A 72,089-nucleotide genomic window follows, 5' to 3' on the forward strand; every position below is an offset into this window, starting at 1 on the left:
ATACGTTTTTTTCCGACATCGTATGCAAAAGTTATAGCCGTTTTACATTTTCCCTACACTTTTTGCAAAACATGTCCAAATTTAAGTTTTCAAATTTTCCTAACTAGTAGATATAGTAATATAACTACCTCTCGAAGGATTTTATTTTTTGAAGTTTTTATCATTTTCTTTTGATTTTTTCAAAACTGAAATGGCGATACACGGGGGGGGGGGGGGGTAGAGTTTGAAAATTGGCCCCTTTAGTAGGCTTGTCCCCTTTAGTACCGGTTCGTGGCACGAACCGGTACTATAGGTTAGACCTTTAGTACCGGTTGGTAACACAAACCGGTACTAAAGGGGCTCGTGGGGAACCGACCTGACGCCAGTCTGCCACTACCACTTTAGTACCGGTTCGTGGCACGAACCTATACTAAAGGCTCAACACGAACCGGTACTATTGATCGCAGCCACGAACCGGCACTATTGATCACATTAGTGCCGGTTTTTTTACAAACCGGCACTAATGTGCTTCACATTTGACCCTTTTTCTACTAGTGTTTTAGACCTGAATAATTGTTATTTGGTGCCAGCGTTGAGCATGAACATTATATCTGGATCTTGTTTGATGCGAGACGGTTATTCATTTAAATCAAAGAATAATGGTTGTTCTATTTATATGAGTAATATCTTTTATGGTCATGCACCCTTGAAGAGTGGTCTATTTTTATTGAATCTCGATAGTAGTGATACACATATTCATAGTGTTGAAACCAAAAGATGCAGAGTTCATAATGATAGTGCAACTTATTTGTGGCACTGCTGTTTAGGTCATATCGGTGTAAAGCGCATGAAGAAACTCCATACTGATGGGCTTTTGGAATCACTTGATTATGAATCACTTGGTACTTGCGAACCGTGCCTCATGGGCAAGATGACTAAAATGCCGTTCTCCGGAACTATGGAGCGAGCAACTGATTTGTTGGAAATCATACATACTGATGTTTGTGGTCCAATGAATGTTGAGGCTCGCGGCAGGTATCGTTATTTTCTCACATTCACAGATGATTTGAGCAGATATGGGATATCTACTTAATGAAACACAAGTCTGAAACATTTGAAAAGTTCAAAGAATTTCAGAGTGAAGTGGAAAATCATCGTAACAACAAAATAAAATTTCTACGATCTGATCATGGAGGAGAATATTTGAGTTACGATTTTGGTTCACATTTGAAACAATGCAGAATAGTTTCGCAACTCACGCCACCCGGAACACCACAACGAAATGGTGTATCCGAACGTCGTAATCGTACTTTACTAGATATGGTGCGATCTATGATGTCTCTTACTGATTTACACTAGTAGAAAACGGAGCTTTAAAACCGGTTTGTAAGGGCCTTTAGTGCCGGTTATGGAACCGGCACTAAAGTGTGGGCACTAAAGCCCCCCCCCCTTTAGTATCGGTTAGGCACGAACCGGCGCTAAAGTGCCACCACGTGGCGTGAGCTCGCGCCCTAGTATGGGGGACCTTTAGTACCGGTTGGTGTTACTAAAGGTTTTTTTTTGAAAATTTTGGAAAAAAATTTGATTTTTTTTTCGATTTTTAATGTTTCTGAATTATTAGATGATTTAGTCTCTAATCACCTCTCTTAACTGCTCAAGTGTGGATCACTCATTCCAAATCATCTAACTTCCCGACCGGTCACCCATCCCTCTCACTACTCCAGCCCGAGCACGCTTAACTTTCGGGTTCTATTCTCCTTCGTTTCCGAGTCTGCACTTGTTGTTTTCCTGACAATAGTAAGATGTCAATCCTATTAACCCTCAGGAGTTTAGCTTGAGCATGAAGTCACACATTTCACCGTTTGAGTTTGAAACTATTATTCTAGAAAAACAGTAATTATTTAGTAACGCTAATATTTCTTGAATAAGTTTGACCATAGTTTGACCATAGTTTGACCATAGTTTGACCAAAATTCAAAAAATTGAAATAATTATTTAGTAACACTAATATTCTTGAATAATTATGTAGTAACATTAATACTTCTTGAATAAGTAGTTTGACCAAATTTAACCAATTTTTTTTAAAAAAACTGAAATTTGACCATATCTTTTTTTCCTTTTCGAATTTGAGGATTCTAAAAAATTCCAAACAGGTCGTAGCCAATCTCCATCGGATGCGGATTTTCGTGCTGAATTTTTTGATATATTATACGTTTTTTTCCGACATCGTATGCAAAAGTTATAGCCGTTTTACATTTTCCCTACACTTTTTGCAAAACACGTCCAAATTTAAGTTTTCAAATTTTCCTAACTAGTAGATATAGTAATATAACTACCTCTCGAAGGATTTTATTTTTTGAAGTTTTTATCATTTTCTTTTGATTTTTTCAAAACTGAAATGGCGATACGCGGGGGGGGGGGGGGGGGGGGGGGGGTAGAGTTTGAAAATTGGCCCCTTTAGTACCGGTTCATGGCACGAACCGGTACTAAAGGCTTGTCCCCTTTAGTACCGGTTCGTGGCACGAACCGGTACTATAGGTGAGACCTTTAGTACCGGTTGGTAACAGAAACCGGTACTAAAGGGGCTCGTGGGCAACCGACCTGACGCCAGCCTGCCACTACCCCTTTAGTACCGGTTCGTGGCACGAACCGGTACTAAAGGCTCAACACGAACCGGTACTATTGATCGCAGCCACGAACCAGCACTATTGATCACATTAGTGCCGTTTTTTTTACAAACCGGCAATAATGTGCTTCACATTTGACCCTTTTTCTACTAGTGTTTTAGATCTGAATAATTGTTATTTGGTGCCAGCGTTGAGCATGAACATTATATCTGGATCTTCTTTGATGCGAGACGGTTATTCATTTAAATCAGAGAATAATGGTTGTTCTATTTATATGAGTAATATCTTTTATGGTCATGCACCCTTGAAGAGTGGTCTATTTTTATTGAATCTCGATAGTAGTGATACACATATTCATAGTGTTGAAACCAAAAGATGCAGAGTTGATAATGATAGTGCAACTTATTTGTGGCACTGCCATTTAGGTCATATCGGTGTAAAGCGCATGAAGAAACTCCATACTGATGGGCTTTTGGAATCACTTGATTATGAATCACTTGGTACTTGCGAACCGTGCCTCATGGGCAAGATGACTAAAACGCCGTTCTCCGGAACTATGGAGCGAGCAACTGATTTGTTGGAAATCATACATACTGATGTTTGTGGTCCAATGAATGTTGAGGCTCGCGGCGGGTATCGTTATTTCTCACATTCACAGATGATTTCAGCAGATATGGGATATCTACTTAATGAAACACAAGTCTGAAACATTTGAAAAGTTCAAAGAATTTCAGAGTGAAGTGGAAAATCATCGTAACAAGAAAATAAAATTTCTACGATCTGATCGTGGAGGAGAATATTTGAGTTACGATTTTGGTTTACATTTGAAACAATGCGGAATAGTTTCGCAACTCACGCCACCCGGAACACCACAACGAAATGGTGTATCCGAACGTCGTAATCGTACTTTACTAGATATGATGCGATCTATGATGTCTCTTACTGATTTACACTAGTAGAAAACGGAGCTTTAAAACCGGTTTGTAAGGGCCTTTAGTGCCGGTTATGGAACCGGCACTAATGTGTGGGCACTAAAGCCCCCCCCCTTTAGTACCGGTTCGGCACGAACCGGCGCTAAAGAGCCACCATGTGGCGTGAGCTCGCGCCCTAGTATGGGGGACCTTTAGTACCGGTTGGTGTTACCAACCGGTACTAAAGGTTTTTTTTTGAAAATTTTGGAAAAAAATTTAATTTTTTTTTGATTTTTATTTTTTCTGAATTATTAGATGATTTAGTCTCTAATCACCTCTCTTAACTGCTCAAGTGTGGATCACTCATTCCAAATCATCTAACTTCCCGACCGGTAACCCATCCCTCTCACTACTCCAGCCCGAGCACACTTAACTTTCGGGTTCTATTCTCCTTCGTTTCCGAGTCTGCACTTGTTGTTTTCCTGACAATAGTAAGATGTCAATCCTATTAACCCTCAGGAGTTTAGCTTGAGCATGAAGTCACACATTTCACCGTTTGAGTTTGAAACTATTATTCTAGAAAAACAGTAATTATTTAGTAACGCTAATATTTCTTGAATAAGTTTGACCATAGTTTGACCATACTTTGACCATAGTTTGACCAAAATTCAAAAAATTGAAATAATTATTTAGTAACACTAATATTCTTGAATAATTATGTAGTAACATTAATACTTCTTGAATAAGTAGTTTGACCAAATTTAACCAATTTTTTTTAAAAAAACTGAAATTTGACCATATCTTTTTTTCCTTTTCGAATTTGAGGATTATAAAAAATTCCAAACAGGCCGTAGGCAGTCTCCATCGGATGCGGATTTTCGTGCTGAATTTTTTGATATATTATACATTTTTTTCTGACATCGTATGCAAAAGTTATAGCCGTTTTACATTTTCCCTACACTTTTTGCAAAACATGTCCAAATTTAAGTTTTCAAATTTTTCTAACTAGTAGATATAGTAATATAACTACCTCTCGAAGGATTTTATTTTTTGAAGTTTTTATCATTTTCTTTTGATTTTTTCAAACCTGAAATGGCGATACGCAGGGGGGGGGGGTAGAGTTTGAAAATTGGCCCCTTTAGTACCGGTTCGTGGCACGAACCGGTACGAAAGGCTTGTCCCCTTTAGTACCGGTTCGTGGCACAAACCGCTACTATAGGTTAGACCTTTAGTACCGGTTGGTAACACAAACCAGTACTAAAGGGGCTCGTGGGGACCCGACCTGACGCCAGCCTGCCACTACCCCTTTAGTACCGGTTCGTGGCACGAACCGGTACTAAAGGCTCAACACGAACCGGTACTATTGATCGCAGCCACGAACCGGCACTATTGATCACATTAGTGCCGGGTTTTTTACAAACCGGCACTAATGTGCTTCACATTTGACCCTTTTTCTACTAGTGTTTTAGACCTGAATAATTGTTATTTGGTGCCAGCGTTGAGCATGAACATTATATCTGGATCTTGTTTGATGCGAGACGGTTATTCATTTAAATCAGAGAATAATGGTTGTTCTATTTATATGAGTAATATCTTTTATGGCCATGCACCCTTGAAGAGTGGTCTATTTTTATTGAATCTCGATAGTAGTGATACACATATTCATAGTGTTGAAACCAAAAGATGCAGAGTTGATAATGATAGTGCAACTTATTTGTGGCACTGTCGTTTAGGTCATATCGGTGTAAAGCGCATGAAGAAACTCCATACTGATGGGCTTTTGGAATCACTTGATTATGAATCACTTGGTACTTGCGAACCGTGCCTCATGGGCAAGATGACTAAAACGCCGTTCTCCGGAACTATGGAGCAAGCAACTGATTTGTTGGAAATCATACATACTGATGTTTGTGGTCCAATGAATGTTGAGGCTCGCGGCGGGTATCGTTATTTTCTCACATTCATAGATGATTTGAGCAGACATGGGATATCTACTAAATGAAACACAAGTCTGAAACATTTGAAAAGTTCAAAGAATTTCAGAGTGAAGTGGAAAATCATCGTAACAAGAAAATAAAATTTCTACGATCTGATCGTGGAGGAGAATATTTGAGTTACGATTTTGGTTTACATTTGAAACAATGCGGAATAGTTTCGCAACTCACGCCACCCGGAACACCACAACGAAATGGTGTATCCGAACGTCGTAATCGTACTTTACTAGATATGGTGCGATCTATGATGTCTCTTACTGATTTACACTAGTAGAAAACGGAGCTTTAAAACCGGTTTGTAAGGGCCTTTAGTGCCGGTTATGGAACCGGCACTAAAGTGTGGGCACTAAAGCCCCCCCCCTTTTAGTACCGGTTCGGCACGAATCGGCGCTAAAGTGCCACCACGTGGCGTGAGCTCGCACCCTAGTATGGGGGACCTTTAGTACCAGTTGGTGTTACCAACCGGTACTAAAGGTTTTTTTTGAATTTTTTTTTTAAATTTGGAAAAAAAATTGATTTTTTTTATTTTTAGTTTTTCTGAATTATTAGATGATTTAGTCTCTAATCACCTCTCTTAACTGCTCAAGTGTGGATCACTCATTCCAAATCATCTAACTTCCCGACCGGTCACCCATCCCTCTCACTACTCCAGCCCGAGCACGCTTAACTTTCGGGTTCTATTCTCCTTCGTTTCCGAGTCTACACTTGTTGTTTTCCTGACAATAGTAAGATGTCAATCCTATTAACCCTCAGGAGTTTAGCTTGAGCATGAAGTCACACATTTCACCGTTTGAGTTTGAAACTATTATTCTAAAAAAACAGTAATTATTTAGTAACGCTAATATTTCTTGAATAAGTTTGACCATAGTTTGACCATACTTTGACCATAGTTTGACCAAAATTCAAAAAATTGAAATAATTATTTAGTAACACTAATATTCTTGAATAATTATGTAGTAACATTAATACTTCTTGAATAAGTAGTTTGACCAAATTTAACCAATTTTTTTAAAAAAAACTGAAATTTGACCATATCTTTTTTTCCTTTTCGAATTTGAGGATTCTAAAAAGTTCCAAACGAGCCATAGGCAGTCTCCATCGGATGCGGATTTTCGTGCTAAATTTTTTGATATATTATACATTTTTTTCCGACATCGTATGCAAAAGTTATAGCCGTTTTACATTTTCCCTACACTTTTTGCAAAACATGTCCAAATTTAAGTTTTCAAATTTTCCTAACTAGTAGATATAGTAATATAACTACCTCTCGAAGGATTTTATTTTTTGAAGTTTTTATCATTTTATTTTGATTTTTTCAAAACTGAAATGGCGATACACAGGGGGGGTAGAGTTTGAAAATTGGCCCCTTTAGTACCGGTTCGTGGCACGAACCGGTACTAAAGGCTTGTCCCCTTTAGTATCGGTTCGTGGCACGAACCGGTACTATAGGTTAGACCTTTAGTACCGGTTGGTAACACAAACCGGTACTAAAGGGGCTCGTGGGGACCCGACCTGACGCCAGCCTGCCACTACTCCTTTAGTACCGATTCGTGGCACGAACCGGTACTAAAGGCTCAACACAAACCAGTACTATTGATCGCAGCCACGAGCCAGCACTATTGATCACATTAGTGCCTTTTTTTTACAAACCGGCACTAATGTGCTTCACATTTGACCCTTTTTCTACTAGTGTTACCGCTATCGTTTTGGGGTTATGCTTTAGAGACGGCCGCATTCACGTTAAATAGGGCACCATCAAAATCCGTTGAGACGATGCCTCATGAACTGTGGTTTGGCAAGAAACCAAAGTTGTCGTTTCTTAAAGTTTGGGGCTGCGATGCTTATGTGAAGAAACTTCAACCAGATAAGCTCGAACCCAAATCGGAGAAATGTGTCTTCATAGGATACCCAAAAGAGACTGTTGGGTACACCTTCTATCACAGATCTGAAGGCAAGATTTTCGTTGCTAAATTCGGATCCTTTCTAGAGAAGGAATTTCTCTCGAAAGAAGTGAGTGGGAGGAAAGTAGAACTTGATGAGGTAACTGTACCTGCTCCCTTATTGGAAAGTAGTTCATTACAAGAACCGGTTCCTGTGACAACTACACCAATCAGTGAGGAAGCTAATGATATTTATCATGAAACTTTAGATCAAGTTTCTACTGAACCTCGTAGGTCTACCAGAGTAAGATCCGCACCAGAGTGGTACGATAATCCTATTCTGGAAGTCATGATACTTGACCATGATGAACCTACGAACTATGAGGAAGCGATGATGAGCCCAGATTCCGCAAAATGGCTAGAGGCCATGAAATCTGAGATGGGATCCATGTATGAGAACAAAGTATGGACTTTGGTTGACTTGCCCGATGGTCGGCAAGCCATTGAGAATAAATGGATTTTTAAGAAGAAGACTGACGCTGATGGTAATGTAACTGTCTATAAAGCTCGACTTGTTGCAAAAGGTTTTCGACAAGTTCAAGGGGTTGACTACGATGAGACTTTCTCACCCATAGCGATGCTTAAGTCTGTCCGAATCATGTTAGCAATTGCTGCAAATGGATGTCAAAACTGCATTCTTGAATGGATTTCTGGAAGAAGAGTTGTATATGATGCAGCCAGAAGGTTTTGTTGATCCAAAAGGAGCTAACAAAGTGTGCAAGCTCCAGTGATCCATTTATGGACTGGTGCAAGCATCTCGGAGTTGGAATAAACGCTTTGATAGTGTGATCAAAGCATATGGTTTTATACAGACTTCTGGAGAAGCCTGTATTTACAAGAAAGTGAGTGGGAGCTTTGTAGCATTTCTGATTTTATATGTAGATGACATATTATTAATTGGAAATGATATAGAATTTCTGGATAGCATAAAGGGATACTTGAATAAAAGTTTTTCTATGAAAGACCTCGGTGAAGCTGCTTATATATTGGGCATCAAGATTTATAAAGATAGATCAAGACGCTTAATTGGACTTTCACAAAGCACATACCTTGATAAAGTTTTGAAAAGGTTCAAAATGGATCAGGCAAAGAAAGGGTTCTTGCCCGTACTGCAAGGTGTGAAGTTGAGTCAAACTCAATGCCCGACCACAGCAGAAGATAGAGAGAAAATGAAAGATGTTCCCTATGCTTCAGCCATAGGCTCTATCATGTATGCAATGCTGCGTACCAGACCTGACGTGTGCTTAGCAATAAGCTTGGCAGGAAGGTACCAAAGTAATCTAGGAGTGGATCACTGGACAGCGGTCAAGAACATCCTGAAATACCTGAAAAGGACTAAGGATATGTTTCTCGTATATGGAGGTGACAAAGAGCTAGTCGTAAATGGTTACGTCGATGCAAGCTTTGACACTGATCCGGACGATTCTAAATTGCAAACCGGATACGTGTTTTTATTCGGTGGAGCTGTAAGTTGGTGCAGTTCTAAACAAAGTGTCGTGGCGGGATCAACGTGTGAAGCGGAGTACATAGCTGCTTCGGAAGCAGCAAATGAAGGAGTCTGAATGAAGGAGTTCATTTCCGATCTAGCTGTCATACCTAGTGCATCAGGACCAATGAAGATCTTCTGTGACAATACTGGTGCAATTGCCTTGGCAAAGGAATTCAGATTTCACAAGAGGACCAAGCACATCAAAAGACGCTTCAATTCCATCCGGGATCAAGTCCAGGTGGGAGACATAGAGATTTGCAAGATACATACGGATCTGAATGTTGCAGACCCATTGACTAAGCCTCTTCCACGAGCAAAACATGATCAGCACCAAGACTCCATGGGTGTTAGAATCATTACTGTGTAATCTAAATTATTGACTCTAGTGCAAGTGGGAGACTGAAGGAAATATGCCCTAGAGGTAATAATAAAGTTATTATTTATTTCCTCACATCATGATAAATGTTTATTATTCATGCTAGAAGTGTATTAACCGGAAACATGATACATGTGTGAATACATAGACAAACATATAGTCACTAGTATGCCTCTACTTGACTAGCTCATTAATCAAAGATGGTTATGTTTCCTAACCATAGACATATGTTGTCATTTAATTAATGGGATCACATCATTAGAAGAATGATGTGATTGACATGACCCATTCCGTTAGCCTAGCACTTGATCGTTTAGTATATTGCTATTGCTTTCTTCATGACTTATACATGTTCCTGTAACTATGAGATTATGCAACTCCCGTTTACCGAAGGAACACTTTGGGTGCTACCAAACGTCTCAACGTAACTGGGTGATTATAAAGGAGTACTACAGGTGTCTCCAAAGGTACATGTTGGGTTGGCGTATTTCGAGATTAGGTTTTGTCACTCCGATTGTCGGAGAGGTATCTCTGGGCCCTCTCGGTAATGCACATCACTATAAGCCTTGCAAGCAATGTAGCTAATGAGTTAGTTACGGAATGATGCATTACGTAACGAGTAAAGAGACTTGCCGGTAACGAGATTGAACTAGGTATTAGATACCGACGATCGAATCTCGGGCAAGTAACATACCGATGACAAAGGGAACAACGTATGTTGTTATGCGGTTTGACCGATAAAGATCTTCGTAGAATATGTAGGAGCCAATATGAGCATCCAGGTTCCGCTATTGGTTATTGACCGAGAATAGTTCTAGGTCATGTCTACATAGTTCTTGAACCCGTAGGGTCCGCATGCTTAACGTTACGATGGCAATTTTATTATGAGTTTATATATTTTGATGTACCGAAGGTTGTTCGGAGTCCCGGATGTGATCCAGGACATGACGAGGAGTCTCGAAATGGTCGAGACATAAAGATTGATATATTGGAAGCCTATATTTGGATATCGGAAACGTTCCGGGAGAAACCGGGATTTTGCCGGAGTACCAGGGGGTTACCGGAACCCCCCTGGGGGTTATTGGGCCTACATGGGCCATGAGGGAGAAGAGGAGGGCCGGCCAGGGCAGGCCGCGCGCCCCCTCCCCCTCTAGTACGAATAGGACAAGGAGGGGGTGGGGGGCGGTGTCGTGGTTCTAAGCCTGACAGTAGAGTGGGGGGTAGGTATGGAGAGGCAAGGTCCTAGCTATGGAGAGGTTGTAAGCACAAAGGATGTACGAGGTCAGGCCCTTCTCGGAAGAAGTAACAGCCCTACGTCTCGGAGCCCGGAGGCGGTCGAGTGGATTATGTGTATATGAGCTACAAGGTGCCGAACCCTTCTGCCTGTGGAGGGGGGTGGCTTCGCCAGGACCCCAGCCAGCCCACGTAGGAGAGGGTTTAAGGTGAGTTAAGTCTGGGGCGTTACTGGTAACGCCCCACATAAAGTGCCTTTACTATCATAAAGTCTACTTGATTACAGGCCGTTGCAGTGTAGAGTGCCTCTTGACCTCCTGGTGGTCGAGTGAGTCTTCGTGGTCGAGTCCTTCAGGCCAGTCGAGTGAATCCTCGTTGGTCGACTGGAAGGCGACCTCTTCTAAGGATGTCCTGGGGTAAGTTACTTGGATCAGGTCCATGACCCTACCCTAGGTACACAACCCCATCATTAGCCCCCGAATGGATTGAGGCTTCGAGTGAAGAAAGAGTTGATATCGTTTCCGATTAACCTTTGCGCTCTGGTTGTGCGCTGTTCTGGACCAAAGAATCTCTTCGTCGACAGGAAGCAACTTGCCTTCAGTCGACTCGATCCATTCTGTTTTTTGCGTCGAGTGATCTTTCAGGCTTCGACGATCTCCGAGCGACGGATCGCCGGAAACACCGTGCCTGACAGACTGATTTGCTGTTCGCGGATTCCGCGGGATGCGAAATTTGGGGACACGCGCGAAGCGGGGCGGACCGCGGCGTTCGGATGGGACGGGGCATGGACGCCTCGAACTCCACGCCGCCCTTTTCGCCACATATCCCGTCTGCATAACTGCTCCAGATATGATTAGATCGACCGGGCCCACCTGTCATCCACTCGGAAGGGACCTTATAAATGCGCCCGGCGAGGATTCCTGTGCTGCGCCTCAGCATTCTCTCTCTTTCTCTGTTTCCTTCTTCCCCGCCCAGCGTGCTCGCTCTCGCCTCCGCACCACTTCCCTTCGCGCATCTCGCCGGCGACCATGGCCAAGGAGAAGACGGCAGCGCTGGAGCGTGCAAAGAAGGCGTCGGCGTCGGAGAAGGCGAAGGGGAGATCCACCAGCCGCGGAGGGTCCTCGTCCAGATCCCGCCTGCCGAAGGGCTGGGTCCAAGGAGACTGGATCCAGTCGACCATCACTGAGAATGACATTCTCGACATGGCCAACGAGGGCTTGATCCCCCACGGAGCTGCGAGGCTTCCGGGGAAGGAGTGGCAGCCTCAGCCAGAAGAGGGTGAGTGTGTGCTTTTGGCCACCCATGTGGATCGTGGGTTTTCCTTGCCGCCGAGTGTTTTCTTTCGTGGCTTCTTGAATTTCTTCGGAGCGCAGCTCCACCATTTTACCCCAAACTCCATTGCCTATCTTGCTGCGTTCGTGTCCATGTGTGAGGGTTTCTTGGGCTGTCGACCGCACTGGGGTTTGTTCAAGCATATATTCACGTGTCGCTCTCAGACCGTGAAGAAGGCGAGTCCAGGCGACGAAAAGACCCGAGTCGTCCAAATGTGTGGGGGTTTGGGCATCCAGGTGAGGAACAAGAGCACCTTTCCGCCCATGACCTTTCCCGAGTCAGTCAGAGGCTGGCAGTCGACCTGGTTCTACTGCCGGGACCAGTCGACGCCGGGACAGTCGAGTGGACTCCCACAGTTTTACCATGGACCGAGTGAACAAGCCCTCCTCTCTGAAGTTGATCCCGGAGGAGAAAGCTGATGTGAAGATGTTGATGGAGCGCGTGGTGCAGTTGGTTCGGGAGGGAGTGACGGGCATGGATCTCCTGGAGGTCTTCCTCAGGCGTCGCATCCAGCCCCTCCAGTTCCGGAGCCACTGCATGTGGTTGTACTGTGGGACCGAAGACGAGACTAGAGTCCATCCAGAAGCAGTCGACGATGTCACTCTGGAAAGATGGATGGCAGCCGTCACCGGAAACAAGGACAACCCACGCGGAGCCAGAAGGATTCCTCCACTCGACCACAACAGCGATCCAAATAAGGTACACTTGCCCTGCTCTCCACTGCATTCTTGTCGCATTCATCTCTGTCTACTCTGCCGACTGGTCGACTGATCATTGTCTTGATATCTGCTAGGCCCTCACCGAGCTGTACTCGATGCCCAACAGGGTGAGGCGAGTGGGGGCGAGAGCCAGGACGAGGAGGAATGGGACTCGGACGTTGCAGGGGACGACGACGACGATGATGATGACGACGGCGATGATGATGACGCCGAAGACGAGGAGGAAGAGGAGGAGGTCGTGCCACCGCGCTCGGAAAGGCGGTCGAAGCTCGTCCACGACCCTTCGACTGAACGTGGCAAGGGGGTTGCGACGCAGTCAACCAAGCGCCCTAGGACCACCTCTCCAGCGCCGACTGAAAAGGCGCCGAAGCAGCCTAGGGGGGCTCCGCCAAAGCCGACCAAGCTCCTGCCGAAGATGAAGGTGTCCATCCCCACCATATCAGGGTAATTGTGTCGTCTGAATCTTCTCATTTTGTGTGAACTTTGTCTCTGGTCGACGCTAAAGCTAGTCGACTGATCCTTTGGAGTTGCAGTGCTGCTACTTCTGAAACCTCAGCTCGGGCTGATGACCATGAGATGGAGGACGCAGCGACTTCGAACCCAGGTACTGTATTCTTGACGCCGTTCTTAGTCGACTGACTCGCGATCTCTGATTCTGATTCTTCTCCGCAGCTCCACCCAATACTGTTATCAATCTTCCTGATGATGACGAGGATGAAGAACCACTGGCACGCAGGAGGAGTCGGAAAGCGTCCGCCAGTAAGGTGCTTCAGGATGTGACGGCGCCTGAGATTCTGACTGTGGAGGAAGAGAACACCACTCGACACACGGTGTCCTTTGCAAATCCACTGATGAGTGCTCAGCAGCCCTCCCTCTTCACGACGCACCACGTCCCAGAGGACCAAGCTGGCGCAGCGAAGGAGGCAATACGCCAGGCGGGACTCATGATGGAGCAGCTGAAGACCATCCGGGACGCGAGCCAGGCAGCTTATGACGCCAGTTCTGCCCTCCAAAGCAATGTCCAGGTCAGTCGACCGCTGTTTGTTCTGTTGGATATGCTACCAAAAACTTTTCTTTTCCGGAATTTATAGTAGTCACCCACTGGGTGTGTCGAATAAACTCCGTGTTAGCGGGGGCACGCTGAGTGCACCCGCTGGGTGTAGTCCCCAAGGCTAAGGTCGACTGCTGGCAGTCGGCCTTAGGCTTTATGATGTCGATCTTTCTGTCAGTCGACTGGTCGACTGGATTTCACAAACCGGTGGGGGCACGCTGAGTGCACCCACTGGGTGTAGTCCCCGAGACTGTGGTCGACTGCTTGCAGTTGATCACAGTCTTAGAGAATGCATCTCGCACTTTTTTTTTGAGGTCGACTGGTCGACTTTGTCTTCAACAGGATTAGTGGGGGCACGCTGAGTGCACCCACTGGGTGTAGTCCCCGAGACTACGGTCGAATGCTTGTATTTGGATGTAGTCTTAGAAACGTGTGTTTTTCCCTTTGTCACTCGGAAGTGAATTATATTTGACATTTAGTCGATTGGTTCTTTGCAGAACTCCTGTGATCTTGTGGCTCGCTACTCAGAGCTGGAACAAAAACATACTCAAGTCGAGCTGAGCTTGAAGCTGGTTCAGGAGAAGCTGACAAAGGCAAAGGAGGAGACCGAAGGTATGTTCGGTGAGACCCTGACGATTGCTTTTTCCCTTGCTTGTTTCAAAATCTGATCTTGCTGCAACTTGCAGGTAAGGTAAGAGAGGCCCAACAGAAGAAAGACCTTGAGCTAGCTGAGAAGACCAAGCTTGCTGACGAGAAGTTAGCTTCAGTCACCAAGCTTGAGCAAGACAATGCCAATCTGAAAGCTGCTCTTGGGATTGCCAACAAGGAGGTCAGTCGACTGAAAACTGATAAAGCTGCCCTGACCGACCAAGTCAGCAAATTGACTGGGAAGAAAACTGATCTGGAGGCTTTCCTGAGTGGACTTGCCAAGAAGCTGTTTCTTATGCTTGAAGGTAAATCTCTATGCTTGGCAGACGTTTCCAATCGTGATTTTTCCATTCGACCATCCTCTTGACTTAGTGATCACCCTTGCAGAATTTTGTCAAAACTTTGAAGAAGAAACTAGCCGACTGGAGCCAAACCTCGACCCCGTCAATTCTCCGGTGAACGACGAAGTTGCCATGGATATTTTCCGACTGGAGTCTCGTGTTGCAGCTGTCGTGGACTATCTCGCAAGGCTGAAGGCCGCCACATCTCGCATCGACTCGACGCTCTGGCCTGAGGAGACACTTCAGAATGACCTTGAGTCGCTGATGGCCCGCTTGAACACAATCCCTGGTCGAGTGCAGGAGTGGAAGAAGTCCTCGGCTCGGTGTGGTGCAGATGTCGCTCTGTGTCTGGCCCGAGTCCACTACAAAGATGCGCGAGAAGAGAAGCTGGCGGCCCTTCGGGTGGCCAATACCACGAAGCACGACTTCAGGTCCTTTATGGAAACTTTCCTTGCAGCTGCCACTCGGATCGCCGACGGAATTGACCTTGATGAATTCGTTGCACCTTCCAGCCCTCCACAGGAGGGGTAAAAAACTTCTTCTGGCTCGATACTTTAAATTTGCCTCGGTATGCCGAGTGGAATTGTAACCGACAAACCTTAACGGGCTTGATGCCTGAGCACTTTCGGTTCCTTTAGATGTCGATTCAAACTTGAATTTGGTGCTTGAATACGATTGTCTTCGGCTCGAAATGTCTTTTGCAGGTTCAAAGCAAGGCGCCTTTATTGCAATCGACTTATCCTGCGGTCCACTTAGGCGAGCACTGGGCCGCAGCTAAGCCTCTGAGTGGAAGTCGGGCTTACCACTCGGTAGGATTTTTATAACTTAGGCGAGCACAAGGCTGCAGCTAAGCCTCCGAGTGAGGGGGTCGCTCTTCACTCGGTAGGATTTTTATAACTTAGGCGAGCACAGGGCTGCAGCTAAGCCTCCGAGTGAGGGGGTCGCTCTTCACTCGGTAGGATTTTTATAACTTAGGCGAGCACATGGCTGCAGCTAAGCCCCCGAATGAGAGGGTTGCTCTTCACTCGGTGGAATTTTTATAACTTAGGCGAGTGCTTGGACTGCAGCTAAGCCCCCGAGTGAGAGGGCTGCTCTTCACTCGGTAGGATTTTTACAACTTAGGCGAGTGCTTGGACTGCAGCTAAGCCCCCGAGTGAGAGGGTTGCTCTTCACTCGGTAGGATTTTTATAACTTAGGCGAGTGCTTGGACTGCAGCTAAGCCTCCGAGTGAGAGGGTTGCTCTTCACTCGGTAGGATTTTTATAACTTAGGTGAAACGGATTCGCGGCTAAGCCTCCGAGTGGGAGGGTTGCTCCTTACTCGGTAGGATTTTTATAACTTAGGCGAGTCTTTGGACTGCAGCTAAGCCCCCGAGTGAGAGGGTTGCTCCTCACTCGGTAGGATTTTTATAACTTAGGCGAGTCCTTGGACTGCAGCTAAGCCCCCGAGTGAGAGGGTTGCTCCTTACTCGGTAGGATTTTGATAAACTTAGGCGAGCACAGGGCTGCAGCAAAGCCTCCGAGTGAGAGGGTTGCTCCTCACTCGGTAGGATTTTTATAACTTAGGCGAGTGCTTGGACTGCAGCTAAGCCTCCGAGTGAGAGGGTTGCTCTTCACTCGGTAGGATTTTTATAACTTAGGCGAGTGCTTGGACTGCAGCTAAGCCTCCGAGTGAGAGGGTTGCTCCTTACTCGGTAGGATTTTTATAACTTAGGCGAGTCTTTGGACTGCAGCTAAGCCCCCGAGTGAGAGGGTTGCTCCTCACTCGGTAGGATTTTTATAACTTAGGCGAGTCCTTGGACTGCAGCTAAGCCCCCGAGTGAGAGGGTTGCTCCTTACTCGGTAGGATTTTGATAAACTTAGGCGAGCACAGGGCTGCAGCTAAGCCTCCGAGTGAGAGGGTTGCTCCTCACTCGGTAGGATTTTTATAACTTAGGCGAGTCCTTGGACTGCAGCTAAGCCCCCGAGTGAGAGGGTTGCTCCTTACTCGGTAGGATTTTTATAACTTAGGCGAAACGGATTCACGGCTAAGCCTCCGAGTGGGAGTCTGGCTCACCACTCAGTAGGATTTTTACAAACTTAGGCGAAACGGATTCGCAGCTAAGTCACCCACTGAAATAAAAAGTGACAAAAATTATGGAGGGACTATGACACTATTATTTTGAGGTCCATGAACTACAGAAGTACTTTATTGCAACTCATCCGAGTGATAAAACTTAAGTGTAGAATGGGTGGAGTAGCTCCGCGTTCCAAGCTCGGGGCTCGTCGATATTACGCTCGACGTTGTAAAGACGGTACGCCCCGTTGTGGAGGACTTTGGTGACGATGAAGGGACCTTCCCAAGAAGGAGCAAGCTTGTGTGGTTTGTGCTGATCCACTCGGAGAACCAAATCCCCTTCCTGGAAGGCTCGACCTCTCACATTTCTGGCGTGGAAACGGCGCAAATCTTGTTGGTAGATGGTCGACCGGATCAGAGCCATCTCCCTTTCTTCCTCTAAAAGGTCGACTGCGTCCTGCCGCGCCTGTTCAGCCTCTGCTTCGTTGTAGATTTCAATTCGAGGAGCATTGTGGAGAAGTTCACTCGGCAAGACTGCTTCAGCTCCATAGACCAAGAAGAATGGAGTTCTTCCGGTCGACCGATTAGGTGTGGTCCGCAGTCCCCAGAGTACAGATGGAAGTTCGTCGACCCAAGCTCCAGCCGCGTGTTTGAGATCACGCATCAGTCGAGGCTTCAATCCCTTAAGAATCAGTCCATTAGCTCGCTCTGCTTGTCCATTCGACTGCGGATGGGCGACTGATGCGTAGTCGACCCGTGTGCCCTGGGAGTCGCAGAAAGCTCTGAATTCCTCTGAGTCAAAGTTCGACCCATTATCCGTAATGATGTTGTGCGGGACTCCATATCTGAATATTAGTTCCCTGATGAAGCTAACAGCAGTACCGGTGTCAAGGCTCTTGATTGGCTTAGCCTCGATCCACTTGGTGAACTTGTCGACTGCCACCAGTACATGCGTGAAGCCACTTCGTCCTGTTCTCAAAGGACCGACCATGTCCAGCCCCCAGACTGCAAAAGGCCAGACGAGTGGGATGGTCTTCAAAGCTGATGCAGGCTTGTGCGACATATTCGAGTAGAACTGACATCCCTCGCACTTATCCACTATCTCTTTTGCCATCTCATTCGCCTTTGGCCAGTAAAATCCGGCTCGGTATGCTTTGGCCACGATGGTCCGAGAGGACGCATGATGACCACAGGTCCCCGAGTGGATATCTTTGAGGATGAGTCGACCTTCTTCTGGTGTTATGCACTTCTGACTAACTCCAGTCGCGCTTTCTCTGTATAATTGTCCTTTGATTATGGTAAAGGCCTTAGATCGACGGACGATCTGTCGGGCCTCTTCCTCATCCTCCGGAAGCTCTTTCCTCAAGATATATGCGACATACGGAATCGTCCAGTCGGGAATGACCACCAAAACCTCCATGATCAAGTCGACCACCGCTGGGACTTCAACTTCAGTCGGATCTGTGGCACTCTTGGGCTGTGGAGTTTCTTCGGTGAAAGGATCTTCTTTGACTGACGGAGTGTGTATATGCTCCAAGAACACACCACTCGGAATGGCTTCTCTCTTGGAACCTATCTTTGCTAGATCATCAGCTGCTTGATTTTTCAGTCGGGGTATATGATGGAGCTCCAACCCCTCGAACTTCTTTTCCAGCTTCCTCACTGCACTGCAGTATCCAGTCATGGCTGGGCTTCTCACGTCCCACTCTTTCATCACCTGATTGACCACTAAATCCGAGTCGCCATAGACCATCAGGCGACGGACGCCGAGTGAAATGGCCATGCGCAACCCATATAAGAGGGCCTCATATTCTGCCTCGTTGTTGGAGGAATCAAAGTGAATCTGGAGCACATATCTGAGCTTATCTCCTCTGGGGGAAACCAGGACAACCCCAGCACCGGAACCATTCAACATCTTAGAGCCATCAAAGAACATGGTCCAATTCTCCTAGTGAACTTCAGTCGGCTGCTGCTGTTCAATCCACTCGGCGAGGAAATCTGCTATTGCCTGGGACTTAATGGCTTTCTTTGCCTCAAACTTGATATCAAGGGGAAGAAGTTCAATCGCCCATTTGGCCACTCGACCAGTTGCATCTCTGTTGTGCAAAATCTCTGATAGTGGAGCGTCGCTGACGACTGTGATGGAATGGTCAGAGAAATAATGAGCAACCTTCTTTGTGGTTATGTATATTCCATACACAAGCTTCTAATAATGAGGATATCTCTGCTTGGATGGAGTCAAGACTTCAGACAAATAATACACTGGGCGCTGAACTTTGAGAGCTTTTCCTTCTTCTTCCCGCTCGACCGTTAGCACAATACTGACGACTTGTCCTGTGGCTGCGATGTAGAGCAACAGAGGCTCTTTGCTGATTGGAGCAGCAAGCACCGGCTGGGTGGAGAGCAGAGCTTTTAGCTCGGCAAACGCTGCATCAGCTTCTGGAGTCCACTCGAACTTGTCTGCCTTCTTCATCAGTCGGTAAAGAGGCAATGCCTTTTCACCGAGTCGTGAGATGAATCGACTTAATGCGGCCAAGCATCCAGTAAGCTTCTGGACATCGTGCACTCGCACAGGGCGTTTCATTCGGAGAATGGTGCCAATTTTCTCTGGGTTAGCGTCGATTCCCCGTTCGGAAATGAGAAAACCGAGTAACTTGCCACCAGGAACTCCAAATGTGCACTTTGATGGATTGAGCTTGATATCATACCTTCTAAGGTTGGCAAATGTTTCGGCGAGGTCAGCGAGCAGGTCGAACCCTTTTCGTGACTTGACAACAATATCATCCATATAAGCTTCCACATTCCGACTGATTTGAGTGAGTAGACACTTCTGAATCATTCGCATAAATGTGGCTCCGGCATTCTTGAGGCCGAATGGCATGGTGATATAGCAGAAGCACCCGAATGGAGTGATGAAAGCTGTTTTTACCTCATCGGGCCCGTACAGACGGATCTGGTGGTACCCGGAGTAAGCATCTAAAAAAGATAACCTCTCGCATCCCGCGGTCGAGTCAACGATTTGATCTATGCGAGGGAGAGGAAAGTGATCTTTCGGGCAGGCCCGGTTGATGTGCTTGAAATCAATGCACATTCGGAGCGACTTGTCCTTCTTAGGAACCATGACGACATTAGCGAGCCACTCGGAGTGGTATATCTCTCGGATAAATCCTGCCGCCAACAGTCGAGCCACTTCTTCACCAATGGCTTTTCTCTTCTGGACGGCGGACCGCCGAAGATGCTCTTTGACTGGTTTGGCAGATGAGTCGACTCTTAAGAGATGCTCAGCCAGCCCCCTGGGAACACCTGGCATGTCAGCGGGCTTCCATGCAAAAATGTCCCAGTTCTCACGGAGGAACTGGATGAGCGCTTCTTCCTATTTTGGGTCGAGTGTCGTGGAGATGCGGGTCGGAGCTGCTTCGGGGTCGGTCGGGTGAATGTGAACAGGCTTCGTCTCACCGGACGACTGGAATGCAGACTCTGTGGCGGGCTTCTTGGATCGCAGCAAGTCACTCGGATCTGCGTTTTGCTTGTATTCTTCGAACTCGATTGCTGTCACCTGGGAATCGGCATTCTTGGAGCCCTTCTGAAAGCACTCTTCTGCCTTTTTCCTATCACCGGTGACAGTGATCACACCTTTGGGACCGGGCATCTTCAATTTGAGGTACACGTAACATGGTCGAGCCATGAACCGTGCATAGGCTGGTCTCCCCAAAATGGCATGATATGCACTCTGAAAATCCACGACCTCGAACGTCAACTTTTCTTTGCGAAAATGCTTCGAATCACCAAACACCACGTCCAAAGCTATCTGGCCGAGTGACTCGGCCTTCTTCCCTGGTATAACTCCATGGAAGCTCATGTTACTAGTGCTCAGTCGGGACATCGGAATGCCCATACCTTTCAATGTGTCTGCATACAATAAGTTCAGCCCACTTCCACCATCCATCAGCACCTTTGTCAGTCGAGTGCCTTCGACAACTGGATCAACCACCAAAGCTTGCCTCCCAGGGGTGGCAATATGAGTCGGGTGATCAGATTGATCGAATGTGATGGGTGTTTGAGACCACTTCAGATAATTTGCCTTTGCTAGGGCAACCATGTTCACCTCTCGATTAATCACTTTCAGTCGACTTCTGCTTTCCACATCTGCAAAGATCATCAGAGTGGAGTTGATATGCGGATATCCTCCCTCACTGTCCTCTTTGTCTTCGGCCTTGTCCGACTCCTTCTCCTTGTCCTTAGACTGTTTTCCCTGAAACTGCTGGATCAGGAGTCGACATTGGCGAGTGGTGTGCTTTGGGTAAATGATATTCCCCTCTTCGTCTTTCTTCGTGTGAATGTGACATGGCATGTCCATCACGTCGTTCCCTTCTTTATCCTTTACCTTCTTGGGGTTCCAGGATCCTTTTGGTTTCCCCTTAAACTTTCCTTGAGTCACGGCCAGAGCCTCTCCAGGAGCTGCCGGTTCAGCCTTCCGCTTCTGTTTCCGACTGGTGTTTCCTTTTTCCGACTGACTCGGCTTGTGCTTGCCGCTTCGGAGTCGGTCTTCTTCTTCGCCGTTGGCGTACTTGGTAGCAATCTCCATCATCCGACTCAAGGTCATGTCACCGGTTCGACCAAATTTCAAACTCAGTTCTCTGTTCTTGACACCATCTTTGAAGGCGCAGACTGCCTGATGATCGGACACATTCTCCACAGTGTGGTGCAAAGTGATCCACCTCTGAATATACTCTCTGAGAGTCTCATTAGTTTTCTGCACGCAGACTTGCAACTCTGTCAATCCAGCTGGTCGCTTGCAAGTCCCTTCAAACGTTCTGATGAACACTCGGGACAGATCTTCCCAAGTGTAAATGCTGCTAGGAGGTAATTGAGTCAACCATGCCCTGGCAGAACCTTCCAGCATGAGAGGCAAGTGTTTCATGGCCACCTCGTCGTTCCCACCACCGATCTGAACTGCCACTCGGTAGTCTTCAAGCCAAGTTTCAGGCTTAGAGTCACCAGTGAACTTGCTGACTCCTGTAGCCAACCTGAAATTGGGAGGAATAACTGCGGCTCTGATAGCTCTGCTGAAACATTCAGGACCAGAAACATGCAGTCGACTGCTTGTGGGTACATCTCTGTCGAGTGCACCTCGATGGGCTCTGTTCCGGTCGACCAACCCTTGCACGATAATGGACCGCGCGTCGAAGCCTGGTTCTCTAGGGTCAACTGGAACCCTACGCCCTGTACTGTACTGACGCCTATCATCTGGCTGCCGAGGAGCGTAAGACCCACCCCTCGGAGGGGAATAGGGCACTCGACGCCTATCATCTCGGTCGAATCTGTCGCCATATTGATCTCGTCGATTCTCGCGCCCTTCGTGCCGCGGAGGCGATCTGGGGCTGTGAGCCGACTGAACCGTATTCACAGTGACGGATCGACTGTGAATTCTGTTGCGCGACTGAGACACGGCTGAATTCTGATCTCCTGCTGCCCGGAGCAGATCCCTGATCTGCAGCAAACCTCTGCCAGCTTCCGACTGCGAAGGCTGGATGGACTCTGCTATACGGGCCGCAGCTGCTAAATTCTGAATTGGGGTTCGATATACCTGAGTCGGCGGGAAGAGTTGACGCCGACTAGTGTCGGGAACTCGTTGCCGCGCGCGCTCGTCGAGTGCTCGCTGAAGGTTCTCCAGTCGAGTGCGCTCGGCCAAATTGGCCAGACGCGCCTCCTCCAAGGCACGAGCCTCGGGGGTTTCTCCTGCGATGGGAATACGCAGGGGATCCTCGTTCCTGCGGCGAAGTTCCTCTCTTTGTAGAGAGTCGAGTGGCTCGGGCTGGTACTCTTCGTAGCCTCGTGCAGGGTCGCCACCGTCACCTGCTCCACCACCACGGGCGAAGCCAGGAGGGCTGTGGGGCCCGTCTACCATCAAGATTTCCGCCGCTGGATCACTGCTTCCGCACTCGGATGCAGTCTCTACGGAGCCAGTCGACTGATCGAACAAGCCGTAGAGAGATTCGTTGGGCTCGATTGCCGCAACTTGGGTGGTGGCCGATTGGCGAGCCACCGCGTGACTCACCCATCGGTGAAGCCTCGACCGGCCTGAGCGCTTGCGCTGGCGGGAGACCGGGAGGGTGGACGATGGAGGAGCCGACCGATACTGGGTCGACGGTTGCCGCAGCAGAACGCCGCGGACACATGCGCGAAAATGCGTCGCACCGCGGACGGGGAGCGCATCTACGTCGAGTGGAGCCTCCTGGAGCCATGCGGAGTCGTCGGCGATGAAGGTGAGAGTGCCGAGACGGATCTCTTGACCCTCGACCAAAACTCCAGCAGACACCATGATGAAAGTACTCGGAAGAATCGCAACTTCTCCACAAAATCGCTAAAACACCTGCCCCACGGTGGGCGCCAACTGTCGTGGTTCTAAGCCTGACAGTAGAGTGGGGTTAGGTATGGAGAGGCAAGGTCCTAGCTATGGAGAGGTTGTAAGCACAAAGGATGTACGAGTTCAGGCCCTTCTCAGAAGAAGTAACAGCCCTACGTCTCGGAGCCCGGAGGCGGTCGAGTGGATTATGTGTATATGAGCTACAAGGTGCCGAACCCTTCTGCCTGTGGAGGGGGGTGGCTTATATAGAGTGCGCCAGGACCCCAGCCAGCCCACGTAGGAGAGGGTTTAAGGTGAGTTAAGTCTGGGGCGTTACTGGTAACGCCCCACATAAAGTGCCTTTACTATCATAAAGTCTACTTGATTACAGGCCGTTGCAGTGTAGAGTGCCTCTTGACCTCCTGGTGGTCGAGTGAGTCTTCGTGGTCGAGTCCTTCAGGCCAGTCGAGTGAATCCTCGTTGGTCGACTGGAAGGCGATCTCTTCTAAGGATGTCCTGGGGTAAGTTACTTGGATCAGGTCCATGACCCTACCCTAGGTACACAACCCCATCAGGCGGCGCCCCCCTTTCCTCTTTCCCCTCCCCCCTTTCCTTCTCCACCAAGGCAAGAGGGGGGAGTCCTACTCCCGGTGGGAGTAGGACTCCTCCAGGCGCACCCCTTGGGGGCCGGCCGCACCTCCCCCTCCCTCCTTTATATACGGGGGCAGGGGGGCACCCTAGGACACACAAGTTGATCTACGTGATCGTTCCTTAGCCGTGTGCGGTGCCCCCCTCCACCATATTCCACCTCGGTCATATCGTCGCGGAGTTTAGGCGAAGCCCTGCGCCGGTAGAGCATCATCATCGTCACCACGCCGTCGTGCTGACGGAACTCATCCCCGACATTTTGCTGGATCGGAGTTCGGGGATCGTCATCGAGTTGAACGTGTGGTGAACTCGGAGGTGCCGTACGTTCGGTACTTGGATCGGTCGGATCGTGAAGACGTACGACTACATCAACCGCGTTGTCATAACGCTTCCGCTTTCGGTCTACGAGGGTACGTGGACACACTCTCCCCTCTCGTTGCTATGCATCACCATGATCTTGCGTGTGCGTAGGAATTTTTTTGAAATTACTGCGTTCCCCAACAATTCTTGTCTCTTGCATCGTATATTATGTTGAAATCACCATTGATAAGCCACACTTGGCCTGTTGGTGGGGCAACCCTCGCTATTTCTGAGAGGAAATCATCTTTCCGATCCTCATCCGAGGGCCCATAAACCGTGGTCAGCCAGAAATCTTTGCATGTTCCTCCTATCTGCACTTTTGCCGTCATAGAAAACTGCCCTATCGAGTGAGACTGCACGGTTACCATGCTAGAGTTCCAGAAAATGGCCGCCCCTCCTCTTGTTCCAATGGTGGGGAGGATTGTGCACTGGTCAAGCCAGGTGCCTCCTACTTCTCTAGCTAAGTAGGTGGACCAGCAGTCTATCTTGGTCTCTTGCATACATAGGATTGCTAGTTTGTGTGCCTGCGCAGTGTCACGCATGACAGAGCGCCTCACCGGCATGTTTAGTCCCTTCACATTCCAGCTCATGATCGGCATGTTGGTGTCATCCATGGGGTAACCGAGAAATGCTCATGCTACGGTGAAGGTGATCAGGGTGATGCACGCAGAATTGCCGACGACTAACTACTGCTGAATTTTTAAAACACAAGCACACCATCCGTACATCCTGGGGTTGCCGTCGGCCCCCAATAGGCCCAAAACCCCGCCGGCGAACAGCTAACCTCCTAACCTTACTACTGAAACAACCCATCATGCAGGAAAGTAAACCTAACTCTACCCAGCTCACTGCTGGTCGTCGTCGGCCGATTACAAAGCTATGGATGTCTAACATGGGGAACGGGGCACCGAGGCGTCTCCTTGCTGGCTTGGCATGCCGGCGATCTCCTTGAGCGTGTGGGCATCGAGGCTGCACTCACCCCCCTCTGATAGTGTCCCTCGTGGAGACTGTGGAGCTCCTGGCGAGGACACGGAGTTGCTGGCCAATTCTCGATAGACCCATATAGTTGTGACTTCTAGTATGATGATGGTTATGACACAACTGCTTGATCCCATTCCATCTGGATAGGCCCACTGTGGGCTTGATTGGAGGCAAGAGGGGGTGTCCAGCTGGGCTTAAAATATGGCCAAGGATGGTTAGATTGGTCAGAGTCAGCTGACATTGCGGTCATGGCGTTTGCAGGGTAAGGTGATCTGATTTCTCGAAGATTACCATCAACTGTGGCCCATCCTAGAGGGAAAGGAGCAAGAGTCAAACCGATGGTGGCTGCTTTATTTTTCTAGGAGTTACTATATATATACTGAAGAAGAGACCCCTTGTATGGACGAGCTGAAATTCTACCTAATCAATACATGCAAAGAACACACAAAGTAGGAGTAGGGTGTTACACCTCCTCGCTTGCCCAAACCAGGTTATATTTGCCTCTTGTGTAGCATGGAGTGAGTGGATTGTTTTTAACCCCTACACGAACTCTATAGGAGTTGCATCGTAGCTCCAATCTCAACGAGCACCCGTCGATAGGTGAAGACCTTAAGCCTTGGCCTATTTTCCTGTTATTGTTTTTCTCATCAAACAGGGCTTCTAGAGACGACAAGAACTTCTCAGAATATCTACATCTTGTTAGCGTTGGGGATTTTGCAATTCCCAATGAAATTTTTATCTGTGCACCTATTGCTTTAGCTAAGGTTGCAGCTGAACAATTTGATATTAAACCTCATCTTGTTAGCGTGGTTCAGCGAAACCAATTTAGAGTCTCATATTCTAAAAGTTGTAGGTATGCATCTACAAACTTTTATCGAGCTTTGTGACATGACTTGTATAAAATACTACGTATGAGCCTGACGTGCTTAAGCTGCATTTATTCCCTCTTCTCCTATGAGGAAAAGCTAATAACGGCTTATAGCTTTGCCAAAGGGGACCATCACATCTTGGAATATCTACTGTAAGTTTACAACTAAAAAATTTCACTTGCTAATATTATGCAATTACGTTCTAATATTACTGGTTCTACATAGGAATATCACCGGCAACTAGCGCTTGTTTGGGATCATACAAAACAAGCTATAAGGAATTTTCAAAATCATGGAATGAAAGAATGGTTAATTCTTCATCTATTTTATAATACCCTCTTATCAAATACAATGCTTCATATAGGTGCAGGCGGAACAATTATGAGAAGCCCAATTGTATAAACTAAAAAGGTACTTCAAATATGCCAAAAAAAAACATGCCTAGTGGCATGTTGAAGGATCTTCTACAAAAAAATATAAATTCTACTATACAAGAGAATATTCAAGAGCCCAGTAGCAAAATCGATGAACTCAGGCTTTCTTTGTTTTTTCTATGGTTATCTTCAAGTTTTCCATTTTATATTTTATATTTCTTCATTTTTCTTTTTTTTCCCTTTGTTTCTTTCTTTGGTTTCACCAATTTTATTTTGGCATATTTTGTCATACATATGTCTTATTTTGTCATACACATTGTACCTTTTCTGTATTTATACATGTTTAGCATTTTGAAAATATATGATTTACTTTATATATATATATATATATATATATATATATATATTTTGACATCTGTTTATTCATACATAGTGTATATTTTTGCTATGCATATAAAGTGAATTTTATACACAAATAAAAATTATTTAAGTACATTAATAAAAAAGACAGATATGTTTTTGAAGATTTCTATTGAGTGTGTGTTAACTATTTTCCAAATGATAAAAAATATTTTTTTAAGTATGGAAACTTTTTCTAAATTGTATACAATACTTCCTGAAACTTTCAAAAACATATTTTTAAACATGTGATTTTTTAAAATGTAACATACATTTTGTTAATGGTCTCAATCTTTTTCTGAATTACAAGAACGTTTTTCTATATTGTGTAACATTTTTAAAAATGTCAAGTACATTTTTTAATAAGTGCTCATATAGAGACGATGATTTTCATCCAACTTGTATTACATGTTTCAAATCCAGCCATTCATGGGAAGGAAAAAATGCAACACACCTTTCGGATTGTCCATCGTTTGAATACCACACACTAAGTACCAATGTCTAGTAGTTCTGAATATGGATACGCCTACCGCTAGTTATTTTTATAATACTCTCATAAAAAATAATTATCCCATGCTTTGAAAGAGTTTCCATGGGCGTCGAGTATCATTTCTTCAAATAAGGAAGAAGTGTTATCGAAATATTTCCTTCCATTCTCCCTAGTATGAAAGAAGAAAATAAGAAGTATTGTGTCTCGGTCTATACGAAATGGCACTGGTTTTTTCTTTTCGGTTTCATTGATAGCAGAAGAGTATGCTGACTACAAGAGCCTGAAAACGCTACCTTGCGCCCAACCTGTACGGAAACTGTTCCGCTTATGCCTGCTGCTGTAAACCCTCACATGTTGAGGCCCGTGTGAGAGGCACCAGGGCTATATGTGTCGCCTGTACCGAGACGTAATGCTTCTCGCCTACGGCACCGTGGCCCATATTGTAGTTGCACAAAATGGCCTTTTTTTTATCAGGGTTTTCACAGTTTTGCATCGGTTTCTTCAGGCTTTCTTTGTTTTTTCTATGATTATATTCAAGTTTTCCATTTTATATTTTTTCTTTCTTCATTTTTCTTTTTTTCCCTTTGTTTCTTTCTTTGGTTTCACGAATTTTATTTTGTCATATTTTGTCATACATATGTCTTATTTTGTCATACACATTGTACCTTTTTTGTATATATCGGGAAAAACATTTATACATGTTTAGCATTTTGAAAATATATGATTTACTTTTTATATATATAATTTTGACGTCTATTTATTCATACATAGTGTATATTTTTGCTATGCATATAAAGTGAATTTTATACACAAATAAAAAGTATTTAACTACATTAATAGAAACGACAGACATGTTTTTGAAGATTTCTATTGAGTGTGTGTTAACTATTTTCCAAATGATAAAAAAATATTTTTTTAAGTATGGACACTTTTTTTAAATTGTATACAGTACTTCCTGAAACTTTCAAAAACATATTTTTAAACATGTGACTTTTTTTAAATGTAACATACATTTTTTAATGGTCTCAATCTTTTTCTGAATTACAAGAACGTTTTTCTATATTGTGTAACATTTTTTAAAAATGTCAAGTACATTTTTTTAAAGAACGTGCACAACTTTTAAATGTCCCAAACATTGTTTGACGAGACAAGCTTTTTCTGATTTACATCAACAAAAGGTTTATTGTGTGATAACATTTTTCATTTTTTTATTTTAATCTTTTTAATTGATATACATTTTGGAATATAAATCTTGACATTGGGCCAGCACATACAATTGGGCCAGCACGTACAATTTTGGAACAACTTTTTTTAATATATGAGTAAAAAATCAAAGAAAATCGAACTAATATGCCGAAATGACTAATTAAGGAGTACTCATTGCAAAGATCACTCCACCTTTTGAAGTACGACAAGTGGCGCGCTGCATGTGCGCCATTTGTTGCAACCTGGGAGTTTTTCCTTTTTTCGTAGATTCGTCTATTCAAAATGTTTTATCTCTTAAACCGTACATTCAAATCTCGAACCGTTAACACCGTTGGATTTCTTGCATCGAGATTTTCAAAAGCAGATCCCATGTTGATAGGTTTTCACGAACTTTCCTTTTCACGAAAAAATCGGACGAAAAAAACCGACGATAAAACCGAACCGGGAGCACGGGTATTTTTCCCTTTCCGAAAGAGGCACGCCCGTGCCTCTCGTGAAGTCACAACCGTGCCTCTCGTGGAAGCAAAACCGTGCCTCTCGCGGAAGGAAAAAAAGAAGAGAAACTGCATTTTTTTCGTTTCCGAGGATGCACGGCCGTGCCTCTCGCAAAAGCACAACCATGCCTCTAACGAAAGTAAACCGTGACTCTCGCGAAAGAAAGAAAAATAAAAACGCATTTTTTTGGTTTTTGAGAGGCACGACCGTACCTCTCGTGGAAGCACAACCATGCCTCTCGCGGAAGCAAAACCGTGACTCTCGCGAAAGAAAGAGAAAAACAGAAAGCGCGTTTTTTTCGTTTCCGAGAGGCACGACCGTGACTCTCGCGAAAGCACAACCATGCCTCTCGCGGAAGCAAAATCGTGACTCTCGTGAAAAAAAATAGAAAACGTGTTTTTTTGGTTCCGAGAGGCACGGCGTGACTCTTGCAAAAGCACAACCATGTCTCTCGCGGAACTAAAACCATGACTCTCGTGAAAGGAAAAAACATGAAACGCATTTTTTCGTTTGGGGGGGGGGCAGTGCCGTGACTCTCACGAAAGCAAAACCGTGCCGCTTGCGGAAGGGAAACCGTGACTCTCGCGAAAGGAAAGAAACGAGTTTTTTCACGCAAATTTTTTTCCTTTTTTTTATTAAAAAGCTAAGGAAGACCGGGGGAAAACTAAAACGTCGAAAAAACCAAAAAACCTTTTAAAAAGCCGAAAATGCATGCGGAAAAAAATCCGAAGGGAGCGCCCAGAGCATGACACGTGACAAATGGCTGAAAGCGCCAAGTGATGCTGACCGTTTCGAGACTTCCGAAGGAGCGCTCGTTAATTAGTTGCTCTCCCAATATGCACAGACTAATTGGGCAAGCGCAACTGGGTATAACAAGTCATAGAAGCCTCACATAGGGGGAGTGCCAGATGGGCAGGCCCAGGCATGTGGAGACCATGACCATGTTTCTTTGTTTTTTTTCACATTTTTTGATTCCGTTTTTGCCTTTTTTATTTTTTATTTATACTCCCAAATATTACCATAAATATATTCAAAAATTTGTCCAAGCCTTTATAAAATGTTAAATTTGTATAGCGAAAATGTTAATCATGTATACAAAAAATGTATCCACACAATATACAATGTGCGTGAAAAAAGTGATCTTGTATTTAGAGTAATGTTAATCACGCATTTGTAAAAATATTGAATGAGTATTTGAAAAATGGTAAATGTGTATAGAAAAATTATTTACCATGAATTAAAAACAATTAATCTTGTATTTTTTTCAAAATGTTAGTTAAGTTTATGAAAAATGTTAAGTGTGTATAGAAAAATTACCAATTCCCAAAAAATGTTAATCTTGCATTTGAAAAAATGTTAATCAAGCATTCAAACAATCTTCGATGTGTATAGAGAAAATGTTGATCATGGATTAAAAAATGTTAATCTTGTATTTGAAAATGTTAGTCAAGCATTTGAAAAAGTTGACCATATATTAAAAAATTGTTAATAATGTATTTGAAATGTAAATCAAGCATTTGAAAATGTGTATAGAGAAATTGATGACCATCTTTTTTTTTAAACTTGTATTTGGACAATGTTGAAGTGAATTAGAAAAATGAAAACGATAGAAAGCATGAAAAGACAAAAGAGAAAGCAAATAAAAATGAAGTATAACGAAAAAAAGAAAACCAAACAAAAACGGAGAAGAAATAAGAAACCAAACAAAAAAAAAAGAAAATAAAAAAGAAAAAAGAAAAAAACTTGAGGAAAACTATAGCGACCAAACATGCAGTGCGCGAGCGGCAGTAGCGAACCTACATTTAAAGAAATGGGAAACCAAGAAAAAGAAGGACAATGAGAAAGATAAGAAAAAACGATAAAAAAGCATGAAAAGACCAAAGAGAAACCAAATAAGAAAATGAAGTATAACAAAAAAAAAAAACCGGAGAGAAATAAGAAAACAAACAAAAAAACAAAAGAAAATGAAAAAGAAAAAATATTTTTTTTGAGAAAAACTATAATGACCAAACATGCAGCGCACGAGCGGCACCTACACTTATGGGCCGGCCCATGTGCATGCTCCTTCAGTGAGAGGAGCTTCCACACTCGACGCGAGAGAATCTATCGTCTCGCTCTAAGGAAGACATAGTCCTCGTGAATACATTGCCCCGGGTTCTGTCAGATGTGCCCCTCCCCCCCTGTTGCTCGTCAAACTACAAACAGACAAACAAATAAGTCCAGTTTAGCCCCGTGGAAAAAAAATGCAAACAAAACACAATTTGAGCCCAGTACGGCTACACAGATGCAAATGAGGAGAAGGACAACCTTGTCTGCAGTTTGCAATAGAAAACCGGACCGGCTCAACTATTGGGAGTGCCCAGGAAAATCGCATGAGCATTAGTCAGTGACATCAGTTGACTGAGACTTTGTTAATTCTCGATTGACTGAGCATTAGTGGTTCCCAAAGAAAAATCTTCATATAAAATTTTCATGTGTTATCCACTATGGATCTGCACAAATACCGATCCCTCGAACAACTAGTGATTTCCACCGTTAAAGGCCTCTGCATAAGGAGTAACGGTGAAACCTGGAATACGTGGTGGATTGTTTTGATTGGTAATTAGGATGAAGCAGGGCCCACCCTGAAATTAGGCAGGGGAGAGATTAGTGAGGGGGAGAAGGTCAGTTCGTTAAGTCAATAAAAAACCGCTTGTGATTCTATATCATTTTTGCTGCATATATAAATGTGTAATAATGGTGAACTAGACTTGGAGATAATCGATTAAAACGTATGTGTCTATACTTATCAGAGCAAAGGTGATAAGAAGACAACAAAAATTTCCCACATCAAAAAATTGCAGTGGCCAATGGGTTGAATTCAAATGCACAAGATAATATGGGGTGAGTGCACAAACCTTGAGCCTTGGCCAGGTTTAAGTTAAACTACTCTCAACAAGAATTGGGCCCAACTAAATCAGTATATGGGCAATACAACATTATCAAGCCAAACATCACATACCAAAGAAAGTAGATATGGTCATGCATATTACAATCAGATTTTGAGATAAATGCACAAGTTATTCTAGATTCCCCATACAGTCTATGCATGCACACACAAAGGAAACTTGAGTGTTATTTTTTCTTTTTTGCGAACCTCATAAATTGGTACTGCATAATTCAACATAATCATAAACCATTGCCTAACTTGAGTGTTATTTTTTTGTGAACCTCATAAATCAGCACTGCATAATCCAACATAATCATAAACCATTGCCTCAAACCCCAGATAATATCCACAAACAATCTTCTGATCCACGCAGCACAGCAAGAGATTGCTTTTCAAACAACTTGAATGGAAAAAGAAGAAATCAGCTTGGGTTCAAGGCGTGGTACTTATAGCTTGGATTTGTTGCACCAATTATACTGCAGGGGTCTCCCTTACAGTCTCTATAAAAATAAGTAGAAACGAGAAAGCAGCTACACAACTTGAAATTACTAGTTCAAAACTGAAATGAACACAACTGCTTGACTTGATCAGTTTGTACCACTGTTTTAAATAGCCCGTTATAGCTCCGCTATAGCACGCTATAACGTTTATAAAAGGTCTTACGCTAAGAGACTTTGATCCAAACAAATGGACAAACATTTTAAATAGCGCGCTATAGCTCTGCTATAGCACGCTATAGCATTTGGAAGAGGTCCGCCGCTAAGATGCTTAGCGCGCTATTTAAAACTATGGTTTGTACTTAAGACAATATGAATCAAGTTGCTTATCACTACCCCAAACACACTTTTTCCTGACGGCCAAATACCGTCAGGAATGCGTCAAAATCGTCAGGAATGAGAGCTTACCGTCAGGAATTTCCTGTCAGCAACAGCTTGTCAGGGAAAATGTGTGTTCCTGAAGGTAGCCGTCAGGAACATTATTCCTGACGGTATTTCCTGACGAGGGTACCCACGATCGCCCAACTGTGATGCCTGACGGTGGCACCGTCAGGAAATGCCTTCAGGAATCTGGCCGTCAGGAATGCTCTCTGCTTTCCTGAACGTTATTAGGCCGCCTTCAGGAATGAGCACCTCCTAATCATGAAGGCTGGCTACGTCAGGAAAGTAAAACATGGTAGCACAGTGACCCCGTCAGGAATGATTATTTACCCCCAAAAAATCAAAATAATATTGAATTACTGATATTCACAGCCAATTGTGGTACAACAATTGATATTCTTGCACAAACAAAGGTCACATAGCCCAGTTTAAGATGGCATCCCATTCATAGCTCACAATATATACCCATTACACAAACCTCCATGTTCACCAGATTCGCATAATTACCAAAAGCTCAACTTAACACTAGTTCTTAGCCAGACCAAAAGACATACTAGAGTCCTAAATTTCCATCAGTAGTAGCGATTGACAAATAAAAGGGTCCGTGCACATAGTTACCAGTACAAGCACTAATTATAACTATGGCATTCCTAAATGATTTTCATGTGTCGGACCAGAACCATGATCATCCATTTGAGTACCAGCATCAACATGCCTTTCATCATGTGAAGAATCTGCCATTGGAGTACCACCATCCTCTTGGGCCTGGGGTATTTCATTCACCTGCAAAGTGTTAATGCAACAGATTTTAGCATAGTGAAGTAAAACAGCGAACACACACTAAAGCAGAACTTGCACATTTTACAAGTATTAGAACAGGCTATAAATAAAGCAGGAGCAACTGATTGCCATAGATTGATTTTCCTAATATTCACTACAGACAATTGTATTAGGTGATATATTCTCTCTATCCCATCTGTTTTGTGAAACAGGAAAAAGAAAGAGTATTCTCACTTTATACGCTAGTCAAGTGCATGGTTAGTAGATAAAAGCACATGAGTAACAGATGTAAACAAGCCAAAAGCCCAAGTTATCTTGCTGAGATCAGATAAAAAATGTGGAAGATATGAAGTGCAGCAACATCTTGTGTAATATGAAAAACGCTAACTGGTATAGTGATCATTAGATCAAATAGAGAGTGAAGTCGTGGTCAGAAGCTTGCACCTATTCAAGCAATTCAGATCTACTGCACAATTTGACATGCAAGAGATTATGTAGCTTCAGTGTCTAATTTAGAACTCGGAGTACATGGAAATGAAATCGCAAGTATAGTCTAAAATTGAACAAGGCTAGTCAATGGTATTATCATAGAACATGATATTTGTGATTAGAACAGGCTCAAGTTTGTTGCATAGAGGGGTTGAGTGTCGTGGTGTACATACCAGATCACCGCCATCCATCAGCTCATCTTGGTAGGCAAGAAGATCTTCGGGTACTTCCCATCCTAGCTTGCCATAAAACCCCTACAGTGCAATAAATGGTGAAATCGATGTGCAAACCATCAACAAGATCCATAATGCAATCAAAGCAAATCTATGTAAAAGATGAGCAATACCTGTACATGTTTGCTCAGAACAAAATTATTCTTGCAGCGCCTTTTAAGTTGAGCATTTTCCTTCAATAAACAATGGTATGATATGGAGTTTGATGGCCTTGTGTCATTCTCTCTAGCTTTTGCAACTACCACTGCTTTCTTTATAGCACCATCACCTATTGCTAGTCGCCCATGGGGCATGCCACCACTGGAGGAGTACATGATTTCTGGATCGAGATCACGGTCCTTCCAATGTAGTGGATCTGCTGCTTTCAGAGCTGTGTAATAGGTGTTCTGAAACAATGAAGAATAACAATATCTCGCTATTAATTTCAGATTAACAACTTTTGAAGTTCGGAAGGCAGAGCAAACATGCATGAACTTACAAGACGCTCGTTGACCTTAGTGTTGTTGATGGGGCCACTTTCTCCACTCTCGGTACAATTTTTAACTCCTCCCTTCATGCACTTGTAAGTGTTCATGTTTGTTGCTGCTGCAAGCCCATGCTCTTTTCCCTACGTAAGAGAATATGCTCTTTCAACAAACAACCCGTACTCATAAGTCACATGAAACTAAATGCAACTTACCAACATGCTTTGGGTCTGAACAAATGATCGTGAACCACCCCGATTTTGTGCAATATCCTCTGACTTGAAGCGTGACACTCGGCCAAGGTTCCGCAACCCCTCGAATTTAGAGGAGCACCAATAGTCACATATGCTTTCCCACACTTCATGATCAATGCACCAATAAAGCTGAGCTTGCATGTATTGGTTTTTGGTAAGCTCTTTTTGACATGCTTCATGATCTTTGATGGGCTCCTTAACAATATCCTTATAGTACAGTTTGACGGCTTCCTTACGGGCTTGGTACCACATCTGCCTAAATTGTCTCTTTGCAGAATTTTCAAGAATACGATCAACTTCAATTATTTGGGCAGGAGAATCATCAACTAGTTTGTATATACTCTACACAGACAAAAAACTTAGATTACATCTATGTTTACTATTGGTTTCGAAAGTATGCAATGATGTACACAAAAAGGTACTGCACTCCAGCATATTTTAAAAGGGAACTCATTTAGGTAGCATTAGTACTTACCCAAAACTCCTGCATCAAACGATGTGCAGCTGCTTCCCCAATATTTTCACCTTCAGTAACCTTGTTAATGTAATAATCTTCCCAAGAAGATGCATGACGCTTGATTTCCACACCTTCCTTATTCTTCTCCTTGATAATGGACGGGTATTCACGTTTGAGAAGTGCAGTAATCTGGCCACCTATCCCCTTATCTCCTTCAAAGTGACTGTCACCTTTGGGTTGAATTGCAATGTGAATGCCATTTGGTGGCCTTTTTAGTTGGGTGCGTGTCCGCCCCTTCCTTTTCTTAGTTGTTACACCACTATCATTGCTGTAGGTACTCCCATTGTTGCAGGAGGGACCATTCTCATTGTTGTTCCCTTGAGTCTCATCACTTGGTTAATGAGCTTGTGCGACTATTCTTTTAGGTCGGTGGCGATGGCCTGCCATATCCTGCAACATGTTATCACAAATTATAAGTATTTATGAAGACAACAGGTTAGATCCATAGCAAACTGATCACAACTAAATACAAGATTACTAAATAAAGAAAAAATCTGCATAATTTATGTACAAAACGAAATGGCAAACTGAAAACAGATTTGAAAACCAAATGAACATCAATTATGTAGAAAATGAAACTGCAAGCTGATTTGAAAAATAATTGCAATCCTAAATAGCAACAGATAAGAGTACAACATATATTTTTCTTATAAGTCTAAATAGCAACAGATAAGAGTACATCATTTATTTTCTTATAAGTCTGCTTAGCATTCAGATAAACTCTTTGTTTTCTTTCTCTTTTTCCTTCTATCTTCCTCTTCTTCCTCTTGGCATTCAAATACACTCTTCATTTTCTTGATCTTGCTCTCATAGTTTCGACATTTAGCACACGGGCACTTAATCTTTCCATTCTAGACTACACTTGGCATAGAGAAGGCAAAATCTATGAATTCTTTTGTCTTATTATACCACTCATCAGTTGATTTACTATGAGTCCAACCACTATACATCCACCCACGCTCCGTCATTGAATAATGCTGTTATTGCATAATTTGGAATGTATAACAGTTAATGATCTAACATGGCAATGAAGAAATTACATAAACAAGCATAGAGATGTGGAAGAGTGGACATTGGACCTGTCAATGGAGAGTGCTGCGGTGCAAGAATATCACTCCTCGAACTTGGTCTTCGTAGAACTACACCGTCCTGATTTGGCCTTCTGTACATAGACATATGGGAACTAAAATATCAATTCCTTTGCACTGGGACCATAAAACAAATTATTTAAAACTGAATCATATACTAATCACAGTCTCTAGTGATGCTGCAGCCAATCTTTTCAAAAGAACAACAAAAAATAGCATCTTTTACCTCAAGAAAAGTGTCAAATACTAAACAATGACCCCTCCTGTTACTAGGGAACTCTGCTATTACTAAACATGAAAGGCCTACAAGCTGTTACCTTTTTTGGTCGATTTGGAGGCGCTGGACTGGAAGGGAAACAGAGGGCGAGGAAGTGAGTCGGATCTGGAAGACGAGGACACGTCGGTCGATGCAGAGGCGTTGGAGTGGCTGGACGACGAGGGGGGCTGCTAGACGTCGATGGGGCGCCGCTGGAAGCGCCGGTCGATGGGGATCGAAGTGGCGCTGTATTGCGAGTCTCCGAGGGGCACTGTACTACAAGACTGCGAGGGGCGCCGGCCGTCGGGGATGAAGGCGCCGCTAGAATGGCTGGAGGGCGCACGAGGGGTGGCTGGACGTCGACGGCGCAGCGTTGGCCGGCGACGGAGGCGACAGGGCGGCGGTCGATGGGGGGAGATGGCGCTGGAGGAGTGGGAGCAGCAGCGGTGTGGGGTCAACCGCCGGCTGTGTGGTGCGGCGGCACCGGACGGGAGGCGACGACCATGGGGGATTGGGAAGAGGGGGCGGCGGCCATGGGGGTTTGGAGGAGGGGCGGCGAGATGCAAAACAGGGGATGGGCACGCGTAGGAGTTGGTTTTAGGGATTTTGACCAGTCGTTCCTGACGTTGGGCCCATCCACGTCAGCGATGGGGGCACAACCGGCGCGAAAACTACTGGCGAGCGGAAAAATCGCTCGCCTTGCTCGCTCCTAGCCAAAATTCCACGTTCCTGAAGGCGGTGTACCGTCACGTACGTGCGCAAGATATTATTCCCGACGTGGATCGGCTCCCTTCACGTATATGGGCCACGTTCCTGAAGGCTTCTCGTATTCCTGAAGGTTAATATGCGGCCCTTCAGGATTGACTCGACCCATTCGCCTCGGTACGCCATTCACGTCACGAACGTCGCACGTTCCTGAAGGAGCACTTGCAACCTTCACGAATATTATAAACCGTCACGAAAAAGTCTCTTTGGGGTAGTGTATGTAGATTATTTCCTGGTTATATATGAATGGAAGAGATGGAGAGCCGGTCTGTGCAGCAACGGGATTCCTGAACTAGTAATCCCTTCCCACTGTTAAGAGTACAAATCAAGATCAAATTGATTCCGCCGTTACACCAACAAGGATACAAATAATTCAGTTACTATCAGAGCAGAGCTGGTAATCCATCCATCAGTGGCAAAGGGTTGATGACATGGCCTGCGAATATCACCACGCCACCGACATCCTCCATGAGGAAGAAGGCGAAGGGATGATCTGCCACAAAGTCCACAGGGCGATCACGTACCATGCCAAACCCCGCGGACATCGCCACGGTGCCTGCGGCGGCCACGGTCCCCCTCTCGTCCACTTTTACGACGCAATGGTGGACCACGGAGGACACGGCCACCGGAGCCGCCGGCGGGCTCAGCATCTCCGAGAATGAGTCGCCGGAGCGACGGAACGGCAGCTCCAGCCCCAGATTACGCAGCATCTGGGACGCCTCCACCCTCAGCGTCACCTCGAACTTGGGGATCCTGAGCTTGCCCAACGGCACGACCTGCTCCGGCACGACCGACCTGTGCAGGAGCGCATCGGGGCTGGCGCTGATCCTTCGCGCGAGCGCGGGCAGGCCGTCCAGGTTGTCGGGGAGGTAGATGTACATGGCGAACAACGGCTCGCCGTCGCCGCCGTCACCACGATAAGGCATGCGCAGGACCTTGAAGCCGGGGTGGACGCCGACCTGCTGAAACGGGCTCCCCTTCATGAACGGCACACGGACGGTGTGCTCCGGCGACGCGTTGACGTAGAAGGGGCCTTCCTCGGTGGCCTCCGGGAAGAAGGGGGCGTTCCAGTGGCCGCTGAAGAAGACCGAGTTGCCGACGACAAGCGACGTGGAGCCGTCGCAATCGTGCTCTGAGAGGATGTTCTTGGTGAGGCCGCGTGTTTTGCTCTCGAACCACTCATTAATCTCCGCCGTCGCCTCCCGGGGCCTGTTGCTGAAGTCCACCGATCGCGCGTCGGCCTGGTAAACAGCGGCGGCCGTGTTGGCGAACGTAGGATTGAGGCGTAGGGAGGCGTCGACCCAGACGCCGGTGGCTCCGTGGGACTGGGCCAAACCCCGGCCGGCGAGGACGAAGGATGCAACCATGGAAGCGAGCGCGGCGTGTGCCTCTGCGCCAGCGGGGCCGAGGAAGGTGACGATCTGGTCGCGCGTGGCGCCGGAGGCGCCCGCGGCCAGCAGGGAGAGCACTGCGTGGAAGGAGATCGGTGAGAAGGCGAGGTTGGTGGTGGGCATTCCCTCGTCGAGGCTTCCGAGGTGGCGGAGGAGGAGCAGGCAGAGCGCGGCCTGGTCCTTCACGGCGTCGGCGACGTCCTGGCCTACCATTGACGCTGAGGGAATGGAGATGGATAGTACAGTAGTTTTTTGGCGATGGGGGATACCAAACGAGTAGTTGGATCTTTTGGACTGGATTGCCACAATGGACTGCATGCATTTAAACACGATGGATTTAGTGAAATCTTCACTCATAAGCAATCCAACCTTAACTCATAAGGAATGAAACCTTAACTCGTAAGCAAAGAGAGGGAGGTTTTTTCTTTCGGCGCTGCTAAAAATCAGTCGACTGAGACTTCGTCGACTGCTCAGCCGTCCGATCTGTGCAGCGTGTAGATTCGCACTGGGGCGGGTTGTCCCTCGTTTCGGCCTGTCTAAGGCGTGGACCGGACCGTTTGTTTGTTTTTCTGTCGAACCGCGATCCCGCGTGAGCGTTTTGTGGGCTGGGTTGTGTTTCCGTGCGGGCTTTTTGTTTGTTTGTTTTTTGCGTTTTGTTTTTTGAGCCGCATTAAAGAGAGGAAGGGGAAGCGGCCACCCCCGTGGTGATTAAGAAGAGGGGAACAGGGAGTCAGAGCTCATTCCTCATCGTCTCTCTCCATTCCCCAATCTCAAATCAGAAGAAATCCGGAGGGGGAGAAGAGAGGGCGAGCTGCAAGGTTCTCTTCAACGAATCAGAGGACGAGAGAGAGAGGATGGCCGGCGCTGCTGTTGGAGTGAGTCCCCCCTAGTTTTTCTTCTCCATCCTTTTTTTTGTCTTGTTTCTTGTTTGATGCTTCACCGTAGATCTGTAGGGGATTGGGGGTAGTTTTGTTTATGGATCAAGTGTAGAATAGTATATTCAAGTATATAATGGACTCAGGATTTATAGGCTTTTTTTTGTATCCTTATTTGTTCAAGCAATCAATAGATTGGAGGATTGATTTGGAGGTGGTAGTTTGTACGGTCAAGATCAAGTTGTATTTTTTGTAGTGTCTCAAAGGGGCCGGCCAGAGTGAGCGGCTGCTAGGCCTTTTTTGTAGTGTCTCAAAGGGACCTCACTTTTTAGTCTTTTTGGTTTCACTTTTTTCTGTTAGCTTCTTAGTCTGAAAATAGATTTTAGTCCAGGGGCTTGTTGTGAGTCAGCAACATGAGGTCCTCGCCCAAGCTAAGTGCATGTCTGGCGCACTGTAGGAGTTTTGTTACTGTGCCCATGTATCTAGTAGAGTAGATAGGATTTTTGTATGTCTATACATACCCCCGCAAGATGAGGTACCGTTCTTTTTTTTTTGTTTGTATTAAATATCTTATTAGTAGTTTCAAGCAGAGAATTGTGTCCATAGTTTATACTTTTTTAGGGGGTTTTTTCGTGTTGAAATGCACAATAGTGTCTCTCGCTCACGCGCGTCGATCGGCAATGTGGGTGTGGTGGATGCGAGTATGATGCTGGTTTCTTTTTTGTTACAGCTAGATTCACTTATCTAATCCAGTTTTTTGCTTTTTTCCCTATGTTTTTTGAACTATCCAGTAAAGTTTAGTTTTACAACTAGTAGTACTAATCTTTTTTTTCAGTAGCCCAATAGACTCAGATGAAGTGTTCTATTTCTTTTGGATTGTACTAGAAGTAGGGTTATCAAGACCACTTTTTCTTCTTTATGCTTGTAGGTAGTAGGTTTTATCGGCATCCTCTGTACATAGTGTATCGTTCATTTTTTTACACCCTTTTTGTACGTCAGTGGGGGTGACAATATAGATGATGTGTTACGCTCTTTTTGCTAAATCAGTAGCATGTTTTTGAAAAAAATTCTATCGAAACAAGAGAAAGATTTTACAACTGATTTACTGAATGTGTCAGTAGGAGTAGGTACGTTCATTTGTTTTTGATAGCCCCTATATAATCAGTAGCTTGTTGTTTCTGAAACTTTTCTATGTAAAATAGTACATATTACTGCTGAAATCTATCACTAGGGAGTGGCCTTGTTTTATTTTTTTATTTTTGCTGATACTTTTATCTATTTTAAAAAGGAATGATTAATGAAAGTAAGTATCCAGCAACAGCATGTTTTATTTTAGTTTCTTTTTCCTTTTTCTGCCAAAAACCCGTATGAATCAGTATGATGTTCATTCCTTTTTCTATATGAAATCAAGATAATATGGTCTTTTTGAAGGATCCCCACATCGCAAATCATTATTTTTTCTTTTTTTGGTCATTAGTGGCGACGCCAATGATATCTCATCATTATCTCGAAATCTTTCTCTTCGGAAGGATACAAGTTTTTTCCTCTAAAAATCATTTTTTAGCTCAATATGTATGCATCTCACTAGCACAAACTTATCGCTTTTTTATGCGGCGCAGGAGATGGTGTGCAGAGTTTGTTTGAGCCCTTGCTACCGCGAGAGCAGGACAAGTGGGATGAGCATGTTTGTCTGGAATGAGTTCAAAAACGCAGGGGTAACTTTGCAACCTATATATTTTTATTTTTATTTTGTTTTTTCTATTGTTCTGGTCTTTATTTTTTAGGCACTTATCATCACAGAATTAATTGTTGTTGTTGAAGGTTGATATTTGTTTTTGTCCCACAGTTTTGAACTAGATGGGTGTTTATGTCATGTGTAGTAACCTATGCTAGTTCTAGACTGATTTTTTAGGTTGTTTTGCATCTTTTTGACTTTTATATCAGTGCTCAATTCATTTTTTTAGGCAATTTTGATGATTGTTTTTGTTGTTGTTCTTTTTTGTGTGTTCAACACATAACAGGTTGTGCCATTCAACGAAAGAGTTGGTTTCAACGACTTGACAGGGGATACACTGAAGTTTAAGGCAAACAAACGAACATACACCGTTAAGTGTCACAAGGGGCCCACAAAGAGCGCAATGTATGGTAGTGGATGGAGGAAATTTGTTGCAGACAACAAGTTGGGGAAGGGTCAGCTAGTTCTCTTCTACTTGGACCAGCCTTCCCCAAGGGCAGTTTTTCTGTGTGATTCAATTCGAAATGGTGCCGAAGATGAAGGATCTGAGGGTGAGAATGACTACATGGAAGTCTCAGATGAAGAAGACGAGGATATACAAGCTGACAACGTACAATGCTGACGGTGATGATATTGTTCGCACTAGGGGGGCTTGAGTCGACTCAGGAAGAGGAGTCAGATCTAGATAGGCTGCTTCCGCTCAACAATGGGTTCATAGGGTTGGCATTTGTGCACCGCCTCATGAGGACTAATGTTCTTTTGGGAAGCATGGTATTGGTATGTATCCATTTTCTCACTGTTTTTTTTCAGTTTTTGTTTTTGCATGTTTAGTTTTTAAGTAAAAGGTGCAAGCACTTTTTGTTGGAATTTTTTGCATTAGTGAAACTGTTAATTCTGAAATTGTTTTACTTTTGTTTTTATTAGTTTAACTATAAGTTAAAACCTTTTTTGAAATCTGTTAAATGTTGAAATGGTTTTTTCTTTTTATTTTTGCTAGTTTTAAATCTGAAACTGCTTTTTAATTTGTCTTTTTTTGTGTAAGCTCTTTGTGTAAACTTTTGTTTTTATTAACAGAACGTTTGAAATCCTTTTTTCTATTTTTTCCAATGATGAAGCATATATGTTTCAGGCTGTCTTTATGCCGTGTGTGTGTTTAGCACATGAGGCCATGTGCGTGTTTAGCACATGAGGGCATGGGTGTGTGTTTCTTTTTTTAGGAAACAATGTAATTTAAAAATACCACTTTTCTATAACAATTTTTAATTGTAGTTTGGGGAGGAGGAAGTTTTGTAAGTGGGTTTTCATAAGTGAGGATGGTCCGACAGATAAACACACCCATGACTGCAAGTGCACCTTGCACACACCCCAACTACCTTGGCAACAGTCGGAGAGCGGTGAGTGTCGCATCGCTGGTAGGGAGAGCGGATGGAGGCGCCACATCTCTCTCGGAATGGTTTGTTTGTAAGTGGAACGGTAGGAGAGGGGTGGGGGTCACATCTGAAGTAGTAGAGGGGTGGGAACATTTTGTTTTGTCAGAGGGGGCGGCGTTGAGAAGATGGGGCCATTTGCATGCCCCACAACAGGCACACAACTAAATGTCTTTATAACTTGGTTCCAACTTGACTACTGGCGGAGGGGCCAGTTGCATGTCTCACACTAGGCACGCAACTGCATGTCTTCTGGTTTGGTCGCAACCGCATGTGTTAGAACTTGGTTGCAACTCAACTTCCATTTCTTTTTGTATGGGGAGAGGCGCCAGTTGCATGCCCCACAATGGGCACTCAACTGCATGTCTTCTAGCTTGGTCGCAACTGGAGGGGCCTTTGTTTTGTCGGAGAGGCCGACAACGAGGGAGAGAGGTAGCCCAGTTGCATGTCCCACACTAGGCACGCAACTGCATGTCTTCTAACTTGGTCGCAACTACATACCAACTCGACTTTCATTTCTTGTTGTACGGGGATAGGCGCCAGTTGTATGTCCCACAATGGGAACGCAACTGCATGTCTTCTAGCTTGGTCGCAACTGGGGGTGGGGGGCTTTATTTTGTCGGAGGGGGGCGACAACGAGGGAAGAGAGGCGACCTAGTTGCATGTCCACACTAGGCACACGACTGCATGTTTTCTGGTTTGGTCGCAACTGCAGGTGTTATAACTTGGTTGCAACTCGACTTCCATTTCTTGTTTGTACGGGGAGAGGCGCCAGTTGCATGTCCCACAATGGCACTCAACTGAATGTCTTCTAACTTGGTCGCAACTATTGGGGCCTTTGTTTTGTCGGAGGGTGCGACAACGACGGAGAGAGGTGGCACAGTTGCATGTCCCACACTAGACACGCAACTGCATGTCTTCTAACTTGGTCGCAACTGCATGCGTTATAACTTGGTTGCAACTCGACTTCCATTTCCTGTTGTACGGGAACAGGTGCCGGTTGCATGTCCCTTAATGCGCACGCAACTGTATGTCTTCTAGTTTGGTCGCAACGGGAGGGGGGTATTTGTTTTGTCAGAGGGGACGACGTCGAGAGACATGGGGCCCAGTTGCGTGTCCCACACTAGGCACGCAACTGCATGTCTTCTAGTTTGGTCGCCACTAGGGGGGGGGGCTTTGTTTTGTCGGAGGGAGCGGCGTTGAGAGAGATCAGGCAAGTTGCATGTCCCACACTAGGCACGCAACTGCATGTCTTCTAACTTGGTCGCAACTCGGGGGGAAGTATCGAGAGAGAGAGGGGCCCAGTTGTGTGCCCCACACTAGGCACGCAACTGCATGTCTTCTAGTTTGTTTGCAACTAGGGCGATCTTGGTTTTGTCGAAGGGGGCGACGTCGAGAGACATGGGGCCCAGTTGCACGTTCCACACTAGGCACGCAACTGCATGTCTTTCTAACTTTCTCGCAACTGCATGCCTTATAACTTGGTTGCAACTCGACTTCCATTTCTTGTTTGTACGAGGAGAGGCGCCAGTTGCATGTCCCACAATGGGCACGCAACTGCATGTATTCTAGCTTGATCGCAACTAGAGGGGCCTTTGTTTTGTCGGAGGGGGCGGCCCAGTTGCATGTCCCACACTAGACACGCAACTGCATGTCTTCTAACTCTGTCGCAACTGCATGCCTTATAACTTGGTCGCAACTCGACTTCCATTTCTTGTTATACGGGGACAGGCGCCAGTTGCATGTCCCAGAATGGGCACGCAACTTCATGTCTTCTAGTTTGATCATAACTAGAGGAGCCTCTGTTTTGTCGGAGGGGGCGGCGTCGAGAGACATGGGGCCCAGTTGCATGTCAATGAACAAAACCCCCTGCCACCAGAATCTTGCTGTTGACCAGAATGTTGAGATCCACCAATACCAGCCTGTGACCACAAACATGTTATATAGTTTGTTTTTTTCAACTATGCATGTGAAAGTCAACAAAAGAAAGGCACTTTATAGTACCTCTTGGTCAGCAGCCAATGGCAACTGTGTGTAGGTCATGTTACCAATTCCGACGAAATTCATCCCCTGCATTTTTCATAACAGTATAAGTTTCTTTCTTTCTCAATCTTATTTTTCCACAGAATTACAGGGTCATGATAGTAGAGCTGCAGGTCATTCATGAAGCAGGAACTTAAAGAGGGCACAAGTAATCTTTTTTTTTTCAAGAAAAGCTCGTACATGTGGTGCAAATGCACTTGGAGATGGTTGGAATGCCATATTCATCGCAGGCTGTTGTTGCTGCACATACTGGACACCAAGGTATGGCTGCCATGGAAACACAAATCATGCTTATGTCAGTTTCTGGGATGGTGACACAACTCGAACATATGTATTTACAATCTAAGAGATTTTTTGTTTTCGCATTTTTTTATGTTACTTGGACTGGGGTCACTAAATTATGTGGAGCTGGAGCATGACTGCTTGGAAATCTCTGTGCCAAAGTATTCACTGGCTGCTACACGAAATGCAGAAGACAGTATGTGTCAATCTGAATCCATGACATATGTTTCTTTTTTTTGTCTCATGCATAGAACCATGTTCATTAGTTTATCATATTCAGAAAGTATCAAGAACAACAACAAAATTTCAACCTTTTCTCTACCCACAACAAGTGTACAACCTTTTCTCTGTCCACAACAAGTGTACTGCATGTTCAGTACGTGTCCTGAACAGTATGTGTGCTGGACATACAAAAATTAGCACCAGCATGAAAATTATTATCTTTTTTGTCATCAACTAAAACCCATGCTTCTGATATACTACAGTTTTCTTTCTTCAGAGAAACTTGAACAACACGCTGAGACAAAGTTGGAGTTTTCTGACAGAGGAACGTACAACTGGGAGAGAAGCAAAAAGTTTTCCTGTCGTTTAGCTGTACATGGGCCTTTTGCTCTCCTGTTGTGTGTTTGCTGCGTTCATGGGCAGGGACACAGGTACAGCGGGCCAAACAAACAGCAAAAACAAAAAACAAACAAGCAAGCAAAGCCCACACCATAAGCCCATCACGGGGAAATTAAAACCCATCAGGGAGGGACGCTAAACAGGCCTAATCTGTCAGGGTCTCAGTCGACTGAGACCTAGACAATCCCTTTTTCTTTTCTCCCCGGTGCATGCATCCCTCGTCCTTCTATTTTTACATACACAGTAGAATCGTGGATGCTCGCACACAAACACTGAAATCTTTTCCCAATTTTACTTCGAATTTTTGGCACTGTTCAAATTGGGAGAGAGAGTGGGGGGATAGAGCCACTGTTAGACTTAGAGATATTTGATTGTAATCTTAACTACTTATCTCTTCCTCTCCCTGTTAACCTCCTATCCTTATCCTGCCGTATCCTAGCTATCGGTACGATCGTTGTAAACCACGGCAGGGGTTGTTCCTGCCCTCAATCAATAAATACTCGCGGCTCTTCTACGGAGGAGTAGGAACGCTTCCACCAAACCAGTCTTACAGCTACAACATCGGAGGAGAAGAGGCGATTTCTTCGTAATCCATGGAGATTCCGAGCTCTTCATGTTCTCGAGCTTGATTCATGCGCATGTGATTCGTGGCTTCAGTTGGTTGTCTCTTCTCCCCTTCCTTTGTTGTATTTAATGTTTCTGTGCTCATGTGCTTATAGATCTAGTGAAGTTTGCTATAAATCAGCTCGCATTTGATGTAGATGTATGTGTGTGTGTGTGTGTACATGTAGCGATGGATGTAGATGTAGGTGCAGATGCTTATGTTGTTGTTTGATCAAGATGCATGTGCTTCATCCCCTCGGTGTTTGATGTAGATGTAGGCATTTGTTTCCACCACCTTTGATGTAGATGCACTCGCTATATTGGTTATATTTGTTTTTTGTTGGTTTACATTTAGTTTTTGATGTAGATGTAGCGGTGAATCCCTATGTCTATTTTGACATCTGCTTATAGTTTTTTTGCATAGATAAAATACTTTAGAAAAAAAATAACTACAGGCTGAAAAAGCGTTGAGAGATGCGAAGTCGCCGCCGCCGTTGTCCTCGTTGTCGTTCTCCTCCTTCACGCGGCCGCCACTACAGGATCCCTGCCCGGGGTCGCCATGGCGGACCGGTGGTGGCGCGTCATCGTCGCTGTCGTCGTCGAGGACGACGACGCCTCCCTCGTCGCGGCCAAGGCGCCGAGCGGCGAACTGCTCAAAGGCGCGGTGCTGGCGCTCCAGCTCCGTACGCGCCCAGTCTTCGCGCGCCCACTTCAAGGCCCCCGCGTCGTCGAGCCCTGGCTCCGTCTTCACGGCGGCGAGCCCCGGCTCCGTCTTCGGCTTGACGAAGTGTGAAGGAGCCGAGGAGGAGGCGCGCCTGCCCTCGTTGATGACGATGCCAGCGCTGCGGGTGGGCCTGCCAAGCAGCGTCTCCGCAGTCTCCGCGGGCTCGGCCTTGACACCGAACAACGCCGATGACCCGGAGGAGTGGGAGGAGGAGCGGGAAGAGGAAGAAGGGGAGCCGACCCTCCTCGGCATCCATTGGCCGCTGCTCCGGCGCAGGACTGGGGCGGCGGGGTACGTCATCGGCGGCTCGTTGCCTCCCTCGAGGTGCTGGAGGACGGCATGGAGCGTGCGGCCGAGGGCGCCCCACCACAGGCGACGACACTCGCTGTTCTTGGTCCCCTGCACCACCGGTGCCCCCTTGGTGGAGAACAGCCGCTCCGCCTACCGGCGCTGGAAGTACATCGCCCACGCCTCGTGGTTGCCAGCGGCGTACTGCGGGAGGGCCCGCTGCTCCTCCATCAGCGAAGCCCGCACGCGGTCGACCTCGTCGGCGAAGTAGTCGGCGCGCGCGGTGACGTCGGGCAGCAGAGGAATGGGGACGCCACCAGCTCTGAGCTTCCACCGCCCCGACGCGCGCATGTCAGGAGGCGCCGGGCGGCAGCCTTGGCATTGATTCCCCGTGGGAAACCGAGGCGATGAGGACGACGAGGCGCGTGGGTCGTTGACTCAGCAGGCCCGCCATTCTTTTGCGCCAAAAACGATTGCCCCGGCGCACCCGGGCGCCCCCCAGTGCGCCAGGTTCGGCCTGGCCCCGCCGGCGTCAATTTCGGCCCAAAACGGCGAAACACAGGCTCCTGGGGGTGCGACTGGGCCGATTTTTGGGCGCCGACGCAAAAAAATCGCCTGGGAGGGCCTGTTGGGGGCGCAGCTGGAGATGCTCTCAGCTGTCATTAGATGTTGACACCCCCTCGGTAGTGGGCCGGTGTAATTTGATCCCTCTGGGTGTATAACAGGTGTGTTCTTTTACTGGTCGTTTGAATACAGCTGGCTTGTTTGACGTAGATCTAGGATGCAGATGCTCAATCTCCTATGTGTTTGAGTCTCATGGTTTGTATTCTGAATTGAACAGGCTTGTATGCATTTTTGGTATTTTCTTGCTCTGGATATGTGATACTTTTTAGCTAGTTCCGCGCATCTCTCATTGATTCTAGTTTCAATACCATTATCATGCTTCATTACCATTTTGGTTGAACTCTATTCTCGTATAGATCTGGCGGAAGCGGGACGAACTCCTACCACATGATCGCATACGAGGAATTCAAAGAGGAATTGGCGGGATTCTTTCTTGAACACGTCATACCTACAGACGGAGAATACCACCGGGAAGTGCAATGCGATTTTAGTAGATGTTAGGGATCGTAAGAGATGTTATATTGTATATATACATGATCGTGTACTATATGTAGTAGTGTCGGATAGATATACGAAAACTTGTTGTTCGACCAAGCACGGAGAAAGAGAGGTCACTTCTCTCTATATATGTTCATGACGATGTTGTGTAGTTAATGGTTCCTTGATAGCTATATGTAGTAGCTAGCGTCGATTTGAATGAAAAACATAAAATAAAAATGAAACCCTAAATGTAAAAGAATTGAAGGGTAAACACAAAAAGAAAAGGGGGAAACACAATATGAAACCCTAAACCCTTCCTTTCAAACAAAAAAAAACCCCAGCGCCTAGCAGCTGCTGACGCGTGGCTGCCTTTTAGTCCCGATCGGTGTTACCAACCGGGACTAAAGGTCCTCCTGCTTGGGCGCCCCACAGAGGCCACATGGAGCTCCTTTAGTCCCGGTTCGTAACTCAACCGGGACTAAAATTGTGGGCCTTTGGTTCCGATTGTTTAGTCTCGGTTCTGCAACCGGGACTAATGGCTCTCTGCAACCGGGACTAGTGCCCTGTTTTCTACTAGTGTAGTGTCACATGCATGACACTATTTTTAAAATTTTCTCTCTTGTTTTTTCCTAAATCGTACAATTATTTTTAAGAAATAATAAAATGATGTATGTGAACCCTGGGAGACAAAAGAAAAAAGGGTAATGAGGGTCCAGAAGTCAATGAAAATGTATAATTACGGAGCTTTAAGTTTTATGTTTCTTGTACTGAAAATGGCCCAGAAAACGAATGACACGATCTTTTCCCTTTTTGTGAGATTTGCTAGCATAATACTCTTGTTTTTTTTCTTGAGAGAAGACCTTCATGACTAGCTGTATTGATAATTAAGCAACATTACATCGTCAACAAGTTTAGAAAATAACCAGCTAAGGGGGTGGATCATCGCCCCAAGTACAAGACAATTTATTCAAAAAACCTTGTGTAGGTGGCTCAAGAGCCACACCATTGGCTTCTCGAAAACAATGTAGGAATTAGGCCTTCCAGATCATCGAGACCACATCAACAATCTTGTTTCTAGTTAACCTTTAAATATATGATTGGATGGATGGATGGCTCGTACCATCTACAAACTATGTGAAAGATCTCAGTGTTGTTTAATTTCCTTACTAATATATTATTCAAGACAAGATGGTGTGAGCAAATGAAAAGGAACAAGTGGAACTCTGCTTTGCTTGCCGTCTCGGCCTGAGAAGCGGAATGGTAATAGAAACTGAGAAGGGTTAAAATAGTCATATATGATTCAAAGTAAATCACATATCGCCGACATATATGATTTTTCATACCAGAGAAAAAGAAATATCAGTAAAGAAGTGTTATGGGTCCAGCGGTCAATGTAAATGTACAGTTGTGAAGCTCTAAAGGCTATGCTTTTCAATTCAAAACGGGCCACCAAAATAATGGACAGTTATTTTTTTCATATTTTAATAAGGGGGAGGAGTGGGCACTCGACGTCGATCATTGCGATCGAATCGGTGCTCATATTGCTGGCGGCTCTTGTGCTGATCATCACGCTGGCCCCCACGTTCCTCACGCCTCGGGGGCGATCTCGGACTATGGGCCGACTGGACTGAATTCGCAGCAACGGATCTGCTGTGAATCCTGTTCCGCGACTGTGATACGACTGAGTTTTGATCCCCTGCCGCCCGGAGCAAATCTCTGATTTGTAGCAAACCTCTACCCGCCTCCGACTGGGAAGGCTGAATTGACTCTGCTATACGGGCTGCAGCTGCTAAATTCTGAATCGGAGTTCGATATAACTGAGTTGGTTGCTGGAAGAGCTGACGTCGACTGGATTCTGGAACCTGCGGTCGCGCGCGCTCGTCGAGTACTCGCTGGAGGTTCTCCAGTCGAGTGCGCTCAGCCAGGTTGGCCAAACGCGCATCCTCCAAGGCACGAGCCTCGGGGGTTTCTCCAACGATAGGAGTGTGAAGTGCATCCATGTTCCGATGGCGAAGCTCCTCCCTCTGCAGCGAAGTGAGGGGCTCGGGCAGGTACTCTTCGTGGGCTTGCGCCGGATCGCCTCCACCGTCACCTCCGTCGGTGCGGGGGAATCCGGGAGGACTGCGTGGTCCGTCGACCATCAGAACCTCTGCCGCCGGATCACTGCTATCGCACTCGGACGCAGTCTCTGCGGAGCCAGTCGACAGATCGAACAGGCCGTAGAGAGATTCGTCGGGCTCGATCGCCGCGACTTGGGGGGTGGCCGACTGGCGGGCCACCGCATGCCTCACCAACCACTGAAGCCTCGACCGACCGGAACGCTTGCGCCGGCGGGAGACTGGGAGCGAGGACAGCACAGGAGCCGACCCATACTAGGTCGACGGTTGCCGCAGGAGGACGCCGCGGACACACGCGCAAAAGTGCTTCGCCCCGCGGACGGGGAGCGCGTCCACGTCGAGTGGAGCCTCCTGAAGCCAAGCGGAGTCGTCGGCGACGAACGTGAGCGCACCGAGACGGATCTCACGGCCCTCGACCAAAACTCCACCCGGAACCATGATGTAGGAGATCAAAAGAATCCCAACTTCTCCAACAAATCGCTAGAACACCTGCCCCATGGTGGGAGCCAACTGTCGTGGTTCTAAGTCTGACAGTAGAATGGGGGGTAGGAATGGAGAGGCAAGATCCTAGGTATGGAGTAGTTGTATACGCAAGTGATTTACGAGTTCAGGCCCTTCTCGGAGGAAGTAACAGCCCTACGTCTCGGAGCCCAGAGGCGGTCGACTGGATTATAAGCGTATGTGTTACAGGGGTGCGAACCCTTCTGCCTGTGGAGGGGGGTGGCTTATATAGAGTGCGCCTAGACCCCAGCCAGCCCACGTAGTGAAGGGTTTAAGGTACATTAAGACCAGGTGTTACTGGTAACGCCTTACATGAAGTGTCATCATGGCCATAAAGACTACTTAATTACAGACTGTTTGGATACAGAGTGGTTCCTGAACTCCTGGTGGTGGAGTGAGTCTTCATGGTCGAGTGTCTCTGAATCTGTCGAGTGGAGGCATACCAGGTCGACTGGAAGGCAGCTTCTTTTACGGGTGACCTTGGGGAGGGTACCTTGGACAGGCCTATGACCCTACCCTAGGTACATGACTTCATCACCCCCCTGGGCGCGCCCCCTACCTCGTGGGCCCCTCGGAGCTCCACCGACGTACTCCTTCCTCCTATATATACCTATGTATCCCCGAACGATCAGAATACGAGCCAAAAACCTAATTCCACCGCCGCAACCTCCTTTATCCACGAGATCCCATCTTGGGGCATGTTCCGGAGCTCCGCCGGAGGGGGCATCCACCACGGAGGGCTTCTACATCATCACCATAGCCCCTCCGATGAAGTGTGAGTAGTTTACTTCAGACCTTCGGGTCCATAGCTAGTAGCTAGATGGCTTCTTCTCTCTTTTTGCATCTCAATACAATGTTCTCCTCCTCTCTCATGGAGATCTATTCTATGTAATCTTCTTTTTGCGGTGTGTTTGTTGAGACCGATGAATTGTGGGTTTATGATCCAGTATTATCTATGGAAAATATTTGATTCTTCTCTGAATTCTTTTATGTATGATTGAGTTATCTTTGCAAGTCTCTTCGAATTATCTTTTTGGTTTGGCCAACTAGATTGGTAGTTCTTGCAATGGGAGAAGTGCTTAGCTTTGGGTTCAATCTTGCGGTGTCCTTACTCAGTGACAGAAAGAGTTGCAAGGCACGTATTGTATTGTTGCCATCGAGGATAACAAGATAGGGTTTTTATCATATTGCCTGAATTTATCACTCTACATCATGTCATCTTGCTTACGGCATTACTATGTTTTTACTTAATACTCTAGATGCATGCTGGATAGCGGTCGATGAGTGGAGTAATAGTAGTAGATGCAGAATCGTTTCGATCTACTTGTTTTGGACGTGATGCCTATATACATGATCATTGCCCAGATATACTCATAACTATGCTCAATTCTAGCAATTGCTCAACAGTAATTTGTTCACCCACCGTAGAATACTTATGCTCTTGAGTGAAGCCACTAGTGAACCCTATGGCCCCCGGGTCTATTCTCATCATATCAATCTCCATCACTTTATTTACTTGCTTTGCTTTTACTTTTTACTTTGCATCTTTATACCAAAAATACCAAAAATATTATCTCTATCAGATCTCACTCTCGTAAGTGACCGTGAAGGGATTGACAACCCCTAATCGCGTTGGTTGCGAGTAGCTATCGTTTTGTGCAGGTATGAGGGACTTGCGCGTGACCTCCTACTGGATTGATACCTTGGTTCTCAAAAACTGAGGAAAATACTTACGCTACTGTGCTGCATCATCCTCTCCTCTTCGGGGAAAACCAACGCAAGCTCAAGACGTAGCACCGCCTCGGGGAAACTCGATGGTATTTTGGCTACCGTCCACTTCGCATAGACGGCGTTGTCCTGAGAACGAGATACGCGCGGCTCCTATCGGGGTATCGACGCACCGGGTGCTCTTGCTGGTTTTGTTTTACCATTGCCGAAATGTCTTGTGCACTGGGATCCCGAGTCTGGTCGGATGTCCCGCGATGGAGGATTGTCTCCGCGGATCATGAGCTTGCCATGAGCTAAGTTGGGACACTCCTGCAGGGTTTAAACTTTCAAGATCCGTGCCCGCGGTTATGTGGTAGATGGGATTTTTTAATGTCCGGTTGTAGAGAACTTGACACCAGACTCGAATAAAAATACACCAAGCGTGTGTGTAATCGTGATGGTCTCTTTTCGGGTGAGTTCGAGAAGAGAACACGGTGGGGTTATGTTTGAATGTAAGTAATTCAGGATCACTTCTTGATCATTATTACTTTGCGAACGTTTTCTTAGCTTCTCATCTTATGCTTGTACTCGTAAGTTAGCCACCATACATTGCTTAGTCGCTTGCTGCAACCTCACCACATATCCATTCCATACCCAATAAGCTTTGCTAGTCTTGATACCCATGGTAATGGGATTGTTGAGTCCTCGTGGCTCACAGTTTTGCTAGTCTTGATACCCAATAAGCTTTGCTAGTCTTGATACCCATGGTAATGCGATAGCAATAGTTGCAAAAGCAATAGTTGGCGAGATGACCATGTGATGACACATTGATAGAGATAAAGATGATGGAGATCATGGTGTCATGCCGGTGACGATGGAGATCATGATAGTACTTTGGAGATGGAGATCATAAGCACAAGATGTTGATGGCCATATCATGTCACATATTTTGATTGCATGTGATGTTTATCATTTATACATCTTATTTTGCTTAGTACGGCGATAGCATTATAAGATGATCCCTTACTAAATTTCAAGGTATAAGTGTTCTCCCCGAGTATGCACCGTTGCGACAGTTCTTTGTGCTAAGACACCACGTGATGATCGGGTGTGATAGGCTCTACGTTCACATACAACGGGTGCAAGCCAGTTTTGCACAAGCAGAATACTCGGGTTAAACTTGACGAGCCTAGCATATGCAGATATGGCCTCAGAACACTGGAGACCAAAAGGTCGTGCGTGAATCATATGGTAGATATGATCAACATAGTGATGTTCACCATTGAAAACTACTCCATCTCACGTGATGATCGGACATGGTTTAGTTGATTTGGATCACGTGATCACTTAGATGATTAGAGGGATGTCTATCTAAGTGGGAGTTCTTAAGTAATATGATTAATCGAACTTTAATTTATCACGAACTTAGTCCTGATAGTATTTTGCAAATTATGTTGTAGATCAATAGCTCGCGTTGCAGCCTCCCTTTATTTTTGATATGTTCCTAGAGAAAAATAAGTTGAAAAATGATAATAGCAATGATGCGGACTGGGTCCATGATCTGAGGTTTAACCTCATTGCTGCACAGAAGAATTATGTCCTTGATGCACCGCTAGGTGACAGACCTATTGTAGGAGCAGACGCAGATGTTATGAACGTTTGGCTAGCTCAATATGATGACTACTTGATAGTTTAGTGCACCATGCTTTACGACTTAGAACCGGGACTTCAAAAATGTTTTGAACGCCATAAAGCATATGAGATGTTCCAAGAGATGAAATTGGTACTTTAGACTCATGCCCGTGTTGAGAGGTATGAGACCTCCGACAAGTACTTCGCCTAAAAGATGGAGGAGAATTGCTCAGCTAGTTTGCATGTACTCAGAATGTCTGGGTACTACAATCACTTGAATCAAGTGGGAGTTAATCTTCCAGATAAGATAGTGATTGACAGAGTTCTCTAGTCACCATCACCAAGTTACTGGACTTCATGATGAACTATAGTATGCAAGGGATGACGAAAACTATTCCCAAGCTCTTTGTGATGCTGAAATCGACGAAGGTAGAAATCAAGAAAAGGCATCAATTGTTGATGATTGACAAGACCACTAGTTTCAAGAAAAGGGCAAAGGGAAAGAAAGGGAACTTCAAATAGAATGGCAAGCAAGTTGTCACTCCCGTGAAGAAGCCTAAATTAAAGCTAGACCGAAGCCAGAAACTGAGGGCTTCTACTGCAAAGGAAATGGTCACTGGAAGTGGATCTACCCCAAATATTTGGTGGAAAAGAGGGATGGCAAAGTGAACAAAGGTATATTTGATATACATGTTATTGATGTGTACCTTGCTAGTGTTAATAGTAGCCCCTGGGTATTCGATACTTGTTTGGTTGCTAAGATTAGTAACTCGAAACACGAGTTACAGAATAAATAGAGACTAGTTAAGGATGAAGTGACGATGTATGTCAAAAGTGGTTCCAAGATTGATATGATCATCATCGTACACTCCCTATACTTTCGGCATTAGTGTTGAACCTGAATAAATGTTATTTGGTGTTTGCGTTGAGCATGCATATGATTTGATCATATTTATTGCAATACGGTTATTCATTTAAGACAGAGAATAATTGTTATTCTGTTTACATGAATAAAACCTTCTGTGGTCATACACCCAATGTTGATGGTTTATTGAATCTCGATCGTGATAATACACATATTCATAATATTGATGCCAAAAGATGCAAAGTTGATAATGATAGTGCAACTTATTTGTGGCACTGCCGTTTGGGTCATATCTATGTAAAGTGCATGAGGAAACTCCATAAAGATGGACTTTTGGAACCACTTGATTATGAATCATTTGATACTTGCGAACCGTGCCTTATGGGAAAGGTGACTAAAACTCCGTTCTCCAGAACAATGGAACGAAATAGTGACTTATTGGAAATAATACATACCGATGTATGCAGTCCAATGAGTGTTGATGCTCGTGGCGGGTATCGTTATTTTCTGACCTTCACAGATGATTTAAGCAGATATGGGTATATCTACTTAATGAAACACAAGTCTGAAACATTTGAAAAGTTCAACCATTTTCAGAGTGAAGTGGATAATCATCGTAACAAGAAAATAAAAGTTTCTACGATCTGATCGTGGAGAAGAATATTTGAGTTACGAGTTTGGCCTTCATTTAAAACAATGTGGATTAGTTTCACAGCTCACGCCACCTGGAACACCACAGCGTAATGGTGTGTCCGAACATCGTAACCGCACTTTATTGGATATGGTGCGATCTATGATGTCTCTTACCAATTTACCACTATCGTTTTGGGGTTATGCATTAGAGACAGCTGCTTTCACTTTAAACAGGGCACTGTCAAAATCCGTTGAGATGACACCGTATGAACTATGGTTTGACAAGAAACCTAAGCTGTCGTTTCTTAAAGTTTGGGGCTGTGATGGTTATGTGAAAAAGCTTCAACCTGATAAGCTCAAACCCAAATCGGAGAAGTGCGTCTTCATAGGATATCCAAAGGAAACTGTTGGTACACCTTCTATAACAGATCCGAAGGCAAGAAATTCGTTGCTAAGATGGATCCTTTCTAGAGAAGGAGTTTCTCTCGAAAGAAGTGAGTGGGAGGAAAGTAGAGCTTGATGAGGTAATTGTACCTTCTCCCGAATTGGAAAGTAGTTCATCACAGAAATCAGTTCCAGTGATTCCTACACCAATTAGTGAGGAAGCTAATGATGATGATCATGAAACTTCAGATCAAGTTAATACAGAACCTCGTAGGTCTTCTAGAGTACGGTCCACACCAGAGTGGTACGGTAATCCTATTCTGGAAGTCATGTTACTAGACCATGATGAACCTACGAACTATGAGGAAGCGATGATGAGCCCAGATTCCGCGAAATGGCTTGAGGCCATGAAATCTGAGATGGGATCCATGTATGAGAACAAAATGTGGACTTTGGTGGACTGCTCGATGATCGGCAAGCCATATTAAATAAATGGATCTTCAAGAGGAAGACGGACACTGATAGTAGTGTTACTATCTACAAAGCTCGACTTGTCGCAAAAGTTTTTCGACAAGCTCAAGTTGTTGACTACAATGAGATTTTCTTAAATGTAGTCTTGCTTAAATCCGTCCGAATCATGTTAGCAGTTGCCATATTTTATGAAATCTGGCAAATGGATGTCAAAACTACATTCCTTAAATAGATATTTCTTAAAGAAGAGTTGTATATGATGCAACCAGAAGGTTTTGTCAATCCTAAACGTACTAACAAGGTGTGCAAGCTCCAACGATCCATCTATGGACTGGTGCAAGCATCTCGGAGTTGGAATATACACTTTGATGAGTTGATCAACGCATATAGTTTTATACAGACTTGCGGTGAAGCCTGTATTTACAAGAAAGTGAGTGGTTGCTATGTAGCATTTCTAATATTATATGTGGATGACATATTGTTGATTGGAAATGATATAGAATTTCTGGATAGCATAAAGGGATACTTGAATAAGAGTTTTTCAATGAAAGACCTCGGTGAAGCTGCTTACATATTGGGCATCAAGATCTATAGATAGATCAAGACGCTTGATAAGATTTTTCAATGAGTAAATACCTTGACAAGTTTTTGAAAGAGTTCAAAATGGACCAGTCAAAGAAGAAGTTCTTGTCTGTATTACAAGGTTTAAAGTTGAGTAAGACTCAAAGCCCGACCACGGCAAAAGATAGAAAGAGAATGAAAGTCATTCCCTATGCCACAATCATAGGATCTATAAAGTATGTTGTGCTGTGTACCAGACCTATTGTGCACCTTACCATGAGTTTGGCAAGGGGGTACAATAGTGATCTAAGAGTAGATCACTAGACAACGGTCAAAATTATCCTTAGTGACGACTAAGGAAATATTTGTCGGTTATGGAGGTGATAAAGAGTTCATCATAAAGAGTTATGTCGATGCAAGCTTTTACACCGATCCAGATGACTCTAAGTCTCAATCTGGATACATATTGAAATTGGGAGCAATTAGCTAGAGTATCTCCATGCATAGCATTGTAGACATAGAATATTTGCAAAATACATACGACTCTGAATGTGACAGACCCGTTGACTAAACTTCTCTCACGAGCAGAACATGATCACACCTTAGTACTCTTTGGGTGTTAATCACATAGCGATGTGAACTAGATTATTGATTCTAGTAAACCCTTTGGGTGTTGGTCACATGGCGATGTGAACTATGGGTGTTAATCACATATAGATGTGAACTATTGGTGTTAAATCACATGGTGATGTGAACTAGATTATTGACTTTAGTGAAAGTGGGAGACTGAAGGAAATATGCCCTAGAGTCAATAATAAAGTTATTATTTATTTCCTTATTTCATGATAAATGTTTATTATTGATGCTAGAAATGTATTAACCAAAAACTTAGTACATGTGTGAATACATAGACAAAACAAAGTGTCCCTAGTATGCCTCTACTTGACTAGCTCGTTTATCAAAGATGGTTATGTTTCCTAACCATAGACATGTGTTGTCATTTGATGAACGGGATCACATCATTAGGAGAATGATGTGACGGACAAGACCCATTCCTTAGCTTAGCATTATGATCATTACAGTTTCATTGCTACTGCTTTCTTCATGACTTATACATGTTCCTCAGACTATGAGATTATGCAACTCCCGAATACCGGAGGAACACCTTGTGTGCTATCAAACGTCACAACGTAACTGGGTGATTATAAAGATGCTCTATAGGTGTCTCTGAAGGTGTTTGTTGCGTTGGCATAGATCATGATTAGGATTTGTCACTCCGTGTATCGGAGAGGTATCTCTGGGCCCTCTCGGTAATGCACATCACTATAAGCCTTGCAAGCAATGTGACTAATGAGTTAGTTGTGGGCTGATGCATTACGGAATGATTAAAAAAACTTGCCGGTAACGAGATTGAACTAGGTATGATGATACCGACGATCGAATCTTGGGCAAGTAACATACCGATGACAAAGGGAACAACGTATGTTGTTATGCAGTTTGACCGATAAAGATCTTCGTAGAATATGTAGGAGCCAATATGAGCACCCAAGTTCCGCTATTGGTTATTGACCAGAGATGTGTCTTGGTCATGTCTACATAGTTCTCGATCCCGTAGGGTCCGCACACTTAACGTTCGATGATGATTTGTATTATGAGTTATGTGATTTGATGACCGAACTTTGTTCGGAGTCCCGGATGAGATCACGGGCATAACGAGGAGTCTCGAAATGGTCGAGAGGTAAAGTATATTGTAAGGTTGCATTCGGACATCGAAATGGTTCCGAGTGATTGAGGCATTTTTCCGGAGTACCGGGAGGTTACCGGAACCCCCCGTGGAAAGATATTGGCCTTATGGGCCATCGAAGAGAGGCTAACCAGCCCACAAGGGGATGGTGCGCCCCTCACAAGGGAGGAGGCCGAATTGGACTTGAGAAGGGGCGCCACCCCCCTTGCCTTCTCCTACTCCCTCTCCTTCCCCTTTTCCCCTCCGGTAGAAGGAAAAAAAGGGTGGGGTCGAATCCTACTAGGACTGGAGTCCTAGTAGGACTCCCGTCTCCCTGGCACGCCCCTTTTTTTGGCCGGCCTCCTCCTCCCCTCCTTTATATATGGGGGCAAGGGGGCACCCCAAAGGTACAATAGACAACACAAGTTGATCTTTTAGCCGTGTGCGGTGCCCCCCTCCACAGTTACACACCTCGGTCATATCGTCGTAATGCTTAGGCGAAGCCCTGCGCCGGTAATTTCGTCATCACCGTCACCACGCCATCGTGATGATTAAACTCTCCCTCGGCCTCAGCTGGATCAAGAGTACGAGGGACGTTATCGAGCTGAACGTGTGCTGAATGCGGAGGTGCTGTACATTTGGTACTTGATCGGTTGGATCACGAAGAAGTTTGACTACATCAACCGCGTTATTGAAACGCTTCCGCTTTCGTTCTACGAGGGTACGAGGACACACTCTCCCCTCTCATTGCTATGCATCACCTAGATAGATCTTGCGTGATCGTAGGAATTTTTTTGAAATTACGGTGTTCCCCAACATCTTATTCTTGTACTCGTAAGTTAGCCACCATACATTTCTTAGTCGCTTGTTGCAACCTCACGACTTGTCCATTCTCTACCCAACAAGCTTTTCTAGTCTTGATACCCATGGTAATGGGATTGCTGAGTCCTCCTGGCTCATAGTTTACTAAGACAACAGTTGCAGGTACAGGTAATGCGATGATCATGACATGAGAGGGATGTTTACTTGTTTTGGAGTTCTTCTCCTGCTTCTCCTTCATTTAGGGGATAGGTTCCTGGTCGGCAGCCTAGGCTAGCAGGGTGGATGTCGTTTGAGTTTTTGTTTGTGTTTCATCCATAGTCGGATGTTGCTCTTATGTATGATGTTGATGTAATGATATCCACCTTGCAAAAGCGTGTCAATATGCGGCTCTATCCTTGGTGGGACCTTTGAGTTCCTCTCTGATAGGATCGCATATTGGGTGTGACACGATGATACCAACGGAGTTGAAGGGATATCATCCACTTCAATATCTTCATCCAACTTCTCCGAAGAAGTACAGATGGATTTTCCTCATTCGTGTCACTTGGGATGACATATTCCTCACCGAAGGGAAATATCTCCTTTGATGGCATGCTTGAGATAGGAACAACATCAACAGGGTTGGTGTATGAGCTCATCAAAGTCTTCACTTTCTTAGAAGCTGAAGACTCGGAAGTCGTTGATGCTTTCATTTTCTTCAGTGCTGCCCTCTCTGCAGCTTTGGTCTTCTTCACTTCTGATGCAGAAGGAAGGTTGGTATTTTTCGTCTGTGATGACTTTGCAGGAGGAGCAGATGAAATAGGTTCAGTTTCTTCAAGCACAACTAATGCAGCTGCCCTGGCATGTTCAGATTCCTCAGGCACAGTAGCATATGCTTAAACTAGCCTGGTTTGTTCTTTAGGCGCAACATTGAAGGTTGCCCTCACATTTTCTTCAAAGGCTGGAATTTCTTCAGTAGCCCTAGTGCTTTCGTTTTCTTCAACAGTATGATTTTCATCAGCTGTGCTTGCATTCTCTTCAGTAGGCTGAGCAGATACCTCAGCCTGAGGAATTTCTTGTTGCGATGAAGCTGCAACATTTGGTGTGAATCCCTTCGCCATTCTGATGAATCTGACTTTGGGGCCTAGCCAATCTGCATGATATGCGTCAAATTCATCACTGAGATCTTTGATCACAGTCTGCATAGTGACAAGTTCTTCAGGAGACATTTTCACAACATTCTTCTTCAGAAAACGCTCCTTCTTGTACTGAGCCTTCTCAGAAGGTTTTCAAAAAAATCAAGAGGAAATTGACCATAGGTGTCTTGAGGAATTTCACTAAGCGTTCTTGACTTAGGTTCCAGAGTTGTATAGATTTGAAAATCCACACAATTTTGGAATCTTGAGGAAAATGTTGCTTAGAGAAACAAATCAAGAACAGAAGCAACAGGAGTGTTTAAAAGTATGGAAGTTGAAGAATGAACACCTTTTGAAGATTTTGTGGAAATCATCAAAATCAACAAGGGAAGTAAATGCAGATTTTATTTAACATTGACGAAGAACACGACGAACTGAGAGTAGTAGTGGAGAAGCTCGTCCATTCAGATCTTCCACGCCCTAACTTGGCGGCGGAAGAAAGCTACGGCGGCGGCGCAGTGAAGATTTCCGCAGCCGGCGCGAGTACGACGGCGATGAGGTTGAGGCAGTGAAGCTCTTCCTCATCGGTGATGATGGAAAGTAGCGGTGATGCTAGGTCAGAGAGCTCGAGCGAGGGAGTGAGATCGAGCGGAGTAAATGAGGTCTGAGGAGGGCGAGGGGTACTTATAGCCGAGGTGAAAAACCGCCCGTCCGAGGAAATTGGACAAACATGCCCCTGACCCTTCCCATCCTAGCGACATGTGTCACCCACGTACAGAGAAGTGGAGATCATGTTTGATCGTGGGTGAATAGATTAACCTTATCGTGGGATGCGGAACGGTTTGAGCAGCAAAAGCCAGAAATTTCAGATAAGAATATTTTAACAATTTGTTCGCAAATACTTCAGCTGACAAGGATACAGTGAATATTTTGAACGAGTTTCAAATAGAACGCAGAAGAAGAATTTGTGGATAGACTAGGTTAGTTTAGCATAGAGGGGGACGGGTCCGATCACATTCACGTAGACAAAAAGTCAACTTGAAGAATTAGCAATAAGTGAATGCTCTAGAGGACTTGAAAACTCAAATACATATATAGTCAATGAAGAACATAGTCGGAACATATATAGTCAACTTGAAGAGTGAAGACTTTGCAAGATTGAAGAATTTAAACAACTGAGGAATTTCAAAACAGAAGAAAAACTCAAAATTGAATATTTTCAACTTTTGTTGGTGGCGTGGCCCACCGTATAAGAATGATGATTTCAGACACCGCGTACAATTGTCGTAGGGCTCTGAGAATCAAATTCTTCGTTAATTTCTTCACACTTAGAGGGTTAGTCTTCATTGATTGAAGAAAAACATTACTTCGTGTGTTGCACATCCAAGTCATCAATTTGCATAAGTGTTAGCATGTGTGTCCTTTTCAAAGAACATTTGAAGATTCTAAGATATTTAGCTCACACCGCAACTTGCTAAATCTCTTCTCATCCAAGGGCTTTGTGAAGATATCCGCTAGCTGTTCTTCAGTCTTCACGTGCTCGATAGAGATGTCGCCCTTCAACACATGATCTCGAAGAAAATGATGATGGATCTGGATGTGCTTTGTCTTCGAGTGCTGAACTGGGTTATGACCAATCTTGATGGCACTCTCATTGTCACAGAAGAGTGGCACATTCTTCACATTGATGCCGTAGTCCTTGAGGGTTTGTGTCGGTGTCAAAACCGGCGAATCTCGGGTAGGGGGTCCCGAACTGTGCGTCTAGGCGGATGGTAACAAGAGACAAGGGACACGATGTTTTTACCCAGGTTCGGGCCCTCTCGATGGAGGTAAAACCCTACTCCTGCTTGATTAATATTGATGATATGGGTAGTACAAGAGTAGATCTACCACGAGATCAGAGATGCTAAACCCTAGAAGCTAGCCTATGGTATGATTGTTGTTCGTCCTACGGACTAAAACCCTCCGGTTTATATAGGCACCAAAGAGGGTTAGGGTTACACAGTGTCGGTTGCAATGGTAGGAGATCTACATATCCGTATCGCCAAGCTTGCCTTCCACGCCAAGGAAAGTCCCATCCGGACACGGGACAAAGTCTTAAATCTTGTATCTTCATAGTCCAGGAGTCCGGCCAAAGGTGATAGTTTGGCTATCCGGACAACCCCTAATCCAGGACTCCCTCAGTAGCCCCTGAACCAGGCTTCAATGACGAGGAGATCCGGCGCGCATATTGTCTTCGGCATTGCAAGGCGGGTTCCTCCTCTGAATACTTCATAGAAGATTTTGAACACAAGGATAGTGTCCGGCTCTGCAAAATAAGTTCCACATACCACCGTAGAGAGAATAATATTTGCAAAACTTCAATCTGCTGACGCATTCCATGGCGTGGCATCACACAACGGCCAAGCCTTTATTCGAATCATTTTCACTATCCCACCTCAGCGCGTTTAGCGAGGTGGTTTCCTCGGCATGTCTTGTCAAAGCAGAGATCGTGTCCCCTTATTCCGGGATTCTCATCAATACGGGCGTGGGTAACCCAACCGCGCCATTGATTACGGCGCTTGGGAGATAAGCGAGTTTTACCAGGCTGGTGGGGACGCATAGCTTCGTCCGTCCATATAAGGGGATAAGGATCCACTTTTTCACACACGCCTTCTTCCTCCTTTGCTCATCCATTTCCATGTACTCGAGCTCCAGCGCCCAAGTCCGCACATCTCGCCTCAACCTTCCCCAGCCATGTCCGAAGGGGGAGGCAAGTGGATGGTCTCCTCCATCACAGAGGGGCACATCAAAAAGCTGCGGAAGGCCGGATACTTGTCCAGCGACATTGGGGCAGCTTATCCCCACCCCAGGCCCCATGAGAGGGTGGTGTTCCTCACCCACTCCCTCCGTGGACTAGGTTTTCCACTTCACCCATTTGTCCGGGGGCTCATGTTCTACTACGGCCTGGATTTCCACGATCTGGCCCCGAATTTCATCCTCAACATCTCGGCGTTCATCGTCGTGTGCGAGTTCTTCCTCTACATCCAGCCCCACTTCGGCTTATGGCTGAAGACCTTCAATGTCAAGCCGAAGGTAGTGGGCGGCTGCCAGGCGGAGTGCGGAGGTGCCATGGTGGGCAGGATGCCCAACGTCTTAAGGCTCGAGGGCTCCTTTGTGGAGACCATAAAGGGGTGGCAATCGGGGTGGTTCTACATCATCGAGCCGCGTGACCCTATGTCGGTGTCAAAACTGGCGGATCTCGGGTAGGGGGTCCCGAACTGTGCGTCTAGGCGGATGGTAACAGGAGACAAGGGACACGATGTTTTTACCCAGGTCCGGGCCCTCTCGATGGAGGTAATACCCTACTCCTGCTTGATTAATATTGATTATATGGGTAGTACAAGAGTAGATCTACCACGAGATCAGAGAGGCTAAACCCTAGAAGCTAGCCTATGGTATGATTGTTGTTCGTCCTATGGACTAAAACCCTTCGGTTTATATAGGCACCGAATAGGGTTAGGGTTACACAGAGTCGGTTACAATGGTAGGAAATCTACATATCCGTATCGCCAAGATTGCCTTCCACGCCAAGGAAAGTCCTATCCGGACATGGTACAAAGTCTTCAATCTTGTATCTTCATAGTCCAGGAGTCCGGCCAAAGATGATAGTTTGGCTATCCGGACACCCCCTAGTCCAGGACTCCCTCAGTAGCCCCTGAACCAGGCTTCAATGTCGACGAGTCCGGCGCGCACATTGTCTTCGGCATTGCAAGGCGGGTTCCTCCTCCGAATACTTCATAGAAGGTTTTGAACACAAGGATAGTGTCTGGCTCTGCAAAACAAGTTCCACATACCACCGTAGAGAGAATAATTTTTGCACAGATCTGCTGATGTATTCTGCGACGTGACATCACACCACGGCCAGGCCTTTATTCGAATCGTTTTTTACTGTCCCACCTCAGCGCGTTTAGCGAGGCGGTTTCCTTGGCACGTCTTATCAAAGCGTAGATCGTGCCCCCTTATTCCGGGATTCTCATCAATACGGGCGTGGGTAACCCAACCGCGCCATTGATTGCGGCGCTTGGGAGATAAGCGAGTTTTACCAGGCTAGTGGGGGACGCATAGCCTCGTCCGTCCATATAAGGGGATAAGGATTCACCTTTTTCACCTACGCCTTCTTCCTCCCTTGCTCATCCATTTCCGCGCACTCTGAGCTCCAGCGCCCAAGTCTGCACATCCTTCCTCAACCATCTCCAGCCATGTCCGGAGCGGGAGGCAGGTAGATGGTCTCCTCTGTCACGGAGGGCCAAGTAGAAAGACTGCGGAAGGCCGGATACTTGTCCGGCGACATCGCACATCGGCTGCCCGACGAAGGGCAGCTCATCCCCACCCCCAGGCCCCATGAGAGGGTCGTATTCCTTGCCCACTTCCTCCGCGGACTGGGTTTTCCACTTCACCCCTTCGTCTGGGGGATCATGTTCTACTACGGCCTAGATTTCCATGATCTGGCCTCGAATTTCATCCTCAACATCTCGGCGTTCATCGTCGTGTGCGAGGACTTCCTCTGCATCCAGCCCCACTTCGGCTTATGGCTCAAGACCTTCAATGTCGAGCCGAAGGAGTGCGGAGGTGCCATGGTCGGCAAGATGGCCAACGTCTTGTTGCTCGATGGCTCCTTTGTGGAGACCGTGAAGGGGTGGCAGTCGGGGTGGTTCTACATCACCGAGCCGCGCGACTCTAAGTGGGCGGCGGCCCCTGAATTTCGGTCTGGCATTCCCACGCGGCTCACCTCTTGGAAGGAGACCGGCCTGGCGTGGGGCGATTCGTAGGAGCTGACCGGACTACAAACCTGTATGCAAACCCTGGTAAACAATAATCTCAGGCTTGTAAGCGTGATCCAGGTCATGTTCATCCGCCGGATCCTCCCATGCCAACAACGGGCTTTCAAATTGTGGGAGTTTGATCCGGAGCGGCATCAGACCCTGAAAAGGCTCTTCGACACTACGTACGAAGACGCCTGGAAGGCGCTGTTCAAGGGCGCCGAAGCTCCCTCGTCCGCTACAGAAGATCGCGGATTCCGCTTGAAGCGTCAGGCTTCCGCGGTAAGCTTTTCTTTTGCCCTTTAGAGGACTCTTGTTTTTCATAGTTTGACTCTATGCGGGATCTAAACTCCCTTGCCTTTGACAGGACTGGCAAAACACGTCCGGGCAGGTTAACTGTCCGGCTCCACTGCCAGAAGACCCAGTAGACGCCCTTTTGGCGGGGCTGCTGGCCCCGGCACCGTACGTGGTGCCGGAGAAGAAGGCCAAGAAGAAGGCCACGGGGACTCGAAAGAGTGCCCGGTGTCCGGTGCCATCGGAATCGTCGTCCGACGACTCCGAGGCGGAATCCTCTCGTGAAAATGAGGAGGAGGAAGAAGAAGCCTCTCCCCCAGCGGGGGGAGGGAAGAAAAGAAAGGCCGCCCCAACTGGGGAGGCCGGAGGGTCCAAGAAGGGAAGAACCCTTCCTCCGGACGTCTCCACCAATGCCAATGACGGCGAGGAGGAGTGGCCCTCAAGGGCCAAGCCCCTAGCGAGATTGTAAGTGTTCGGATGCCCATGGCTTTTTGTTTTTATTCATCGCATAGTGTTTTCTTATGCCGAACAACCATGCAGCCCGCCCAAGGACGAGCTTGCCGCTTTGTCGAGCGGGTCCCTGAATTAGTCGGAAGTGGAGAGCACTTCACTTCCGGCTGCCTCCTCACCTCGCGCCGCCGACGACGCCGAGATGGGGCCCCAAGGGGGGACTGGTCAGGAGGAGGTGGCACAGGAGGCGCCACAAGGCAGCCCCCCGGACTCTAGGCGTGAGGGGGGCGAGATCCCTAGGGGCTCTAAGCCCGACCCTTGTCCGGACTCCACACCGGAACCTTCAGCGGTTCCGAAGTCCGGCAAGCGGCCCCTTCGTAAGAAGGGTAAGACGCCGGTGTCCTCCGTCCAACCAGAGGCATCAGATAGCTTAGTGGAGGCGCTTAACAGCGCCTCCATCGAGGAGGAGCACCGCACTGTTATGAGTGTGTGGTGATCCAGAAAGTTCAGTCCGCCAAGAGCGGGCTGACTGAAGCCTGCAACAGCCTTCTAACGGGCTTTGAGGTAAGTTTTAATATATGTAAGAAGATTACCGCGTAGACTGTAACCCCTGATGCTTAGTTCGGTGTTCGAAAAGAAAAACCGGACTGAGGATCTAAAAAGATATACGCAGGAGACTAACATAATTATGTCAATATGGGAATGCAGGCTGCCTTGCTGACCTCTGCCGCACTGACTACGGAGGTCAATACTTTGAAGGAGAGCCTCGAGCAGTCCGAGAACGTGCTCGTCTGTGCCAAGAAGCAACTCGAGGATAAGGAAGGTAAGCAATACCTTACGGGATTATGCATATAAGAAATGCGGTTGCAAAAAATAACAGGAATAACATGGGTATCGCAGGGGCCACGAGCGAGGTGGCGACCCTGAAGGAAGCGGTGTCCGCGGCCAAAAACAAAGCGGCCGCGGAGTGCACCGAGCGGGAGAAAGGGGAGGCACGGCTGGCGGAGGTGCGGCAAGAGCTCCAGGCTCTCGTGGAAAGACACGAGAGTTTGGAGCGTGACTCGAAGACTCGAGAGTCTGAGCTTGCCTCGGCTCTTGAGAGTGCCAAAGCCGCTAAGGCCGAAGCCCAAAAAGCCTTCCAGGAGATTGAGGCGATAAGGAAGATCGCGTCGGGTAAGGCATTCTTTATGCAGAGCAAGAATGTAAAAGTCAATTATCTGTTACTTAGCCGAATCCGGAGCTCTCTAGGAGCGTTCGCAGACCTGCCCCGGAGTGTGTCCGATGCCGCCGCTTTATACCGAGCCGAAGAAGGGAGCTCGACGAAAAAGGTGTTCTGGTCTCAGTATGCTGAGGCCGGACTCCCGGTGCCTTTGAGCGACCAGCTGAAGCAGTTGGTCGAGCTCCACAAGGTCGTCGAACAGGCCATGAAGGGCCTTATAGCTCGGCTGTGGCCAGATGGGGCCATGCCAGGGAGCTACTTTGGGCTAGTGCGGCGGCTGGTGGACGCTTGTCCATGGATCGACGTCATCAAGCGCTCCGTCTGCATTGAAGGTGCCCGTAGGGCCCTTGCCCGCACTAAGGTGCACTGCGGCAAGCTGGACGCCGAGAAGCTTGTGACGGACGGACCACCGCCAGGCAAGGAGCATCGCTAGCCCGAAATGTATTATGAGGGCATCCTTAAGGGTGCTCGCCTTATAGCGGGCGAATGCTCCAAAGATGTAATTTTTGAGTAGACTCGCATTTGTTATCCTGTACGCTGAAAACTTGTTCATATGCGCTAAGCAACTCTTTTGAATTTAAAATATTACCTTCTGTGCGGCCGTTTATCAAAATTGAGAGATGGCTAGTCGTTGGCTTCAACCCCCTTGCCACGAGTGTTGGGGTGTTCGGGATAAACATGAGCGCTCTTGTTCCCATTCTCGGGTCCTTCGAGGGAGGTGCTCAACGCAACGAACCAGGCAACCGGACTATAATGCTTGAACACTCTCACTTAGCCATAGAATTCTATAATTTTAAATTTCGGCGAAGCCCCTGGTCTTCGGAAGACCGAGTTCGGGGCGCTATCCACGCCTAGGCCGGACAATGCCGACTCCTCGCTCTAAGCGGCATAAGTCTTTAGGGACTCGAAAAACCTCTCGAACAGCGACCGGCTCTCGCCCTATCATGACGGTCAATTTTAGCTTTCTCCACTGAGGTGCTCAACCCAGCTCAACCGGGGCACAATCACAGTGGTTCTCCCAGCGCTACCTTAGCCGATATAACGGAACGTAAGGTACCAAAACATGGGATCCGGGCAAACCAACTATTGACCCAAGACATGATTCGGAGCCGATGCATATAATGCTATAAGTTCGGGGTGCCGCACTTGTGATAGTGTTCGGACTTGTCACACCATATTCTGGGGTACATAAGCCCCTGGTGTATTAGCCGTACCAAATTGTACGGTTCCACAATGTCATAAATGAACATATATAATGGGAAAGAATGCAACAGTAGGCAAGAGCTATATATTGTTTATTCAAAAGAAACTGCGATGAAAGCAGAACGATATAAATAGTGCGATAAGCAAGGTATGGGACTTTTGACTTGTCCTCCTTCCAGGGGTAAGTTTGCGCTGTGGTATATAAAACAGGTATACTACTCGTAATGGAGACCACCTGGACACTCGACGCAGTTTTCTGCTTCCCTGGCTGTTGCATGGTGTATTCGGCGCGGATGTTGGACAGGGCTTCTGGAGAACAGAGTCCTGAAAGTAAAAAGAAAAATAAAAATAAAAAGAAGGAATGACACAAACGGGACCCCCTAGTGCGGTCTAGCCGCATTCTAGGCATGCCGTGGTCGTGGCCCGTCCCCTATGCCCATGGTATTTCCAGGGCGCAATTATGTACGCGTAGTACTGGCTTCGCGAGTTCGCGAGGGCTGGGGTTGGGGCCGCATTACTACATTTGTTCAGAACGTGCCAGGCAGTCTTGCTGTAGGTTACTCCGGGCGCGCTTGACAGTGTCTGATTGTTTATTGGCCGTTCGGAGAGAGCGTTCGGTGTTTCCATTGACCATGATTACGCCTCGAGGGCCTGGCATCTTGAGCTTGAGGTACGCGTAGTGCGGCACCGCATTGAATTTTGCGAATGCGGTTTGTCCGAGCAGTGCATGATAGCCGCTGCGGAACGGGACTATGTCGAAGATTAACTCCTCGCTCCGGAAGTTATCCGGGGATCCGAAGACCACTTCAAGTGTAACGGAGCCTGTACAGTTGGCCTCTACACCTGGAATGACGCCTTTAAAGGTCGTCTTTGTGGGTTTGATCCTTGACGGGTCTATGCCCATTTTGCGCACTGTATCTTGATAAATCAGGTTCAGGCTGCTGCCGCTGTCCATCAGGACTCTGGTGAGGTGAAATCCGTCAATAATTGGGTCAAGAACCAATACAGCGAAACCGCCGTGACGGATGCTAGTGGGGTGGTCCCTTCGATCGAAAGTGATCGGGCAGGAAGACCACGGGTTGAACTTCGGGGCGACTGGCTCCGTCGCGTATATGTCCCTTAGTGCACGCTTCCGCTCCCTTTTGGGTATGTGGGTTGCGTATATCATGTTCACCGTCCGCACTTGTGTGGGAAAGCCCTTCTGGCCTCTATTGTTCGGCGACCGGGGCTCTTCCTCGTCATCGCTATGCCGCCCCTTGTCGTTGTTTTCGGCGTTTAGCTTGCCTGCCTGCTTGAACACCCAACAATCCCTGTTGGTGTGGTTGGCTGGTTTTTGGGGGTGCCATGTATCTGGCACAAGCGATCGAGTATTCGGTCCAAGTTGGACGGGCCCTGGGTATTTCTTTTGAATGGCTTCTTCCGCTGACCGGGTTTAGAGCCTCTGAATCCGACATTTACTGCCGTATCTTCAGCATTGTCGTCGTTAATGCGGCGTTTATGCTTGTTGCGACGCGACCTGCCATTGCTATCCTTGGTGTCCAAACTACCAGGGTGTTTGGCCAAGTTGTTGCTTCGAGCTAGCCAGCTGTCCTCTCCCGTGCAAAAGCGGGTCATGAGTGTGGTGAGGACTGCCACGGATTTCGGCTTTTCCTGTCCTAGGTGCCGGGCTAGCCACTCGTCGCGGATGTTGTGTTTGAAGGCTGCTAGCGCCTCTGCATCCGGACAGTCGACGATTTGATTTTTCTTTGTTAGGAACCGTGTCCAGAATTGTCTAGCCGATTCCTATGGCTGCTGAATTATGTGGCGAAGGTCATCTGCGTCAGGTGGTCGCACATATGTGCCCTGGAAGTTATCGAGGAATGCGGCTTCCAGGTCCTGCCAACAACCAATTGATTCTGCTGTCAAGCTGTTGAGCCAATGCCGAGCTGGTCCTTTAAGCTTGAGTGGGAGGTATCTGATGGCATGTAGATCATCACCGCGGGCCATGTGGATATGAAGGAGATAGTCCTCGATCCAAACCGCAGGATCTATGGTCCCATCGTATGATTCGATGTTTACGGGTTTGAAGCCCTCAGGGATTTGATGATCCATTACTTCATCTATGAAGCATAAGGGGTGTGCGGCGCCTCTGTATTGGGCTATATCACGACGTAGTTCATATGAGCTTTGTCTACTGTGTTCGGCTCGGCCTGGGTTGCTGTATCCGGCGTGACGGTAATCATCCCGAGTCGTGGGGTGCCCACGCGATCTGTAGATCGATCTTGTTTGCCTTGCTTTATCCTCCAATATGTCTCGCAAGTCCGGCGCATTTTCCCGTGCCTTGGTACTTTTTGAGCGGCGTCGGGGCGTGGTTTGAGCGGAGGGCCGACAGGCTTCTCTGTCGCGGCCCCGGGGTGGCCGGTCTGCCATGTCATGCGCTGGTGATGTGGGTGCTTCCTCCTCTGATCGAGGCAACGACCTGCGTTTGGGGTAGCTTTTGGAGGGGCGTTCGAGCTCATACTCTTCGGCTGCAAGGACTTCAGTCCATCTGTCGGCCAGCAGGTCTTGGTCAGCTCTAAGCTGTTGCTGTTTTTTCTTGAGGCTGCTTGCCGTGGCCATAAGCCTGCGTTTAAAACGCTCTTGTTCGACGGGATCCTCTGGCACGACAAATTCGTCGTCGTCGAGGCTTGCCTCGTCTTCGGAGGGAGGCGCATAGTTATCGTCCTCTACCTCTCTTTCTGCCGCACTGTCGTGCGGACTTGCTTCTCCCTCCTCCTGTGCCGAGTCCTGCTAGAGGGGGTCATCTTCGGCACTGTCCGGGGTATTATTATCTCCTGTGCCAGAATCACCGTTTTTACTGTGGCGGGATTTAGAGCGGCGCCGCTGATGTCGGCGCTTGGGCTGTTTCTTGGAGGGGTCATCCGCCGCTATGCCATCGCCATCCCCAGTTTTTGGGATGTCCACCATGTATATGTCATATGACGAGGTGGCTTTCCAGTGCCC

The 72,089-nt window shown here is 46.2% G+C and overlaps 1 protein-coding gene and 1 long non-coding RNA gene across 2 annotated transcripts; one reads left to right on the top strand and one right to left on the bottom strand.

The window, feature by feature from the left end:
- Positions 1 to 37,732: 37,732 nt before the first annotated feature.
- On the bottom strand, positions 37,733 to 39,205 carry LOC123083299 (serpin-Z1). Its single transcript, XM_044505371.1, has one exon. The coding sequence runs from the start codon at positions 39,117 to 39,119 to the stop codon at positions 37,899 to 37,901; it is 1,221 nt and encodes a 406-aa protein (XP_044361306.1). The 5' UTR covers positions 39,120 to 39,205; the 3' UTR covers positions 37,733 to 37,898.
- A 404-nt stretch (positions 39,206 to 39,609) lies between these two features.
- LOC123083300 (uncharacterized) lies at positions 39,610 to 46,418 on the top strand. Its single transcript, XR_006439266.1, has 5 exons — positions 39,610 to 39,781; positions 41,401 to 41,496; positions 41,803 to 42,293; positions 45,070 to 45,464; positions 45,768 to 46,418. It is a non-coding gene; the product is annotated as an uncharacterized lncRNA (long non-coding RNA).
- Positions 46,419 to 72,089: the final 25,671 nt, after the last annotated feature.

This window comes from Triticum aestivum, chromosome 4A (assembly GCF_018294505.1).
Source record: "Triticum aestivum cultivar Chinese Spring chromosome 4A, IWGSC CS RefSeq v2.1, whole genome shotgun sequence".
Taxonomy (NCBI): Eukaryota; Viridiplantae; Streptophyta; class Magnoliopsida; order Poales; family Poaceae; genus Triticum; species Triticum aestivum.

Excerpts from the sequence above, each read along its gene's own strand:
- LOC123083299 (XM_044505371.1), bottom strand. The coding sequence starts at position 39,119 with ATGGTAGGCCAGGACGTCGCCGACGCCGTGAAGGACCAGGCCGCGCTC.